Below are 71,133 nucleotides of genomic sequence, written 5' to 3'. Positions count from 1 at the left end.
GAAACTTGGCATGAGATGTATAATATGAAGATAGATTAAAGGCCTTGCAATGGTTACACTTTTTTGCATGATGCTGCTTCTTTTAACATTTGAAATATTACCAGCAGTATGGAACACGAGGGTAGTTTTTTCATGCTTCTGAAAGCATGTGTTACTACTATATATGTATATGATAGACAAAGCTAGAATATACCGAAAACTCTTTTCATTAATTTATTATTCAAATATATACAAACTAAAATTCATTACCCGGTTTCCCTAGGGTCATTCTGTCACGAGGAATCTTGGTACAGATGGGAAAGTGGACACTGTACAGACCCTACACAACCTTGATGAAGGTAAGAGTTCTTAAACTAAGTAATCTTGAACAGCTCTCATTCTAAGAGCATCCACAATGGTGGACTTTTCCATTAAAGCTTTTTCTAATCATTTTCAAAGTAGGATCAACGAGCAAAAAAATCAGCTTATTGAAAGCTTGTAACTGCACAAGCAGAGATAGGGTTTTCCTTTTCAGAAACTTTTTCGATGTCTTTGTGATCACAAGCCCTCTAGAAAGCCCCATTGTAGCTTTTTGAGTGAGCTTTCTCAAGAAAAGTGGGACCCACATTCAAAAACCTTGCTTGTAACTGCAGAAGCAAAAAGGTTTTTCTTGCAAGGACTTTTCAAGGTGCTTATGTGGCCAATAAGTTTCCAATTAGGTTACTAGTTCGATATACAAGTTACGTTCATTTCACAGATGAGTTAGCTGGTTTCGAACAAGCATGGAAAGGTACCGCCGACATGCACATCCCTGGATGGAATGAAGAATTCAACACGTTTGGAAGGGCAGGTAAGAACCTGTTAATCATTCATAGCTTCCCTGTTGCTCTATCTTTTGAACACGCTTTCTAGCATTATACATATACATTCGTGCACATTACACATCCCGACACATAATATAAAATTGATCATCACGAATTAACTTGTTGAGGATTTAAATTAGCTGCTAATGCTCTCGCATCACATGGGAGTTACAACAATCATAAGGAACGTAAGATGTATCTCTCATGAGTATTCAACTTTATCATTACGTCTCTCATATTTTTGGCCCGCAATTTCACTGTCCTTGTACCTGTTTTTGGAATCCACTACAATAATAAGTGTCTGATCCCTTTTTTGCAAATCCGTGGCTTATAGTTGTCCTCCAAATTTTAGTTTTATTCACTTGAACTTTTCACAACCCCGGGGGCTTTTTCGGAAACCTTTCTCTCTTGAGACCAACAAGTGTGAGGTATGTGTACATCGTACCTCTTCCGGACCCTACCACCTAATGGAATATACTGGGTTTGTTTAGTTTACTTATGGTGCGTTTGGTTACGGGGCAAGACTAAACAAAAACTTGTTATCCCATGTTTTTTGTGACATTAGATTGGGACAGAACATGACTTGACTTGACTGGGTGGGATAAAAATGCATTTTTTTTGCCCCACTGAAATAGGTGGAACAAAAATCAGGGCCATTAGACAAAATGTGCTAGTTACTAAACTAATTATGTCAATTAAACCCTAAAACGTTTTTCAATTCTCTCACCCGCTTGCCTGTCCAGTCTCATTCACGTACCAAACGCACCCTTTAGGCTTAGCCCTATCCTAATAGAAGGACCTTATTTCGGCTAATTTTGCACCAGTGGCTTGGCTTTTGGACTGTAAATTCTAGTCTGGAATGTGCTCTGCTATGAACAGAATTTTTATGGATGCCATATGGTTACCAACAATGGGTTGTTTCTTTTTTATTGGTTTCACAGGGTCCGGTAGCATGCGACCATTTGGGTTGGCACTTGAGTCTGCCGACCGTTCCCATAGCAACCAGAGGGTGAACAATGATAACGCTACAACGACCAGTTCTTCAGGAGGACGACCTAAAAAGGTGGTTACAATCAACATAGATTGAATGCATAATATCGTGTCCAGGGCAAATGTTGTATAGTCCATTACATACGTCGTACGATTGTGTCATTTCCATATGGTCATAAACATTCATAAGAATTACATATTCCGGGTCCGGGTCAACAATAAGAGTTACGGGTTGGTTGTTTGTGGTCTTGTCGTCTTACAAAGAAAAAATACGTTCGGTATTAGTTTTTTTTTTTTCTTTTTCTGATGGCTTGACGTTATGTAGAAGAACTTGGTTGTTTTTTCACATTGAATTCAAATAGATACTATTTTTTCTAAAATAGAATATAATAACTACTTCTATAATGATATTTTAGTTAGTCATAATTTTAATAGACTTCTAAAAGAACTTCATAAATGCAGTATGATGGATTCAACCTTATTTATAGGAACGATGAAATGAAAATTGCCTTTATTTGTGTAAACCATGTAAATCAATTTTATCCATTCATTTTCTTGATTAATGGTCAAGATTAATTTATTTTAAGAAATTAAAAAAATATTAAAATTTTTATTTTATAATAACGAGAAGAGCAAAATGGTAAATCCAACCACATATTCATCATGCACCATATTAATCATTTTATTCATCATGCACCCTATTATGGTAAATTCCTCATCCTATTTATCATGCACTCTGTTTCATTTGTGCAATGAGATTATTCACGCACCATATTCATCATGCACTCATTCCATGTTGTATCCATTTTATCATGCACCAATTTCATAATCATTTTCACTTACTCCATGCGTCATGTATGCAATCGGTTTCATCATGCATTCATTTCATAATCATTTTCACTTACTTCATGCACCAATTTCACCATGTATGAAACCGGTTTCATCATGTACTCATTTTATAATCATTTTCACTTATTTCATGTACCAATTTCACCATGTATGAAACCCGGTTTCATCATGCACTCATTTCATAATCATTTTTCACTTACTCCATGTACCAATTTCATCATGTATGAAACCGGTTTCATGATTTTTTTTTCTATTACTGATTTCATGGATTTATTAATCTAATAACTTACGATTTTCATGAATCTTGACAATAATACACCGAGACACAATATAACAAAATCCAATTTTTAATATTATAATTTAATTAAATATTTAAATGTTATCATTTATAAAATTTCTTTTATTGTGTTACCTTAATTAAGATTTATTAATAACTTCCATATTTAATAGAAAACAACGCAAATGACCAATATACCCTTAATGATTAAATTTAATTAGAAAAAAATAAAAATTTTCTATTGGTCGAAATTATTTACACGGTTTCTAAGAATTGTACAGCTTTCATTTGAACGTGCCTATATAAGGATGGGGAAGCTACGCCCGCAAAACATGAGCCGCCATTGCAGCGCTTTACCCATATATATATATATATATATATATAAGGATGGGGAAGCTACGTCCGCAAAACATGAGCCGCCATTGCAGCGCTTTACCCAAGTGGGAACCTGTCACTTTAGGATTGTGTCCCCGCGTAACACAATCCCCCTGTTAATCTCTATCGGATTATTTTAGGTTAGAACTTTCTTTCCTTTCTTTAAAAATAGCCTGATCGATGAATCCCATGAAAAGTTCCAGCATAACACTCTCACATCACACTCAGAGGCAGGCCTGAACTAAATCCGTGACCACCGCATACCAGCATATGCCTTCGATCCTGACCTTCAACTCCCACAGCAATTGTCTTATCAGTAGCATGCAGACCAGGCTCTCTCTCTCTTATCAATAGCGGAGATCTCAGGGTAAGGAAGCTCACCTTCTCGCCGTACCAACTGTTGTCATAAAATCTTTTTTCTCTCGCCAAATGAATCAAGGGCTGGATTGGTGCACTAGGAATACAGATCTGACATCGGGGGAACCACACACGCACTTATGAACTGGAGCAGTATGGAGCCGATGAGCAAGGCAGTAGATAAGATAGAAGAAKGGGTCAGGCTCCCGGTGGAGCAGAGGATACGGTTAGGATAACGAACTTGAAACGCGGAGCCCGAGCGCCCGGCGAGCGAGTGGTTAGTGGCCAATAGCGCCCTAGTTGATGGCATTCCTCTCTGYGGCTGGCACTCGAGGAACCACGGGGCACTCCATACAGAGCAAACAAGTCTTAGGGATGAGACGCCCGCGCAAGGACCTCAATTCTCRTTAGGAGGTCGAACCAAGGACCTATGGAAGTCGGGGCTAGCCCGCCCCCATGGGCAACGCAACAGTGTCCTGAGGGAGGAGTTTAGAGGCCTTATAGTAGCACATACTTCTTTTTCTTTCTAGGTCATGCGAAGGGGGCCAGTCCAAGATCGTATTGTTCCTCTACAAAGACAACAGACGCTCTCAACGGCTAGGCGCCACTCTCTTTCTGAGTTATTCCAGCTTCTTCATGATTTCGTGTTGCGGTGAACAAACAAAACAAAAAGAGGGCCATCTCAGCGGAAGGAGAAGGACCTGCAACGGCGGAGACTACTGACCCTATTCTTGTTCCTAGCCTTTTACGAGTCCGGAAAGCCTCCTCAGAGGGATCCTCAAAATAGAATAGAGAAGGGCGGGCAGGGCTTCCGCAAGAGCCTCCCCCCTCTTCCCGGTCAAGATAGATGGGAAGGAGCCCTATCAAGGCCATAACCAGTCTCTTTATTTATGTACGTACACCTTTGTTTCAGGGTGGGGYCGCCCTTCCTCCTGCTAATCCGGCCATTTCCGAACCTGTCTTTCTCATCCCATTCAATGAAGGACTTTTAAATTCTTGTGATTCCCAGGCTCCCTCTTTCTTCCGGTAAGAAAGCGGTTTTTCCCTCAGGTTCCTCCCTGACCTTAGATGGAGAAAGAAATGCTTAAGGAAAAGGCGCCCTCGAATATATAGGGAGAGATGTGAGTTATTATATAACTTTTTACATTTGTATAATCAATGCAACTTAATTTCAATTGTCCATTTAATTTGATAAATATGTGATTTTATAAAAGTTTTTACTGTTTCTTGATATAAAGTATTGATCATAATTAATGAACCCTAATCATCATACATAAATATTCAAATCATGATAAATGAACTCTTATCATCTTCATAAATATCTCAATTGATTGGATTGAATTGCATTAGTTGTACAAATGTGATGAGTTGCATTTCAAACGGCTTACACACACACACACACACATATATATATATATATATATATATCAAGTTTTGAAGATTTTAACTTTGTAAAAGAGTTAAATGCAAAAAAGCAATGTATTTTGATGAAAGAACAATTTGGATGAGAAAAAAGGGGTTTAGGTGCAAAGACAAAAGATGATTTGAAAATGGAGTTAAAAGATGAAAAGCGTAACAATGGATTTGAATTCTTGATATTTTTACTCTCTCTTACTTATGAATCGCGTTTGATACGGAATTGATTTGGTACATTTCTAGTGTTGGTCTTCAATCACAAGCATTACCTTTTTCATCATGATTTTCATTCTCATTGGAACTTAAAAAGTATCTTCAACAAATACTTCAAAATGATGAAAATGTTGATTTTGGATCGTTTTTGGTATCCAACAAGTTCCCTAAAACTATTCACAAAATAAAAAAAAGTAGGAAAATACGCAAAAATGATTATCATGTGAGAAAAATAGTATTTATTATATTTCCAAGAGAAATAATATTTTAATGTTATAATCAATATTGGATTCTTCAAAATGAAAAATCTGATACAGATAACTGTAAACTTTTTTAAAAATTTTCACTTTTAATTCTCTATTTAAAAAAAAATTCAAGAAGTTGTTAAAGATGCTCACACACTTGTATCCAATTGCATGTGTTCATATCCTTTATAACTTCTGGGGCTTCTTCCTAATAACTTAACAAAATGAAAACTAAGGGGCCGTTTACCAAATGCTTACTCGGGTAAGCGCTTACCAAGTTACATTACCTTACTGGATGAATATAACAATGACCAAGAATCTTACCCGGTAAGAGCTAGGCAAAGACCGAGAGTCTTACTCGGTAAGTGAGTGCAATGACTCTTACCATGGTCAGCTCTTACCGGGTAAATTGTTACATAAAAAGCCGTTTTTGTTGACTAAAATCTTACCAGGTAATAAATAATAGTATTGAATTTTCCCGATAAGTGCTTACCAGGTAAATGTTTGGTAAACGGCCCCTAAGTAAATGTAGAGATAAAAAAGCAACTCTAAAAATTTAATTTAATTTAATGATTTACATATTAATGTTATAAACGAACGAAACGAACACTCACAAACATAAATGAACGAACGTTCACAAACGTAAATGAACGAACGAGACCGTTGTTCATGTTCGTTTATTTAACTAAGCAAAAAAAAATGTTAATATTCATTCGTTTATTAAATAAACAAACTTCTCACCAAACAGTTCACGAACGGTTCGCTAATGTTCGGGTCATTTACAACCCTAGCTTTATACTCTCAATTGCCTCTATTTTTAATAAACTCATACAAGTAAAATAAACAAAATACTAGCATAATTTGGTATTTAATTTAACCCTAAATAGTAAAAAATAACCAAAAAACGAACATTTTAACCTAAAAATTGAACAGCCTAAAATCGTTTTTGTTTGGATGTCTCATTAAACTGTTACTGTACTTGTGTTTGAAAAAAAAATCAATTATTATCTTTTTTAAATATCACATCTTTGTATTTTCATAAGCATTGACGAAGATATGAAATTTACGTAAAATGAACGAAATTTACAAATTGTAATTTAGATCTTTATTCGTATGTATTAACGGGGCGGGGACCCAAATTCCCGTCCCTGTCCCTAATCCCCATCTTTGTCCTTATTTCCGTCTCTATCTCGGTCGGAAAATTTGATCATATCTCCATTTTTATCCCCAACGGAGAAATGAGATTTTTTTTTCCCATTTCTGTAAGTTTTTTTAAAATCAAATGTAGGAGACGTTACACATGTTTAAGTCTCACATTTTTTCCAATAAACCTAAAATCAAAGGAATTTAATTTAATATAAAAGTTATACATCATCATATAGTAATTAATAAATCGAAAACCAAAAGAAATTAAATTTAATCTAAAAAAATTAATGTCACATATACCAAGACATATCGAGTAATATCAAAAACCACATTTAGTAATATCCAAAATATATTGAAATTAAAATTACCATTTATCGATTTAATAGAAATAAATAATATATAATATAATTAATTAATATATACAGGTACAAGGACGGGGATCCCTTCTCTTTCTCCATCCTCGGTTTGAGCCAAACGGGAATCCCCATCCTTGTCTCCGAGACCCAGTTTAACGAGGAATCCTCATCCCCAACCAGGATGGGTGGGTCGGGTTCCCGACGGGTCGGGGTCAATTCTCATATCTAATTTTTTACAACCATAAGTTAGTTTATAAACTGGTTTACTTCCCAAGATTATTAAAAAAAAATACTTGTTTAGTTTGTCATAAGTTAACTTATTGAAACGTTACTTGAAATAACATTTTATTAAGCTTACAGAGTTATTTTTCCACTTCATGTTTTACCTAAATAACCAAAATACTCATACATTTCTTAAAAAACCAAATATCTTCCATTCATTTTAATGGCTTTTCATAATTATTTGGGTAAATTACAAATTTCATTCAACTGGTTTTAATGAAAATTAAGGATTATGTCTATTTGCACTACCTCTATTAAGTCAGGGATATTCTGGTTTATTTCATCAATTTGTTAACGACAAAAACAACAATTATCGTAAAAGAACTATTTTCCTTTCTTCTCTCGATAGACTCTAATGGTTAACTAAAGGGTATTTTTGTCAATTTACCCATTAATTAAAAATATTTTAAACTACCACTTAGACAGGGACGGGTTCATAATTTTTTTCAAACGCTGACACCATTTGACTATAATAAATAAATATAGGGATATTTTTTTTTACAAAATCATCATTGATATGTTGGTTAATTCATTGTTTTTCATATGTGAGGTCCCGTGTTCATGTATTTTATTGTAAATCTTTTTCGGAAATATAATAGATCTGAAATTAAATGTTACAAACTAAGAATATATGATTCGAACACGGGTCTAAGGTGGAATAAAGTCTTGCAAACTAACTCTAGCAAGAAAAAAATGTGTTCTCATTGTAGTTTCAAAATAATATTGTGGCATTTTTTACGACCCTAATTTTTTTACACTACGATGGATGAATAATACAGTGGCACGGACCATCGTATGCTCTATATTGGGTCTGTCTATGCACTTGTATGATGTCAAGAGTCCTCCCCTTCCCTCCCTAATCTCTCTCTCACACACACATTCTCTCTCTCTGTATGTATATATATATATATATATATATATATATATGTGTGTGTGTGTGTGTGTGTTAATTCACACACACACAAACACATACATACATACACATATACAACACACAAACAACATCGATCACGTTCCTCACAACCACTGTCGCATCGTCTTCCTCGAACACGACCGCCAATCTATTGCCTCATGCCTCAGCCAAGATCTTCCCCACCAATCTCCGACCTCCATATTTGTAACACCTCAAGATCACATTTGCATATAAACATATATTTTCCATATATCAAGAAATATAATTTACACATTTGGTATCATTCTCTTACATAAGCTATATTACAAACTAGTTAACAACTTTTTTCCACAAAATCTCTATACAACACATGAATACATAACAAGTATCCAGATACAAAAGAATAATATGCTAGCCTAATAACCCATCCAAGCATATAATTATCACTTCACAAGTTCCCCTTCCACTTGTCCTCTGGTTGTGCTTGACCTGTAATGCACATTTTTAAACACAAAATTAGGGTTAGACATTGAGATCTAGTGAGAAATCTCATGATGCTATTACAGGATGAATAATCACCAAATCATATTTATGAAATCGTATTTGTAATAATAACAAATATACATCATTTTGATATAACCAACTCATTTATCGCATTCAATTACCCAATAACTTGATAAACACGTTATCAGTCAAACTTGTCGCATCATATAGAAAATTATATAAATTTATCACATCACATGGGTGAGACAAACTCATCTCCTCGCAACACACTGGTGCGAGAACTTCATCTCATCGCATCACACTGGTGCGATAAACCCAATTTGTCATATCATACAGGTGCAATAAGTTGATTTTATCGCATCACAAGAATGCAATAAATTCACTCATCGCATCATATAGGTGCAATAAGTACATTCATCGCATCATAAGAATGCGATAACAATGAATGTTGATCAAGAACTCAAATTTTATAACTCATGATTTTTCCACTCTTATCCTGATATACATCTCTCTTTGATATATCACATTTATCCCAGTATACACATTTTCTTGATATGTCACTCTTATAACTAAAATACACATCTCTTTGATACGCCACCCTTATTCCAACATTGATATAAACATAACAAAAACCCATAATTCTGCCACATATATCATCAAAACAGTTTTATAACAACAACTCACAAAAAGAACCATATGGTTCTACCTCCAGTTTCCAAATAAGGAAAGTTGGTAAAATTAAACTTACCTTATAAATCACAAAGAGATAAAGATACAAAGATGAACAACAACAGATTATCCAAACAATAACACAAAATCAACTTCTCTAACTTCCCTCTTAGGTTTTTGTTTTGTCGAATTCAAAGAACACACTCAGAAGCTTTTTCTTCCTTACCAACTTACTTTTCTTATTTTACTAAACCTATGAGATAAAATTATCATCTCATATTTCCACCCATAAACAATTAAGAGGGGTGAGAGTTTTAAAAGTTTTATGCACATAAACAACTTTAACCCCTCAACTTATCAACACCTTTCAAAAACAACCCCAAACTTTATAACTGAATAACTGGAGAGGGGGTTTCTTTTAGAAAAAAAAAGGATTTGAAGTCTATGTGCTCATATACGTCTATTGTACGATGTTGACCTTGTGTTTGTTTTCTTCATCTTCGACGGTGTTATTAATGCCAGCATAATTATAACCTTACTGAAACAGATCCAAAACCTCAATTGAAGGAAGAAGTTGATACAGGAGCAATCCACGTTCAAATATTCACAACTTTTATGCATCTACAAAGATAAGAATTGGTTTAACCTTTACCCTTTGGACCTTCTCCCACCCCCTACCCTAGCCAAATCGCTTCTAGAACGGTGTTGCGCCTCTTCTCCGACAACCTTTCCCTACTTCTCTCCATCGCTACACCTCTTCTTTGACAACTTTTCTCCAGCTGACGTCCTTCTTCCTTTGATTTTCATCAACACATGTACCAATTTTTCCCGTCGATTCCTCCTTCCGGCGCTTCCCTTCAAAGTTCAAACCCTAGCCACAGAGAAAAAGTTCTCCTTCCCCGTCGTTGCTGCTGCACCTCCTCCGTCACTGCTCCTCCTTCGTCATTGTTGCTTGACTCCTCCTTCGTCACTGCTTCCCTATGACCGTCGACTTTGCTCTGTTCCTCCCCCATTGCACCGTCGATGATAAGAACAAACTTCGATCGAAGAGACATAAGTAAATATAACAAGTATCAGAAGTCGATTCCAAGCTACTGTTGTGTTTGTGTGTATTATTTTGGGTATTTTTACATTTTGGTTTGAAGAACAATAGTTTTTCTGGTTTGATGAACAAACAACCTTCTGTTTTGATTTTGATTTTGATTCGATTCTTGTAGCAATAGTTTTTTTTTTATGTTTAAATGGTTTGATTATTATGTTTTGATAATTTAATGTTCAAATGTTTTATTATTATGTTTTAATGTTCAAATAGTTTGATAGATTGGTAGCTTTTTGGTTTGATGAACAATAGATTTTTGGTTTGAGTTTGATTGAACTGCTGTAAAGTTCACACATGTTTGAGGGGTAGATCGGTCATTATTGTCATTTAAACGATTGATTCAGGTAAAAAAAATAAACAATAACAAATTTTTATCTAGACAAACAAATTTATCATACAGAACTTAATGGAAAATTTGGTAAACAGACCCTAAGCCTCGTAAAGAAAGCCCGATGCTTTTTGGGATGCAATTTGGGCCGGAAATGAATTTAACTAAAACCCAGGGGTTAAGTTGCAAATAAACAAAAAATATAAATGGTAATTAAACTTCTGCATTTCATGATTTCATCTCCACTTTGCATTAGGGTTTTGAAAAGTTCACAGAGCGTCTCCGTCGGCACATTCCGTCTGAATTTCAGAGTGTCTCCGCCTCCACTCACCGTCGTCAGCCATGGGTCGTATGCACAGTGGAGGGTACTTTCTATCTCTATCTTCATATGTCTGTTGTGACTTGTGTGTGTGTGTGTGAATGCATGTTTTTTCTGATTTCACTTTGTGATTTTGGTGCACAGGAAGGGTATTTCCGCATCAGCTAAGCCATACAAGAGAAGTCCACCGAGCTGGCTGAAGATTTCATCTCAGGATGTAAGAGACACCAGCATTTTTCTTATATTCATCCTTGTTTTTAATCATTCATATGCGGAACAGAAACTTTTTGAATAGGTTTGTTTCTGAAAGGGAAAAAATGTAATACTTATCTGTGTCTTCTGTATGTTGATTTATGTGCGTTATTGACTTCTAAACCATCTAACATGGTTTTTTTAGCAAACATGTAGTGGTTTTTGCTATAATGCAATAAAAAACGTCACTAAATTTTGCAAAAATGAATGATCTTGGACAAAATTTGTAAAGTCTAATGGTTAGTTTGTGATGAGAAAGCTGAGATGTTATGAATGTTGATAACTCATTTAGGTTATGAGTTATACTGCAGGATATATATAGTGCAGTTGGGACTTGTTCATTTAGGTTGTAAACATGATGACATTTATGAATATATGCATTTTTTTATTGTTAGGTTAGAATTTGTGCTTGATTTTCAAGGGTTTGATGGGTTGGTTATAGATTTTTAGAATTGATTGTAATGTTTTGGGTTTAAGGAAATTGATAATCACATTTTCTATTAAAGAAGGATTGACATGCATAAGGTCTAGAGCTAAAAATACTGAAATCAAATTTAAATTTGGATATGGAAGTATCAAGTTTTAAAATGAGAGATGCACTGACCGCGTATATCATGCCATCAGCTTTGGACTTTGGTGTGTGATCATAACTATAATTTATGTTGTTCATTTAACAATGAACTTGTTTAAATTAAATTACTCAGAGAACATGGTGAAAACAATGTTTGAGTTCTAACCACATGGGTAGGGCTGTAAACGAACCGAACGAACACGAACGGATGCTTGTTCATGTTCGTTCGTTTAACTTAACCGAATAAACGAACGAACACGAACGGTAAACGAACGAAAATCTTTGTGTTCGTGTTCGTTCGTTTAGAAATAAGGTATGTTCATGTTCGTTTATGTTCGTTCATTAACATGCAAAACGAACGTAAACGAACGAATATAAACGAACGGGCTAAATGAACATAAACGAACAGGTTAAAAGAACTTAAATAAATATTATTTGAATTCAAAGTAAATAAATAAAAGATTATATATTAAATTTAATATATAAACGAACATAAACGAACGAATATTAACGAACGAATATAAACGAACGGTAAATGAACGAACGTTCACGAACATAAATGAACGAACGAGACTCTTGTTCATGTTCGTTCGTTTAACTAAACGAACAAAAAAAAATTGTTCATGTTCGTTCATTTATTAAATAAACGAACTTCCCGCCGAACGGTTCACGAACGGTTCGCTGAACGTTCGGTTCATTTACAGCCCTACACATGGGTGGTGCCTGATTGGTTTGAGCTTGGCTTCAAAGGTCAAAAGTATTAGGAGGTCTCAGGTTCAAATCCAAGGAGGAAAAAAAATCCCCTTGTGGCCACGGAGGTTCAAATGCGGTGACTCCGGGCTATCTGCAAAGCAGGTGGTCGCCCTGGGATTAGTCGGCTCGCATAGCGGGKTGGATATCCAGGTTAATAAAAAAAAAAAAACAATGCTTGAGTTCTAATCGTCAGCATAACTATGATGTTATTGTTTGTTTCTCTCTGTTGTCATTAGACCTTGCAAGCTGACTGATTTGCTTTTCTGGTTATGTAAATTGTAGTTTTGCTGGTGTTTACAAGATTGCATGCTCAATTGACTTCATCCTACTAGTTCACCAATCTCTGAAAGTTAAAGTTTAAAATGGATTCCCAATTGCTTTCTTACTTCCAAATGGCAATTTTCATGTTTTCTCTCCCTTTTTAACATTTCAATTGATAGGTGAAATGAATTAGATTGCTAGTTTAATTCTTATTTGTTGAATCATTTTTCTGAATCCCAGGTTGAGGAGAATATATGCAAGATCGCCAAAAAGGGCTTGACCCCATCTCAGATTGGAGTTATTTTGCGTGATTCTCATGGGATTGCTCAGGTGAATAGTGTAACCGGAAGCAAGATTCTGCGTATATTGAAGGGACATGGTATGCATTTCTATTTTGTTGGCATTTTCCCGTTGATGTTACTTGTGCAGTTGTGCTAAGAAGACAGTAAGCTAACTTGTTATGGTTATTGCCTTATTGGTTTGATAGGGCTTGCTCCTGACATCCCTGAGGATTTATATCACCTCATCAAGAAAGCAGTTGCCATCCGGAAGCACTTGGAGAGGAACAGGAAGGACAAAGATTCCAAATTCAGGTTGATTCTTGTTGAGAGCAGGATCCACCGTCTTGCTCGCTACTACAAGAAGACCAAGAAGTTGGCACCTGTTTGGAAATAGTACGTTGTCTTTTTAAATGTTTCTCTTCTTATATTCTCAAATTTCATAATCTTATATTCCTATTTTAAGTTAATTGAGTCCATCACATATGTTGGCCATAATTTTGTGCACACGGAATGCAAGAGGCTGCTTGTTTTCGATTCAACCTTTTTTAATTCAATCAAACAACCACGTAGATGTAGAACTGTATTCTTTACGCATAGCTAGGGAACTTGGCCGTCTTGGAAATGAAGAAACTATATTAGAATTATATTAGCTAGTCCGGGTCACAATGACAAGTACGCTAAGTATCTGTACTGTGATCAGGGGAATGGATTTCTGATATTTGTGCCCAAATTCTTGCTTCCTCTTGGTATCCTTCTGTCGTGGTGGTACACAATGAGCCTGAGTTAGCACTCATAAGGGCTTCCCCCTGTGCATAAAGTGACATTAAATAGTGATTTTGGCAGTTGGGTCGGTCCATATTTATTATGTATAGAGGCTTTTAGAGATCTCCACCACCATGGCATTATTTTCTACCTTTTTGTTACATAGATGATTGTGAATCCCTAATCTCTAACTTCAAATGTTTATTTCCTTGAGGACAGATTTGATGTTTTGTTGCTCTTTGCTATTTGATTGCAACATAAGTTCATGAATGTCGTTTGTATTCGACTTCCATAGGAATTTCATATTAGTTGAATTCCAATCCGGACTAGTCCAGTGTCGAGATGCACTTTGTTTCTTCTCTCTTTATTTTAAGAAGAGGGAAAACAGAGGTATTTATTATTTATCTGTTGTGTATATATACAGATAAAAGAATCGTATGAAATTGCACATAATGCACTAGTGCCAAATGTTCCTCACAATTCTATGGGTTCTAAAATGATTAGCCCCCAGCGGATCTAGCCCTTAAGGACTGGGGGGAAAGGCCCCCAGTCAAAGACCAAAAACGTTTGTTGACTAGCTTAAATTTTCTATTTTTACCCTCGTCTTACATGGTTTCCCCCCAGGCCCATATGGCCATATGCTTGCCTCCCCCACCCCATTAATTTCCTGGATCCGCCACTGTTAGCCCCCTATGTATTATAGGTGTATACTATATGTGACTGTACATACTTAAAAGTGTCTTATTACATCACCATTTTCTAGGTCAAGACATGTCTTGTTTCATCGTCTGAAATGGCTATATTGCGATTGGAACTTGATAAAACAAATCGATAGGAGCTTCGGTTACCTTAATTTTACTGTCTGCTCGTAAACCAAAGTTTTTGTTGAGTTGACAAATATGCTTAACTAGTTATTCTTCTTATAACTCTTCCTATGAAAGCAAGCTTGTTCCATTGATCATGAATTTTACATATGTAGTACTCATACAACATTCTCACCTATTTTTGCAGCGAGTCGACCACCGCCAGCACTCTCGTCTCCTAGAGAAGACTTATTTTTGTACAAGCCAAAAGAAAAGCTTCTTATTTCAAGTGGGTGTCTTTTACATTGTTATCTAGCATTAATTTTTTACTTAATCCGACAACATGTGGATTATTAAGTTACGTTTTTTCTTTATTGAAGTTTAGTTGCCTATAACGAACTATTAAACGCCCAAACCATTCGGGGTAGCTCAACTCGTAAGATATTGGGTTCTTCTTCCATTGGTTATATGTTTGAGTTTCTTTCGAGCTTATGGAGGTTTGTGTGGCTTTCAATACCTCATGATATCGGTCAAGGTGTGTACAAGCTCTTGATTTGGATGCCTACAGTTATTAAAAACTGTGAGGGTACGTTTGGTTTGCAAAATGGAATCTAGTCAAATTCAATAAAGTTTGACTTAGGTGATTGGTTGGTAGAAGTTAAATTGGAATGGAATCTCTTTGAATATGGTTTTGGAATTGCAAATACAATAATAATAGATGATTAAAATATCTTTTTATAATAATTTTATACCTTTTTTAAGTGGTTGTTTGATAGTTGTTGAATGGTTTGATGTTGAATGATCAAGAGGCTTTTATGAAATAGTGCAAAATAAAATATAATTGTTTGGTAATTATTTATAATGAAATTATGATGCAGAATGGTTAAAGGAGACTTATGATACAAAATTATTCAGAGGGTTTTAGAACCATTAAGAGACAAAAGAAAGTTTTTTTATCAAACAAAATTTATCTTTTAATGATTTAGAACTATCTTTTAATGAAATTATTAAGAAGTAAACAAATAAATCTTAAGATTATAAAATAGTATATAACGTGATTGGTGGTAGTAGTATTAGTGGCGGCGGCAGTGGAGGGCAAGAATGAGATTTAAATCACATATACATTGGAATGATGAAATTTGTGAACATTACAATTCGTCATTCCAATTCATTTACATCCCATAGAAATCTTGGAATCAAATGTAGTTTTAGGTGGCTTTTGATTCGTAAAATGGAATTGTATGAAATTAGAATTTATCAAATAAATTTGGCTTTAAATGAAATAGAATAAATTTATGGAATTTGACCACGTTTTTTGTTGATAAGAATTGGAATGGAATCTTTCGATAGAATTGAAATCTCCATTTTTGTTTGGGGGTGGATAGAGGTGGTAGTTGCGACGACGACAATAGTAGCATAGTGGTGGTGGGTGAGTGGAGTTAGCTGTGCTGACGACAATGATGGCATGTAGGGGTGTGCAAAACCCGAATGGTACGAAATCCGAACAGGAACACAAACTGAAAGTAACATTTTTGTGCAAAAACTTAATGCCCTGAAATCCGAAACCCGAAATTTAGCGGGACATTAGGTGCATATTGGGTTTGATTTTTGGCCACTCGATTCATCCGAAAACCCGAAATATATATACATATATATTTTAAATATTATAGAAATAAATTTATTTATCTAATTATTTTTTGAAAAATCATAAATCCTAGTCGGTCGTACTCTAGTCTAATTTATAAACATGCTATCTATTTTATCAATCCACTCAGTCGATTGAATTTATCCTAAAAATCAATTGAATATATATATATATATATATACACACACACACATACACACACCCCTTTTGCATTATAACTATACCCATACCTGACCAATCTCAACCTAAAAATCCGATCAATCCGAACTCGAAGCAATCTGAAACCTAAATTCCGGGTCTTGGTTTCCATATCCAAAATCCGATTGGATTTTTGGTTTCTCCACAGAACCCGCCCGATGCACATCCTAGTGGCATGGTGGTCTGTAGGGTGGGTGACAGCGTGGTAGTTGTGACAACGACAACAGTGACATGGTGGTCGAGTAGCGGGTTGGGATGGCAGTTGTGACGATGACAATAGTGGCATGTTGGTCAGTGCTGGGTTGAGGTTTGTTGGGATGAGGCTTGTGAAGATTGACAATAATGGTGTGGTGGTGGGGCAAGTGTGGAAGGTGTTAGTCAAATTGGATGCAAGGTAATAAAATTCATCTCTTTCATTTATGCCAAGTCATGATGAATTCATTAATTTGTAGAACTCAAAAAAATTTAAATGATTCCATTCATTTCAAGAAGTAAACCAACAAATGAATTGATCATTCTAATTCCCTTGAAATCCTATGAATTTCATGAACCAAATAGCACCTTAGATGGTGTTTGTTTTTTAAGAGGTGTTAAAGTTTGAAGTCTTATTTCACTTCTGATTAATAAGAGGTGATGTTGAAGTTTGAATCTGAATCAATAAAACTGTTTGTTTTTATAAACTGATAATGTCGGAATTTGTTTTAAATTGTCTATTTTATCCATTAGAAAATTATAGTATTGAATTTATAGATAAATTTATACAACTTTACATATTTATTCATCATACGATATTTACATCTAAATTATATAATTAGCGTTCATTTAAACGAAAATATGCCATTAACGGTATTTAACATATTTAAATCCTATTAAAATACATCGATTGAGAGAGATGAGGATAGATTTGGTAAGGATCGATTGAGAGAAATGATCTATTAAGGTTAATTGGTTGAGAAACGTGTTGCTGAGAGTTTGGAGAACAATAAGATGCAAATAAGATGTTGGTATACCTCTTACCAGATAAGAGGACAATAAGACATAAGTGCCTCCAAAAAATTGGAAGTAAAAAAACAATCTGAATGACTTTATCTCTTAACGAACCAGATATAAGAGCTTTTTTTATAAAACAAATAAGGCTTTAGTGTCGTATGATTCAACATGGTAGTATTATTTATTTATTGGCATCGTTGGTTTTTATTTCATTAAAATGAATCATCGGAGATTTTGATACAGAGAAAATTCTCAGAACCTATTATAGTTGTGAACTAATTGGTTTTTTGTCAGATGAGCCTAAAAATTGCTTTGCTCGAACTTGGCAGGTTACAACAAGACTTGAAAAAAGATCATATTTATATCAAAGATCATGTGCCTAAAATACGAATTTATATCTTGTTTGAGTGCAAGATTTGCATGAGGCGGATTCTAGCGTGATTATAACATTATGAGACGGTGGACTTTGTATTTACGTTATTAAATGTTATAAGATTATTAACCACAAGGGTGGTGTCTGATTGGTTTGAGTTTGACTCTAAATGTCAAAAGTATCTGGAGGTCCCCAAGTTCAAATACAAAGAGAAATAAAGATCCCCTTATGGCTAAGAATGTTCAAATCCGGTGACTCTGGGCTATCTGCAAAGCAAGTGGTCGTCCTAGGATTAGTCGGCTTGCATAGCGGGTTGAATATCCAGGTAAATAAAAAAAAAAGTTATCAGTTAAATAACATATACAATGGAAGATTTTTAAACTTCGTTATACTGATTAAGAAAAAGATCTTCATTATACTGAATATTAATGAATACAAGATTTGTTGCCTTTTTGATAATTTTCTCATTTGAAAAATGTAAATCAAAACCTAATTGTTTTTCAAATTTGAAAAATACTAATACCGTAAAGAACACCTGTGTTATACCATACCAAGAACTGATGTTCTAAAATGTCCACAACCGAAAGTAGATTTTTCTTCAAATATTTAAAAACCAAATCAAACAATCCAAGTGAATCCCATTTGGTGGTAAGAGTTTTAACGGGTAGGATGTACGCATACCTTTCTTTTACAATGGGCAGAAGAGTTATTTCTGTAAAGAACTCGAGCTTGCAAAACAAAAAATAGAAGACAAAGACACATGCGACTGAGAGACAGTGCAAGGCAACAGTGACAAACATGCAGAAGATAGGTTAAAACAAAAAATTCCTTACTGACAGCTACTGATATAAGCAAGAAAGAAAAGACTAGTGGGCTGTCGAAATTCATACAACTGTGTATGTGTAACATCACGCTTGAGCAAACCTCAAATTACCAATTTTTATAAAATCTCCAATAAGATCTAATTTATTAATTATTAGGACCAAAAATTGATCCTAAATTATTCTAAAAGTTTTGACAAAACAATCGGGGCCAAGGATGGAAAATCTGAAAATGATGCTGAAACAACTAAGTCTGGAAGAAGACCAGAGACAATGAATTGGTCTAGAGGCAGACAATGGACCAGAGGCTGCTGAAATGGCTAAGTCTGGAAGAAGATCAGAGGTGAGGCTATGAAGGACCAGAGGCAATGGTCGGACCAGAGGCAATGGTCGGACCAGATGCAATGGTCGGACCAGAGGCAATGAAAATGGACCAACCATTTAAATCACACAGATCTGAGCATAACATTAATTAACCTCAAAATATGGTTAGAAAACCTCGAAATATCCGTTCTATTTTAGTGATAAAACCACCCAAAACACAATTCCAAACCGGATATAACGGAGTTTTTACTTACAATCCGAATTATGTAGCAAAAGAATACGTGGCAAGACTATATATAAGCTACACATACTACAACTATGAGATACAGTAATAGGATACTATTTACCCAAAAGCAAGCTCGATATCTTCAAGTTCCCCGATAAATCTTCAAGTCAGACAACGAGTTCTTTCTTTTTATCCGTCTCCTTTCCTGAGAGAGGTTGCCACTTAAATGGTAAGCCAACACTTAGTGAGTTAAATAGTTAAGTATTACATATCAATATCGCACATATTTATAAACATACATAATAAACTCTTATCAATAAAATAGTTCAAAACATCATCCAGATGCAAACCGAGACTTACAAGAAAACCGAGTGAACAATTACTTACCGGATGCTAAGATCATAGGATTCCATATTCAAATCACCATAGTATATCATATCATTGATGCTTAATACAACAAGGAGACAGGATCAACAACCAAATATATTCAGCAACGTTAGAATTATCAATAAATATCAAGAACCAAGAGATCGAATCGGTATACATAACGAGGACAGTGCATCCCCCCGTCCTTCACCTTTCGGGCTCATGCCAAAGTCCGAGTCAGAATCATACATTACAGGAAACCTCGCACTGCCCGCCTTCCTTTACCGGGTATGTGCCAAGGTTCCCTACTCATTGCTCTTCCTCCTTTCTGAGCAATGAGTATTCACAACCACAGAAAGTCTCACCCGTCCAACCCGGGATCTTGACTTCGCCATAAACTTCAGGCATGCTTCACGAAGTAGTACCCGTACTATGGCGTACAACTCAAGGAACAAAACAAACAAGTCCGGATCCAGAAAGCAAACCGATGTACCGAGATAGTAATAAGGAATCAACTCAAGAGACGGAATCAAAGACAAATTAAGATCGTGTGACTCCATTCAAGACCAAAACATTCATTTGAAATATATATGTTCAAATAAATATGTAACTATTAACTATGTAACTCACCAGGCAACCGTATAATACCGAAAAGCTCCGAATTGAGCTCACAAAGCAAGTCCAATCTACCACATTTAGATTGCTTCCAAAGTATCAAAATATGTCTTAATTACCCCCTGGAGTAAATGCACAAAATCTCATAAGCAACTAATATAAGAAACTCATGATATACACATATCCTATTTGAACACTTTACCTAAATTTCTATGTATAGCTGCTGCATGCAGAACTATTTTGCCCATTTTAAACTCGAATTCATGCCTTGATCATAAAATAAGAAACAAACTAGACTCAAATATCTAACTAATGAAATTATCCTCACCTCCTTTGGATTTTTCTACTATTTTATACAGATTTTCAAAGTCTGCACACTTTTGATGCATTCAAAAGTCGAAATTCTCATTTTCATATATTTTTCTCAAACCATTTCGATTCCAAACCATTCCAACTTCTGAATCTCAACTTAATATAACATATTTGACATAAACAACCAAAATACAACCTTTATTTTATCATTTATATTATCTCCCAAATCATTGACTTAATCAAGTCAAAGTTCATATAATGAACTTGCATAAATCTTGATAATCTCTTGAATCTAATGACCATTTCAAGCCAAAAACACTAAAATGCACTCATTTTATACACATAAGATCAAACCCATATGAAACCCTAACTCTAACTCAACATGCAATCCATATAACAAGAATGCCAAGCAAGAACAAGTGCAAAAATAGATTATACCTTACTTGATGATCAAATTCTTCAAAGATCTTGTAGTTCTTATTTGATTTGAGTTGAATCAAGCCTATGTGTGTGAAAATCGCACTTCTAGTGTGTGTGTGTGAGTTCTGGACTTAGATGACATGAAAAATGGGCCAAAACTCCAATTTATAATGCTAAAACTCGAGTTAGGCCGGGTTGGCCCGACTAGGTACCCATTTTTACTACCAACACTTAAAATATTCATAACTTTTCGCTCGGACCTCCGTTTTCTATGAGGTTTTTGCCTACATGATCATAAAGAGAATCTATAATATCCAACAAAAAAATTCCATAAAATATCTCCCAAGAAAATCCGTTTTACGTATCTATTTGACGTAAAATTTTCCCAAATCCTCTAATATACTCCTAAGAAGTATAATTCTAAAATTTCAGACCCAAACTCCCACTAAATCATAAGTTCTATTTAACCCAATAATTAAATATACTAAGCAAATAATTGGGCATATTAGAAATTGGATGTTACAGTATGAAGGTAGACAAACAAAGTAGGAAACGTTAATAGAACTCACAACTTGTTACCCTTCCCTTGTCTCCATCTCCCCTACTACAGGTTTCTATCTATAATTTGCTACCTAAATCTTATATCATCATCAAAAACTCCTATTTGAAGATTTAAAACCAGATGTGATCATTAAGAGCTCCTATCAAAAGATTTGAAACCAAGCAAAGTATAGACACTTTCCAGTTTGGTTGGTCTTGACATGGAGTAAGTTATGATTTTGATCCTTGAACTGTATTTAATACAAAAAAATCTTAAAGCAAAGTATAGACAATTTCAGTCTGTTTTTTAATAGCGCACTGAAATAAAATAAGCTAAATCCACAATACCGAGCAAACCAAGTAGACCAAATCATTACTTTTTTTGTCCCAAAATAAATATCCATAAATAACATATTTACGTCTAATATCAGAGCTTTGAGGACATCTCTAATGGGAGGTTTTTACAAGTAAAAATGTAGATTTTTATAAAACTACTATTGAAGATGTTTTTTATAAGAACCTTACATCCTTTTAAGTTATTACACAAGAACATTGGTTCTTACCTTGAATTTGGTGTGAAATGATTTTTTTTTAGTTTTTTTAATTTATTTTATTGACTTTATAATTATTAATATATATATATATATATATATATATATATAGGGGCCTATTCAAGGGAGAACTAAGTTGTTTGTAGTAACTGTGAGAACCAATATTAACCACAAATCAATAGATAAATTAGGAAATTTATAAATTTGGTAATTTTAAATTAAAATCAATAGATAAATTAGGAAATTTATAAATTTGGTAATTTTAAATTAAAATCTTAATGCAAGGATATTTTTGGTATTTTAAAACTCTCCTCTCTCCTCTCTTTTCTCTCCGGCCACCGTTCTCCGGCCTCCGTCCTCCGGTGNATACCTAAAAATATTGACTATGTTAAACAAAAGATACATTGTGATACMTAATCATAYATAAGATGYATAGTGATACCACTGTGTTACATCTTCGATCGACCACACAAACGACATCAATGTGATACCCAAGCACATATATGATGCATTATGATACAATTGTAGTATCACCGGAGGACGTTGGCCGGAGAGAGAAGAGAGGAGGGAGGAAAGTTTTAAAATACCAAAAATATCCTTGCATTAATATTTTAATTCAAAATTGCCACAATTATAAATTTCTTAATTTATCTATTGATTTGTGGTTAATATTGGTTCTTACAGTTACCACAAACTAATTAGTTCTCATTTGATTAGGCCCCTATATATATATATATATAGAGAGAGAGAGAGAGAGATGAATGATCAAATGCAAACCACCTATATATATATATATATATTATTGATGTTGGAAAAATACAAGAGACTTACAAATTAGAGCATCTCGAACAGTTTTTTTATAATTTCTTTAAAATAGAGAACTGAAAGTTAAAATCTCTAACAAGTTTTTTATTTTAGAGATTTTAACATAAATTATACTTTATTATAATATTCTCTAATTTATCATCCCAATATAATTTATAAAAAACTTTATATAAAATAATAATAATTCAATCTCATTGATGCGAATGAAAAAAAATAATAATTTCTCTCTCCAACATCAAGGTTTAAAGAATTCTTTAAAAGTTAAAGAGTTTTTTTCCCTTCATGTTTTCTCTATTTTAGAAACATTATATATAATTTGTTGGAGCAATATAGAGAATAAAACATCTATTTTTTATATTTTGGAGAATCTGTTAGAGATGCTCTCAGTTTGATGAGTTTGAAGCAAAGTTCTGAATGACGTAAGACATGATGTGATGACGAGGTTAAGCCTCAAGCCTTACGAGTTATAGCGAGACTACAACGTTTCTCAAGACTTACCTTAAGGCAGCATATGTATACATATACGTATGTATACTTGTGTGTGTTAGTGTTTTGAATGATTTCATAAATCATTGTAAATTCATATAAAGTCATAAAACTAAAAAATGAAAGAAAAACCAGTATCAAATATATTTTAGCTTATAAGAAGATTTTTTATATATCAAGAGTGTAAAATCAGGATTAAATCTTATGGATTTACTAATTTAGGGTTTCAGTTTTTATGTTTACTTTTAATATTTATTTAAGTATGAAGTGTCGTACATAATTATCATTTATCTCTCAAATTATATGTTTTAAGAAAGTAAAAAAAAACACTTGTCTTACAAAATAACGCGTCGTAACACGTCACAACAGGCCATAACACGTTACAACGGAAGTATGGAACCATAGAGGTTAACGTGGCGGTAAAATGAAACCTTGATGCCTTAACAAGGACATAACGAATTATTTTAGAACCGTGGTTTAAAGTGACATGGACAAGAGAGAAAAAATAGGTTTTTATAAAAATTAAAAATCCTATTAGCTATACTATATTATAAAGCATTTGACAAAAAACTTTTAAAAACCATTTTTTATGCATGAAGTATTGTTTATTGATGCATATTACTTAAAATTCAAGATTGCAAGTAATTTTACGTAAATACAACTTATTAAAGCTCCATTTTTAATAATCAAATATATGATAAACATCAATTTTAAATATAAAAAATTTAAAATATAATTAAGATAATCATTGAGTTCTAACAGAATGTTTAATTATTATCTTTATAAAAATTATATTGTTAAACTAAAAATAAATTACTTTGTTATATTATAAAAAAAAATTGAATTAAGGAAGTTACAAAAAATACGAGAACTATTAAATAACTAATTTGATATTAATATCGATTTATTTTTTTCAAAATTTTATGCTATCTTCAAATTTATATTTCATTTAAAAATAAAAATATTATTGCTTTCTCAAAATCACATAAAATCATATTATATTAATAAAAACAAAAAATAAAAATTAAACATTAAAATTGAAATTTATCTCGCTACATATCACGAATACCCTTTTAGTAATTATGAAAAAAAATGTAAATATTTATATCAGGATAAAATAAATTATTAAAAAAAATAAAGTTCAAGAAGTCGGTAGGTCTCATCCTTCTTCTCCTGACTTCTCTGGAAGCTTCTGTTGCTAATGTTCTTCTCTCATCATCTCTCTCACGCACACTCGGAGTCCTGCTTTCAATGTAAGTTCTGTAGCTGAAATTTACGTGTGTGTCACCTGCTTTCCTTTTTCAATCTGATTATCTTTGAAGTTATATTGAACTGAAAATTTTCACAATCAAATTGGAAGTTGGAATGTAGGGTTTCATCTTGTTTTTTGTTTCGTACTTCATTTTCAGAGGTTAGAATCCGACTGATCGTATTTGTTTCGTTCAATTTTAAAAATTCTGAAAATGAACTCTAATTGTGGATCATGGTGTGAATTCGAGTCCGATTGATCGAATTGTTTTGTTCATCTTTGCCAATGATCACTGTAATTATGGATCATGGTTTGAATTTGAGCCTGATCGATCGAATTGCTTTGGTAATTTTTGCTAATTTTGAATGAAGTGTACTCATGGACTCATGGAGTATGAGCATATAAACATACATAATTATAATCGTGTTGTTTTATAACGAAGATGTTTTGATGTTTATGTTTGTAGAATTCCTGAATTGCTTAGTGTTCTTTTAGTGGAATATGTCTAAATTATTTGGGGGCAAAGATCCATTCGATGATCCATTCTTCACTTGGCAATTTGATGGTGATGTCGGGTCCAAAAGGGAGATAACGATTGAGGAATTAGATGATGATGGCAAGAATTCAGTTCCTAACACAGGAGTGGTCAGCAAAACCCCAGTTCACAGTTCTGATGGTACAAATACAGTTCGATAACTAATTTCTATTTATCATTCTTAGGGATGTTCAAAAGAACCATAGACCACAAAAACCTGTCAGACTGAACCAAACTGGAACGCTTTTAGGGGTCCAGTCCTGTCGGGAAAATTGCCAAACCGGGCAGTCCAGTACGGGTTACAGTGTGAACGGGTTTTTTCGCGGTCTATGCAACCGGATGTCCGGACCGCTTGTGTATATAAATATACACTTTTTAATCTATTAGAACTTTAGAAGGGTAATCGACTAATCGTCCAATACAATGAGATATATCTTGATTTTATTGTTACGTTTTATTCCGTCTGTGGATGTTTTAATACGATTTTTATGTGGCTTTGAGAAAAAGATAATGATTTTATTTTTGAATAAAATATAAATTTGAAAATATTATAAAATTTTGAAAATAAATATATCAATATTAGTATCAAATTAACTATTTAAAAGTTATTGTTTTTGTGTAATTTTTGTAATTCAAATTTTTTATTGTAATTTAATTTAGATTTAATAATTTTTATATAAAAATCTGTTAGAACTCAATGATTATCTTAATTATATTTTAGATTTTTTATATTTAAAATGAGATGTTTATACAATATTTGATTATGTTTATCTGTAGTTAGTTACACGAATTTAAATATGAAGCTTTAAATAAATATGGTGAAAAAGCATTTTTATGGTTTGGTTTGATGCATTTTGCCCTTTCTGAACCGGTTAGACCAAAGTGTCTTCCCATTGGTTACCTTTTCCTAACTGCAAAATGATTGCTTCTGTTTAAGGTTCATAGTAGTTTGGCTGAAGATAATGGTCCTTCGTAATTATATCCTTTATATAGAGTGAAAATACTGCAAATACGTTACGAACTTGTGAAAACCAATCCAAACCATTTAATGATTTTGATTTAAACTATGATTCATACTGTTTTATGTGTTCTATCCTTGTGTGCGTGTGTGTGCATGTGCGTGCACGTGCACTTCATGTATGAAACATGGTTTTGCCTTTTCCTTTTCGAACGATATGAACATTGCATGTTTCACATGTGGTGTTTCGTATATGAAACAACACATGAAAAATGGTCCACATGTTTGTAACATATTTGCGGTTTTGATTTGATTTTCCCTTATATGTTATGTTTCTTGAATCCATTTTGATCTGCCGTTGAATCGTCTATAGAGTCCAAAAGTTTCAGCTTCCGGAGAGTGGCATATGGTGGTGTTGATGGAGTCTACTACAGTTCTTCTATTGGCCAAAGGACGGGTAACGATGGGGTGAGATTGCTTATTTTACTTTTTAGTTTATTTTTTTTTCTCTGCAAGTCTTTTTTTGGAATAGATTTTATGTGATCATAAATGCAATATTTACCTGTGTGTGTGCAGGTAGTTCTTCTAGAAATCAAAGAAGAAGACAAGACTGTGGGTCAAGCATTGCATACAATCTCTAGAGGAATCCATGAGAAGGTATGCTTATATTTCCTTGATTTGTTCAATCATTAAGACATCCAAAGATATTGCTTGAATTTCTAAAATATATGCAAAATCTAAGTTCTGTAACTTTTGGTGTCATTTCCTTTTGGACAAAGTGCATCAAAATGTAACATAGTTTGTGTTAGTTTCTATATAATGCAACAAAGTTTTAAAATTTCCTATTTAATGCTACGAAATTTAATTTTTTTTTACCCATTTTTGATTGGTAGGTAACGTGCTGATCTTGTAACCTTTAATGACGTGGATGACAAGTTTATAGTCCACTACGTTGTAACCCTTTTTTAAACGAGTATCCATGTCATAAAAATGTTACATGATCAGAAGGTTTGGTATAAATAATTTTTCTTGAAACTTTGTCACATCATCGATCCAGAAGAAAAGTTCTTTTGACACTAAATAGGAACTAAAGCCAATTTTATTTCATTTTGATGCATTTTGCCCTTTCTTTTTCTGTTCCTATATACATATAGCTCTTTTGGGCAAGTAAGACGCCATTCTCTTGGTGATTTCGGTTTTACGTACAACACTGCTGTAGACAAGTGTAAGGTAACAAGCTCACTTATCTAAGAAAAAATAATCGTTCAATTCGTTGTTATGCTTGTGAAGGGTCATACATTGACAAAAAAACGTGACCCGAATGGCAAAGAGGATTCCTTGCAAATTCTACATAATCTTAATGAGGGTATGTTTCCTTTCGTGAAGTTCCACTTTTCTTTTTGCTGAGTTGATCAGCATTTTATATCGTCTGAATGAATTACTTAGATGAACTAGACGGATTTGAAGAAAATTGGAAAGTCAATGCCGACAAGCATATACCAGGTTGGAACGATGGGTTCAATTCACTTGAGAATGCAGGTAATCTTTCCAACTATGATGAAATAATCATATACATCTTGCTTCATAGACGTCCATTGGTTGATCATCTAGGTTTGAGAAATTGACCATCCAAAAACTTCTTGTCCCATGTCTAGTGCAACATTAGACTGGGACAGGACAAGACATGATCTGAGTGGGAAAAACTTCTCGCGGATCTAGTCCTATCAGTGTATCGAACTGTTAAAGCTCTTATATACCCTTTCTTTCTTCATAGTGTACTCGATCGGGACTAAAAGCAAGGTTTATATTTTGATTGGACAAGCCTTTGTTTCTTTTACTTCAAATTTTGGTTTTGTGCTTCAAATTTAGCACCAGGATTTCCTACAAACTCTACAAGTCTTGTGGGGTTTTCAATTTGAAGTTAAAAGATTTGCCCATTTATTTCAGTAAAGTTGTCTTTATATTTAATGGACGAAGGTTCGTGTGAGAATAGGAAGTTAAGGTGAGAAGCGTAAGAAAGAATCTTGACCCTTGATCACTTTTAATCTCACTCCAACCCATGAATTGTGCTTCTCATGGGAATTGATCCGGTGCATCTCGGTGCTCAAAATCAGTGTTGATCTTCAATCAAAATTGATCCGAGAGTGTAGATTCCTTCTTACCCTTCTGACCATAACTTTCATTCTCATTGGAATCCAACCTTTTTAATGAATAGTCTCAACTAGCTAGGTTTTGGCCACTCCCTGTTCCATAACCACAATAATTGTTGTGTAAGAAACAACTTGTGTTCATTGCTTATGGTATGTGTAATTTTAAGAACATATCAAGAGTTAACTTTAGGAATGCTACTATAAAGTAGTCTATCAAACTTTAAGGATCAAACAACCTTATTTCTTACTTCAAATTTATATAATTAAACATTCTACAGAAATTTGACGAGTAATTGAATTATCAAGATGAATTCCATGGCTACCTCAAGTTGTCAAATTGACCTGGTTTAGTAGAAGGGTGATTTTCATGTTTATGTGCATTTCAAGCGTTGTTTATTTTTTTTTTATCTTTTCTTGTTAAGACGTCTTATTTGGATCAAGACCAATTGTTGTTTGATCTTTTCTGCTTAACGGACGGTCTAAATGACTGAAATTATCATTTTTCACCCCCTTGTATGGATTAAGGGTCTGTTTGTTTGGTTTCAATAAGTCCTATATGGATAAACTATCCGTGTGGATCAATCTGTCTGTATAGATTGAGAAACTTTTTGTAGGAGAGAGGTTTTTTATAGATGAAATGAGCGTTCTTTTTAATTAGGAGGGGCAGGTGCGTAAAAAACGTGGCTTTTTGCGTAAGCTCTGCCCTATAATCTTACTACATAAGTCATTTTCTACATCATTAAGTCACTACCAAACAGTCATATGACTGACTGAATAAGTTGTGAGTCCCGTTAAGCTACTAGCAAACAAACCCGAAGTGGTAAATGAAAAATGACCATAAATATTAGGTGACCAAATGTTTAAAAGAAGTTGTCCTAAACCGTAACTATTTGTTATGTTTATAGGGCTCAATGTTTACGGTCGGTTAGGATGGAACGATCATGGAGCTTGGGACGGGTGGATGCTACCTTGGACGAATCCTTGGGAATCCGATGGAGCAATGGTAACGGCAGGTGAACCCTCATCTGGTTCGTCAACGTCAGCTGGAAAAATAAAAAAGGTTAGAGCAGTTGATATAATGTAATCAACCGTATAACAGTTATTTGCTTATGTGGCGTTGTATTACATTCCGAAGTAGTCGTGCTAGTGTCTTTTTGACGTTTTCGTGTTAGTAGCACCAATGCGATGCCTTGTGAGTTCATGCTCTTTTTTGGTTGTTGAATGTTTTTTCTTAAATGGAGAACATATCCAAAGAACACCGTTACAGTAGACGGTTACCATTTGAAGCTCTTTGGTGAAATTTTTGTATATATCTGATGATTTAATGCTCAATTCAAGGTTCCAAATGATGTGAGACGTGACGTGGGGGCGAAATCAAGTCTCAAGTCTTATAAGTTAAGACGAGGCCACAACGTTTTTCAAGGCGTGCGCTAAAGCGGCACACCCCCACACACACCCTCCCTTGTATGTGTTGGTGTTCTGAATAATAATTTCAAACAAATTAAATTCATATATCGTAACGTGTCATAACGTGTTGTAACACACCATAACATGTTACAATGCAAGTCAAGCCTTAGAGTTAAGCCATGACGCAGCAACAAACCCAAGTCTTGACACCATAACGCGTCATAACGAGACCATAATGAATTATTTATAACCATGGCTCAATCTAAAATGAGTTTTAAACTCCAATAATTGGCCCCAACAGTGATTGAATAACAACATGAGAATTCATATTTAACTATTAGGATTGCTAAAGGCAATCCAACCAATAGTAACTGATAGAACCTCATGTGTATTTGCATATACTTTGTCTACTAGGTGAAGCCCAAACAGCCCAAACAGCCCAACTAGCATGCCACTTATGACTAGAGATAGAACAAATGGATTCGGCACCCGTGGAGGACCGGGGACTGATCGGGACCATCGGTTAAGAACCAGTTACATTTTTCATCAGAAAACAAAGTTTGCCCTGACACGGGAGCAGTTTGGGACTGGTTATAAGCTTGGCCCGGGACTGACCCTATTTTCTCAAAAAATATTACGTTTTTATAGTTGTTGGAACGGTCATATAACCTTTTTTTTTTACTATTTCTTTGTCCCATTGATCCTTTATACACAATGTATATATCATATGATGTATGGGGAAGATACCAATTCACAAGGACAAAAAAACGTTTACACTTCTCACTATAATATGTGATTTCGGCTCGTATTTGATTTCCGTTTTTAACAAATTATAATAAAACGTATCTTTTAAGTGTATTTTATTGACCAAATTACATATTTAAAAGTGTATTATAATAACACTTTTTGTATTTTTTTTTAAATTCAAAGCAAATTATACGTAAAAAATCGATTTTTCTATGAAAAAAAGTGGAACCGATTTGGGTTTGGCCCGGGACCGATTCTCGGAACTTGTTACAATGCATCTTAACCAAGTCTTGGGTTTTTTGTCGGAAGCAGTACCAACTACCAAGACTGGTTACACACCAGGACCAGTTACAGAAATAATGTTTGGGACCGGGATTGATTTTAGACCCAACCCAAACCAACATGGGACCCATTTTTAGCCATCTGCTTATAGCCTAGTGATGGCCAAACCGGCCAGGCTCAGGACCGGTTTTAGGACCGAACTCTGGGACCGGTTATGGATTTTGGGTGTTTCGTGGGACCGGGACCGACCGGGATTGGGACCAGTTATGGACCGGCCCGGCCCGATTTTTTAAAAATGTAGCCGTTATTTTTCAAAAAAACTAGCCTTTTTGGCTCCTTTTTTGCTTTCTAAATACCAAGTTCTCGATTCATAAAAACGCAAAAAACGTTTACAATTATCGCTTTCTCGCTATATTTTATAAGACAATGTAATTTTAATTACAATAAAATGCATTTTTAAAGTGTATTTGAATGACCCAATTACAAATTTTATAATGTATTAAAAATATATATCATTAAAAAATAAAAATAAAAAAAATATTTTTTAATGACCGAGACCGGCGGCCCATAACCGATTACAATAAAGCTTGACCGGACTCAACTTTTTCGACCAAAACCGGTTATGACCGGTTATGAAAAATCTTGGACCGATTGGGACCAAACCAACCGGCCCGAAACCAGTTTTTAGCCATCACTATTATAGCCGAACACCCCCAAATTATGAAATGTCTTACATGACCCAAACTATACACATACATGATGCATGTATTCGAGAAAGCCCAATCAAATTGGGCCGGCGACAAATTAAAAAAAAACTATAAATAGCAACCTAGCCCAGTCATCCGAATCCCGTTTGCATTAGGGTTTTGAAGCCGTCGTCTGAGCAGCAGCACGCAGCGGCTAGTTCTCCATCTTCGTCGCCATGGGTCGTATGCACAGCGGAGGGTACTTTCTATTTCTATCTGCATATAGATGTGTGTATGAATGTATGTTTTACTGATTTCGCTTCGTGATTTGATTTTGGTGAACAGTAAGGGTATTTCGGCATCAGCCAAGCCATACAAGAGGAGTCCACCGAGCTGGTTGAAGATTTCATCTCAAGATGTAAGAAACATTTGCATTTACCAAAAACTTACCGTAGTCTTAATCATGCATATAAATATTGATGAATCTAAATGGGAAAATTTAATGTCTATCCATGTTTTTTGTGTTGATTAGAGTTATGTTATTGACTTTTGAACTGGCTAACATAGATTTCGTTGCAAATAACTATTGGTTTTTGCTGTAATAGAGAAGAAAAAGAATCAGCACTAAATTTTGAAAAAAAATGATCAATTTTGGACAAGCAATGTGAAGTAATGGTTGATTTGTAATGAGCAAGTCGAGCTGTTCTGAACGTTAATAACTCATATAGGTTATGTTATACTGTAGGATGTATCACTTTTAATTGTTCCCATTCATTTATGTTATGAAGTGATGAACTTGTAAGTATATGCATTTTTAAACTGTTCGATTATATATTCGCTTCCGCTTTCAAGTGTTGATAAGTTTGTTCAGAAATTAATGAGATTGATGATAGTTTTTTGGTTCTTAAGACATTGATATGAACACAATAACTATTAAATAGGATCAACAAATATAAAGCTGAAATCAGTGTCAAATTTAAATTTGAATGTATAAGTATCAAGTTTGAACTTTAAAAAGGGTGATGGTCTACAGGTATGATAGAGAGTATAATATGCCTTAAACTTTGTATTGCAACTTTGTTGTGTATTTATCACTGTAAATTCTGTTGTATGGTTGAGAATACAGATGTTTAAATGAAATTACATAGAGAACATTGTTGATTATAAATATCAAAGCTTAAGATTTTAACAAGTTGATTTTATCGTTTATTTCTATCTGTTGTCGTTAGAATTTGCAAGCAGACAGACATTTGCTTTCCAGCTTATGTAGTCTCGATTGTGTTTACCAGGTTGCATGTTCAATTAACTTTGATTGCTTAAGTAGAGATTAGATCGCTTATTTGCTGAATTTTAATTTCTTAAGTAGAGATTAGATCGCTTTCTTGCTTCTAAATAGGATTTTCATATTTTAACGTGTTCTACATTCCAATTGAATTGGTGAAATGGATTAGAATGCTTGTTTAATTGTTGTTAGTTAATTGATTCTAATTCATTTGCTTTATCCTTCAGGTTGAGGAAAATATTTGTAAAATTGCAAAGAAAGGGTTAACACCATCCCAGATTGGTGTTATCCTTAGGGATTCTCATGGTATTGCTCAGGTGAACAGTGTAACTGGAAGTAAGATTCTGCGAATATTGAAGGGACATGGTATGCATTTCATTTTTTTGATTCTTTTTTCATTGATATTACTTTTGCTTAGAAGGCAGTAGGTTAATTATCATGATTATTGGTTTGACAGGGCTTGCTCCTGATATCCCTGAGGATTTGTACCACCTTATCAAGAAAGCAGTTGCCATCCGTAAGCATTTGGAAAGGAACAGGAAAGACAAGGATTCCAAATTCAGGTTGATTCTTGTTGAGAGCAGGATCCACCGTCTCGCTCGCTACTACAAGAAGACCAAGAAGCTGGCACCTGTCTGGAAATAGTATGTTTCTTGGCTTTTTAAATGTCCCTTTCTTATTGTTAGTCAATTTACATGCATATTTGTCCCATCTAATTTTTGATTGAATCTGTCACTTGTTTTATGCCCAAGGAATGTGAGTCTGCCTTTTTCTACTCTATCAATAACAACCACTTTGCTGTATAACTGTAAAGACTATTTATAGCTAGAAGTTGTCCATCTTAAAAAATGAAGAAACTGGCTTTGAATTATACTTAGGATTACAATAAAAATAAAGCTAAAGACACTACTACAATAATGAATACTAGTTATGTAGGAGAACTTCTGATATTTCTGCCCAAATACTCGGTTCTCCTTGGTATCTTTCCATAACAAACCTGAGTTAGCTGCACTCAAAGTTTTAAATGTGACGCTCCTTGTGTATAAATGTCATTGAATAGTGACTATTATAATTGCTAGAAATTTGAACCCGATCTTGTAGCAACTGCTTATTGCACTTTACGTGTCTATTACATCAATGTACCCTCTTAATTGCCTTGTTTTCTTCCACCTTCTGTCATCACCATTTTCTGTAGGCATGTTGAAATAAGAGTTTTAGGCCTTGTTTTATAAGCAGAAGCTAGCTTATTTTGAACTTATTGGGAAAGCCCAGACCGAACTAACTTTTAAGGTTTTTTTTCCAATTAGTTCTGTAACGTGTCCTTTTAGGTCGTTTTACATTGTTTTTTTAGCTAATAAGCTAGTTTTTCAGTTAACACAGCTAGCTTTCTGCTGGTTTGTGAAACATTGCTTAATTTCTTAATTTTACCCATTAGCTTGTATAATAGATGAAATATTTTACATGTGTACTCATACAACATGTCGCTATTCTTGCAGCGAGTCGACCACCGCCAGCACTCTCGTCTCCTAGAAAAGATCTATTTTTGTACAAGCTGGAGGAATGAAGTGGGTGTTTTTTATATTTGTTATCTTGCATTAAGATTTTAGTCTTTCTGGCTTAATATAACCATGGTGCTTTTAAATGATAATTTGGACGAGAGTTTTTTGTATCAATGTAATGCATTTAGTTGCCTTTTATTTATTTGTTTCTTTTCTTTGGAGCTAGGAGATCTTGTGGTGGTTTTATTTGGCACCAGTTATGCTTAAGTTGGGTGATGGGTCTTTTTTGGGGTACTAATTTCCCTTTTAAGATATTCTCAATGCATGATTTGACTTGATTTTGACATAAAAGCAAGTCAACGCAATTGGACTTAAAAGACAATTGAAAAGCAACTGACAAATAGAAATCGGATGGTTCAATTAAAATATTTCAAAGTCTAGAACACGTTAACAAATTTGAATGAGAATGGTAAATGGGTTCCGTTGTGTTGTTTTTTGAAGGGGATTCTTGAAGCAATATGGTGTCTAATCGAATTGTAAAATTTTCATATCGTGTGTATTGAGTTATTATTACTTGAACTTGACCCAACACGATAAACTTGATATTCTTTTATTTTTTAGATTTAATATGGGTGTTGAATTTCTATTAATATATACATTAGACAATTACATTATCACGTATGCTCTTCATATATATATATATGATCTATTCACATCTCTATGTAATCGATTTGTATATATGTTCAGTAACTGTGAACATATATATGTAAATTGAGAAAATTAACTGAATGTGATATATGTAAGAAGTACAGGTAAGCTGTATCAAATGGTTGATGATGAAAAAGAAATTACGAGTAGGGAAATAATATGTTTAAGTTAAAAGAATATTTTAATATACCAAAGTATCAACCTGACCAACCCGTATGATTTGGGTTGGGTTAGAATATTTCAAATCGCAAGCATTGGCTTGAGTTGTTCAAATGTTTTCAACTCGATCAACCCAATCCATGTGCACCCCTATCATATATCATTATGATGTGTCTCTTGTTGTTTATGTATAATGTCAACTTTGGACAATATTACCATTTTATGAAACACTTGTTAAAAATTACATACAGTTTGTGTTTTCATCAACTAATAATCACATTATCTGTGTATAATCAAAATGACAATTTTCAACTGTTTACAAACGAATTTTTTCCAAGGCTATTTTCGTCATTTAATATAAGTTTAACGGTGAATTGGATGGAAAGTGTGAGAGGGACCGGAATGTAAGTGAATATTACATGTTGCTCCAATCAATATTTTCGTAAATCTGAAAGGTCCAATAATGTCAATATTTAATACTTCAGGGTTCGGAATTGGTGCGATTAAGAAATAGCACCGCCATCGCCAGTTCGCCTCCAATTCTGTGCATCGGATATCCACACCACGTGGCGGAGTCCGGACAAAAGCGACACCGCCGACCACCGATGTTTGCAAGCCTCGCCAGCGGTACGTTCGGAACCCTGCGCCACTTCCGTTCTTCTTCTTCAGTTCCATTTCTGTCATACTATACTTCCTACTCTTCACTCTTCAAGTTTCATGCCCTAACATCGATCATGGATTCCATCAACTACACCAAAAACAGTCATGGAAGCTCCTCCTTCTCTACCTCTGCTCGTTCTTCTAGAAGGTACCTCTCTCCGTAGTCAGCTTTCCGAAAATCAATTAAAGAATTCGTTTTCTGGAAACAATGAGACGACAGTCATGAATACGATCGTTACTATGAGCATATACCGATAAGTACTGAAAATGGTGTCTATTTGAAATCTAGATTTCCAAGGTGTATATTTTACTTTTTGTCTACTCTGTTCTCTTTTTTGCTTTGCCTACACAGTTCTTAGAGTCCATTAGTTATGTATGCCAAGTGTTTGTAGAAATACCCGACTTGTCTGGTTCTCCCCCTTTGTCTTGTTTATGATAAAAACCACATCTTCTTAATAGATATAAACTTAGCAAATCATACATCAAAAGTAAATAACCAAATGAACTTGAAAAATTAAGAGAGTGAATTCAAATCCTTACTCATAATCAATATACATAAAGCCAAAAGCAAAAACAAATTAAAAGAGGATAATGATAAATGTATGTTCAACCTGTTTAGTTTCTCAGTCATGTACTCTTACATATTCAGATGTCAAACTTGTTAGCCTCAGCAATGGATTTATATTATCCACTGAAAGCCATGCATTCTTCACCTCTAATTCAAGAAGATTACGGTTTGCATCAATGGCTACAAAATGCTGTAAGCCCAACTAAAACAAGCAAATTTAAGATTTAATTAACAGCACCCAAGTAGGAACATATTTTACAATATACAACAGTACCAAAGGCTCTATTATGGTCAGATATCTTGTGTTACCTGCAAATCTATCCTTTCATTATCATTGTTAATAAGACCTCATCCGAGATGACTGAGATCAAAAGATGAAACATAATGGAAATTATGAAAGGTGACCCCAGAGTAACTTTTAAACAGTTAACTATGATTGTTAATACGAACCTGAATTAAATTGTTTCTCATCTGAATTGATAATGTTACCAAATTACCAGAATAGAACTGAGACCTAGTAAATGGGATCGTAGAGACTCATATATGGTACAAAGTAGAGCACAACATAGAGGCAGGTCAAAGAGATGAAACCAGCAAAAAGCCCGGAAAATATATTTCTGGTTACAGGGTCTCTCATGGAGTTTAAGATCAAATGTGTTGTTTTTCCTTTTTGGTGATTCTCCAAAATCGAGTGAGCCCATTGATGGAGGAAGTCCACAAAGGTCTCTACCTGGTTGTTCCACGATACCCATTCTGTCACCCGAGTCAGGATTTTGTTCTCCTATTTCAAGTTCTTAAAAGTTGTGCCCCGAAGGCTTTATGGTCAAATGTCTTGATAGGTTCAGATTTTGTAAATTGTGATAAATATTCATTTTTGCTGTTCAAAAATTAAAATTTGTAGCAAGTGATATATAGATTGAAAGGCTAAAGTAGGAAAGAAAAATAGAGGAATTGCTTCACACTATTTCTTACAAAACCATGAAGTTGGTTATGTTCTATATGCAAGCTTGCATATAGAACCACATATTCACTAATCGCATTTTTAAATGATTTTTTACATACATGCACCAACTATCCTGATTGGTTGATTAATGGATTTTCTGTTGAACAAAGCTAGTTAGTTGAAGCTTAGGTTTAGGATTATCTCTCAGCTATAGTTGGGTGAGCAAAGATGAAAAGAAAAATACCATAAAGTTTGCGTGGTTAGAGCCGAAAAAAGTGAATTATACAAGTTAATAAAATTGATTAAATGAAGTAAAGACTCCGTTTGATTTAGTATATATGCACATATAGCTGATTACGTTAAGGTATTTGGTGTTGATACTAGGCTAATTTTCAGAAGCTCATAGTGAAAGTTCTCTGGTAGATTAATTCAAAGTTGTTTATCCTAAATGGTTGTTTGCTGTAATTGTTCATAATAATTTGATTGTTTGGTGGCAGTGGTGGTGGAGGAAGAGGTTCAGCAACGAAAGAAAGCCATGGAAGGTCAAGAGGGCGAGGTGGAGGTGGAGGTGGTGGTGGACAAGATAGAATCGATGCTCTTGGAAGGCTCTTGTAAGCATAATGCATTTTGTTTCAGCTTCATTTTTGTACTTCTTAGCCTTCTGTTCAAATTTGTTCCTTCACTTTGGTAATGGAAGGCAAGTTCATGGTTCATCATTGTAGTGTGGTTAGAAATCTTTCTGTGGCTCAACTCAGTTTCTTTGTTGAATATGTGAAATTTGATAGTTGTTTTGCAAATGATGAAACAATGTAAGACTTTAGTCAAGATAGCAGTCTCAATCCATCTAGATGAGATTACAACTCCACTTCTGTTATGCTGAAAGCTTAAAAAATGCAAACAGCAATTAAATACACTCTTAAGGCAAGGAGAAGCAGTACCTAGAATTTTGATGTAATATTTAGTTAATATTAATTATCAGCTGAACTTATGCAATTAAATAGACAATAGTTATTGATGCAAGGGGTGGACAAATAGACTGCTTGCCGCAGGTTACAAGATCAAAATTTCTCTTTAACTCTGCCCCGATGACTTCACTTAAAAAGGTCTTTTTTTCTGGGCAATGATGATTAAAGGGAATGCTTTCTTTTGTTCGTTTTGCAAAAGATGCAGCTTTTTTTATATCAAAATAATAGGTGTGTTTCCAGTTTCTGCTTAAGGTACTTTATCCTAAATCTTAGGATATGAACATCGACTCTAGAAATAAGACTTCCTTTCTTTCTTTCTTTTGTCTTTTTTTTTTTGGGGGGTTTAATTTTTTTTTTGGGGGGGGGGGGAAGAGTTAGCAGATGATATGAACTTCTGTTGGTAAAAATTTCAGGACCCGAATTTTGAGGCATATGGCTTCTCAGCTGAACTTAAATATGAGGAGCGATGGGTATGTCAAGGTTCAAGATCTACTGAGACTCAACCTGAAAACTTTCGCCAATGTTCCAATAAGTTCTCACACGGTTGATGATATTAAGGAGGTTTGTTGTGCCTCTGTGCTCACTTTTTCTTTCTTTCAGCATGTAGCATCAACAGATGTTATACCAAGTATTTTCAACTAGTTGTTGTGTTAAAGATGAGAAAATAACATGGTAGGGGGAAAAACATCTAGTGAAACAGAACTGTTTGTACAGATGGTGATGCCTTCTTTTAAAAGTTCTTTTGTGTTTTCTTCCTTTCCCCTGTATCTATTCTTCTCATTCCTTCTTTTTATTAGTATTTTAACTTGTTGGGGTAGTAAGGAGACTGGATCCCTTTTATTGGAAATTCTAACAAGGAGTTCTCTACTTGCTTAGTTTCATAGGTTCCTTTTATTAGCAACTGTTGACATCCATTTATCCTAAATATTTCGAAGCCATAAAGATTGGTGTCACAGAAAATGTGTTTGATAATGTTTCGTGACTAATTCTCAGTCTTCATTTATTTATTTTAGTTACTGGTAGGTTCTCCTAATTCGATAAAATTTTATTTTTAGTTCTAACTTTTTCTTGCTCTGGTTTAATATACCTTAGGCAGTCATAAGGGATAATAAGCAGCGGTTTAGCTTGCTTGAAGAGAATGGGGAGCTTTTGATCCGTGCAAACCAAGGTCATACAGTGACGGTAATGCATTCTTCTAATGTTACAACTAAAAAGATTTAGGATTGCCTTATGAATAATTAAGTGGGATTTGCCTGTTACATTTGCTATATATATATATATATATATATATATATATATATAGCGTGGGATTTACTGGGTTCATTTGGTTTGGTTTATTTGCTAATTTTTATATATTTTTTTGAATCTCCCTTCTAACTATCCTAACTCTCAAACCACCGAGGAATACCAGTACACATCTATTCTGGCTGTCAGTTATGATCCGTAGCTGTCTGCATAATCAGCTATACATTCTATGTATCTGCCTAACTATATATACTGGATGCTTTTAACAACTTCATTTTACATCTTTCTCTATTTCTAGAGTGGGAAGTTGCATTAATAGATAACGGTGAGCTCCCTTAACTAACGTTCTATAGTTTTTGACCAAGATCCAGTAGTCATTGTGTCGAAGCAAACGCCAGTGATGACGTTAATTGGAATATGTGTTATCATCTTGTATCTTGATTTTCTGAATTTGTGCTTTTAAAGCATGATTTGCAGATAAAGGAGCCTAAGCAAGTGCAACTCGGTTTAGTTTGGCTTCTAGATAACTACAATTGAGCTATTATTATTATTACTAGGGCAAAGTGCATGAAAATGCAACGTACTTTAGTTTGATTCCTATTTGTGTCACGTACTTTCAAAACCTTCCATTTTGGTATCTTAATTGTGATATCTCAAACATCTAGACCAAAGTACGTTACACAATAGGAATCAAACCAAAGTACTTTGCATTTTCATGCATTCTCGTATGTAAATTAGGTACCTAAATGTTCGAGACATCACATAGGAAGTATCAAATAAATCTTTTGGAAGTATGTTACAAAATAAGAATTAGACCAAAGTAGGTTGCATTTCCATGCAATTTGCTCTTATTATTATTAGTAAGCTTTATATACTGTGTAACTTAAGATAAGTTATTGAATCTTGTCAGTTCCGTCCCTCGTGTTTTTCTGATTACGTATCTGTTTTCTATTACAAACCTTCATACCCAAAAATTCTGTTTTATCAAACTCAATCGAGTTTATGTAGTTCCCTTCAGTTCACAAGTATTATTCTGTTTGGTTGGCAGTTGGTTGAGACGGAAAGTTTACTTAAACCGATCCTTTCAGCTGAAGAATTTCCTGGTAATTACGTTTTACTCGAGACACATTTACAATTAATCTCAAGTCCTGTCTCATTTGTTTCTTTATTGATCTCTTTTGTGTTTTTGATATCTAGTTTGTGTACATGGGACCTACAAAAAGAATTTAAAATCGATCTTGGAAAGTGGTCTCAAACGCATGCAAAGGCTACATGTCCATTTCTCTTGCGGTTTACCAACTGATGGTGAAGTAATTAGCGGTAAGTGTCTCTATTCTTGCACTTTTGTAATTTTGTTTAAACTCATAAGCTATCATCAGTTTGAACTTTGAAGTTACTGGGGAAGTTGAATATGCTGATGATCTTCCTTTTTTTTAATCACAAGTTACCGAGAAAAGTTCAGCTGCAAACCTGTTTCCCGTCATGAATGGGGGGACAAAGGAGAGCGCCCACACATGTTCCATGTGTTCCCATTCATCATGAATAATGAACGTAAATCTTTTACACCATTCAAGATGTTTGGGACACATGGCTCGCTCTCCTTTGCCCCCGGTTGATAACAGAACTTAAGTTTGCAACTGAACCTGCCCCCAAGTTACATGCAATGTCGCTACATATCATGATGGATAACTTGATAACTTTTGCCCATAAATTTTGAGAATTCACTATGCAGGTATGAGGAGGGATGTCAATATCTTGATCTTTCTTGATGTTAGAAAAGCTCTTGAAGGTACTCTTTGACATCTTGAAATCAGGCCAAAGTTTTATACTCTCTGGGTCACTAGAATTGCAATAAGTTCCGTTATGGATCAACTTTGTATGTCCCATTCCTTTTAAGGCCATGTTTGGCAGTCATTAACTAGCTTATTTTGTAGCCTACTGAAAAAGCCCGTTTGATTAGTCATAAGCTAACTTTGAAAAAGCCCGTTTGATTAGTCATAAGCTAACTTTGTTAAAAGGTACTTGAAGTAGTGTTTCAATAAGTTTCAAGGATTTTTTCCATTTTTTTCCAGTTCTCATTATGCCCCTTGTATTTTCCAATTATTTTTCAACGTGTCCTTGTAGTTTATTTTACATTATCAGTTAGTTTTTACCAAACATGACTAGTTTATCAACTACCAAATACCAAATACCAACTAACAAATAGCTTATTAGCTAGAAACTAGCTATTCAGTTAACAGCCAGCTTATCAGCTAGTTGGCCAAACATAGCGTAAGTTTTAGTGGTGTTAAGATAAAATTACCCATTTGCTCTCGTCATCATTACGAAGTAATTGACTTATCGATTTTGGTTAACAAGGATTCTTCTATTTGGTCATTAAAAGGTGTACCACTTCGGACATATAAATAAGAACGACAACATTATTAGATCAAAACTACAGTCTGTTGTGATTTGCATAAATCAGATTCGGATCTTTCATGAACTTGGTTTTTGCAGGGGGGATGAAGCTTTACATATCGGACAACAAAGTGATCCTGACTGAAGGTTTTGATGGTGTTGTCCCTGTTGAATATATCGAGAGGATAGAATCATGGCCCGATAGGAAGCTTATACCGATCGAGACTTACCTCACCTGAACCCTTTGTGACCTTTTCGCTATCTTCGGCTATTATCCTTGATATTCTTCTTTACAAGGGTTTAAATCGACGTTTTCTCGAGCTCAGAAGGTTAGCCTTTATTTAGCCATGAATTACAAATATGTATTCTATGAACCTGATTTTGTAGCTTAACTTTGGCAATTTGAACATGTCAATTATATTAATTTTTAAAAGAATGATTCTTACTTTGTTTTCTTCATTTATACAAGCTTTTATTAGCTGCCATATATGAGTATTTGGTATTGTTTCCTGAAAAGTGATCTGGGTCAATGAACTATTGAAGATATGATTGGGATCCATGTTAACCTTCACTAATGACGGAAAACCGGTTCTAGTATTTTCAGGGCCACCGAGATTTTCGTGGTTGTTATCTTTACAGTCCCATGGGATTATTTGAGGTGTGGGCAGGTTGGCCCAAACTTAAAAACAAACTAACTGATGTTAGTTTGAACAATGATAATGTATTGAAAGATGTGCAGTTGGCAATGATCGAGAATATTACTCAGTGAGAGTGGTGACTCTAACTTGGTTAGGACTTACAGCTGTAAAAGACGTTTGACACCGAAGATCTTTTATATTATCAAAATAGTATTTACCTTTTTTAATAAAACAATCTAAAAGGCGGATGCATTTAAGTATATTTTCACCCTATTTCGTTTTTGATAAGCAATAAAAACATTACTCATTTGATCTATTAAGAATAAAAATAAGCCACATCAACTGATTTTATAGGAGTATTTGGGTACACACGACTATGATAGCAAACTAGGTTTAGGACCGGTTAGCTTGCATAGTTATGTAGAAAAGAGGGAATTTAACAGGTTTCGGGGTGAAGAGGACTGTTAGTTTAGGCTAGAGACGTGTTGTTTGGCCTTGCTTCCTGTGTGTTGTTTTCCTTATCTTTTCGTACACTTTCATTTACTCTTTTCATGCTTCGTTCACCGTATGTTAGTCTATGTTCCTTATACTTGTTTGCTTACACTTTTGCATAAGCCAGGGTCTACACACTGAGATCAAACTTGTGTACATCTTATCCAGATATGGATCTAGAAAATTTTCAAGTGGTGACGTCATATGACTATAAGAAATGAATATATGAATAATTTTCACAAAATCATCATTCATTCATATGCGAGGTCTTGTGTTCGAGTCTCTTTCTGCAAAAAAATTCAAAAACATAATTAATCTGAAATTAAAAGCTAAAAACTAAGGAAAATGACATAAACCGAGTCTGAGATGGGAGAAAAGCCATGCATGCATCTACCAAGGAAAACTTGTGTCATAATTGTAGTTTCAACATATATATCGTTGCACAAAACAAAATGATACAGTGACATATTTTACAAACCTATAATTTTTTTACAGTACAACGAAAAAATGAAGTGGGGCCCGTGCCATCTTATCCAATAGAGTGGGTCCACCCTGATCTCACCCTCTCAAGCCTACTTTCAAGTGGGATTTACTCTGTCGGTTTAGTTTTCAACAATAAGCATATAAAATTGTTGTAAATTTAAATGTACATGCCCATGGTGTCATTTATTCAAAAAACAAAAGAGCCATTTTCCAGCAGTTAATCAAATAACAAGTCAAAATTCTGAGTCTTTCTTTTTTTCTCCTGGATTCATCACAAAACAAAAGATTAAAGGACCTAAAAAGATGTTTCTTATTGTTGTTCCTTTGACAACTTACGATTATTTCAAAACAGACTACATCATGGGCATGTCCAATGCTCGTAAAACGTCTTTAAACTCAAACTCGCTTGTTTGTTTGTTGAATCGTTCAACCAATTTGTACCTTGTGTCGTTCAAGTAAAACGACTGCGCAGTTTCCAAAAGCCATTTTGCCTCCAAATCGGTTAGTTTGCTCGTAAACACGATATCTCCTCGAATTAGAACCAAATCCTTGGTTTCCGCAAATTCTTTGTAATGAGAAACGGTGAAGTAAGGAGCAGCTTGAGTTCCTCGTGCTTTGTAATCTTCAAGACCAGTGAAAAGAATGTGTGGCATCTGCACTGTATCCCAAAATCGTAAATATTAGAAAGAATTGAAAAGCACGAGTTTAACGAGGACGTTGATAAGGAACATAAAGATGGGATGATGAACAAGAATCATATAACACAAAAGTACGAGTCCAATGAAAACTATAAAAAAACAAACAGTAAGGGTAAAATGGTCATTTACATTATTCAAACAACTTATTGTGTTGCATCTGCACTGTATCCCCAAAATCGTAAATATTAGAAAGAATTGAAAAGCACGAGTTTAACGAGTACGCTGGTAAGGAACATAAAGATGGGATGATGAACAAGAATCATATAACACAAAAGTATGAGTCTAATGAAAACTATAAGAAAACAAACAGTAAGGGTAAAATGGTCATGTACATTATTCAAGCAATTTATTCAGCACAACAAGCAAACAACAATTTAGCTTAATCCATTAAGGACTAATGAAAATTATAAAAACAAATAGTAAGGGTAAAAAGGTGATTTATGAGTCTGGTAAAACATTGCAATTTTCATGGGATGGACAGGAGTATGATCTTTGTTTAGCAGTATAAACACAAGAAACACTTGGTCTCTTGAAGGTGGCAATAAAGTACAAACAGTAAACCACAAGGGTGGTGCCTGATTGGCTCCAAAGGTCAAAAGTACTTAGAGGTCCCAGGTTCAAATCCAATGAGGAATAAAAATCCCCTTGTGGCCACGGAGGTTCAAATGCGGTGACTCCGGGCTATCTTCAAAGCAGGTGGTCGCCCTAGGATTAGTCGGCTCGTATAACGGGTTGAATATCCAAGTTAATAAAAAAAAAGTACAAACAGTAAAGCATTTCTGGGAGCATGCTAAATATAATTTCACAATATTGGTGTTTGCAGGATTGTTGGTAGAGCGAATCAAACCTTGAACAAACATTGTTGAATAACCACTTCCTTTCCACACTGGGATCACGAAATAGCGGCTACAGAAGAAGAAGTCATTATGAGAGAAAAACACCAAGAAACAAATGAAAACAAGAACAGGGTTGTGGAATCCACACAAGAATTGTGCTTATGGGAGCATTTTCCCAACACAAACCCATGTAGGCCACTTCGTGAGCACCAAGTAGTGTCTATATGTGTTGCATTTTTTTGGTTCTCTTTGGGTGGTATTGGGAGGAGGGGGGTTGGGGGTGGGTTCACAAAGCCTACTTGTTCCCTAAAAGTGTCCCGAGATTGAAGCAATTGGAGATGAATTTAAGTTACCAGTCAGCAGCTCGGTGCTCCAGCAGATGATACAACTTTGTCTTCATTGATGCACCAATATGACCTCTTCCCAAATGAAACTGATGCAACAAGATCATCCCCGCCAAGTCCAAAATTGCATAATGGAAAGTGAAAAAAATTAGAATCACTTGGTCAAATACCATTTTTATGGTTATAGGCTTTCCATCAGATAAATTACGGCAATACTAACAGGAAAAAATAGAAAGTAAAAGAAGATAGCATCAGAAGTGTGGGCTTAGTAACCAAAGATTGAAACTTTGGCTTAGATCTTGCTCAATTTGGGTAGTGTTGTTCATATCTTTTCGTAAGATCTATAATACTTGGGTTACGTTGTTCAAATGAAGAGTTTAATATAAATGGAAGACACTTCTAATGAACTCTTTTTCCTGAAATGGCAATAGCTCTAGTAATCTGAATGAAAATTATGTTAATAACTAGAAATTTATGGACGTGAAAACAAACGAGGAATATTTTTTGTGCTACATGAAAAGTTGAAGTTACTAGTTATAGTCAAAAACTCAAAACACCGTGAACACAAATTTAAAGGACTATGTTCCTAATCTTTACAAGGGACATGCATTGTTAAATTCAATAGTAAATCAAGTTAACAATGAACACAAGTCTTCTGTACTCCAACTTGATGAATATAGTGTTGACCATCGAATTACAAAGTTTTCTAAAGAATTTGCCCAACTATCAGCCACAACTAGCTTATGCATTAAATCATCAAAAGGCACCAAGCCAGGTAGTAATATTGAAACTGAAGTTTAAAAAGAAAATATTATTTAAAAAAAAATAGAAATTGGCTTTACTTGCATAGAAAATTATCACAGTACCTTAGAGTTAATCCGTGCTGCTTGTTCTACAATGTTTTTACAAAAAGCTTCTCCTTACTGAAGCTTAATAAGAGAAAGTAAGGCCTATGAAGAAGATAAGCCTCATTTCCATCAACAAATATGCCTCAAGAATCTATTATTGCTTAACCATGCACTCAATCTCACTGAAGCAGACAAACATGTGAACAAGTAGCTGTATTGTACTACACTAAAGCAAACCAAACAAGCCCAGTATATCCCACCTGGGGTGGGATGTACGCGGACCTGACCTCTACCCCATGGAGCAGAGCGGCTGTTTCCATGAAATTGTACTACACTCTGGACCCGATATAACACAGTTAACATTATAGGCTCAACAATAGCCCAGCTAACATTATAGGCTCCGCTCAACAATAACCCAGCTATGGGGAGCCATATGTAAGTTGAGTCAAGTTACCCCAGAAAAAATATTGCATTTAGTCGTTGCTGTAGGCAAATTACACCATAGGTCCACATCAGGCTGGTCGTTAACACCATTTCTATTGAGAAAAAGGGTTTTAATCCTACCAGTTGTCATTTTCTGCCTAAACAAATATTAGAAATTCTAGAACAACTACTTTTACTTAATACATTAGAAATTTATGAATTGATTATAATATTTATTTACATTTTTAATATTAGTTTCATCTTTTACAATGATAATTCCTTTTCCCATAACAATTTAGAAACATTTGATTGTATCTCTTGCATTTTAAATTATATAATGCTATTTTTTTTGGGCATCGGAACTTCTAACTGTTAATTTTTTAATATCTATTGAACACATTCTTTTTCCGTTCAAACATATACACAATTCTCACATGGATCTATAGTTAAGCATATGAATCACAAACATTCAGAACTAAAACAAAAAAAAATTAATGATAAATTTGATCAAGTTAACTTTATGACATGGTCCATTATATGTTCCTTTTTCTCCTTTTAATGTTGTAGCAACGTGTAATTTTTTGTCGTAAAGTCTCTCTACCTTTTGCAAATGATTTCAACATCTTTGAGCCAAGATCTAATTTTAAACATTTTTAAGACAAAACAGAACTTATTAGTGGTAAAATTGACACATTTTAGAAAATAATGAGTCTGTATTGACACAACTTACTATTTTTATTATTACAATGATGGTGACCCACTGTAGAAGTGCTACATCCTCATAAAATGGCAAAAATATATGTTAGTTATGCCCCTAATAAGGCTCGATCCCTATCCCTCACAGTTCCTTTCAGAGGTCGGATTGGGTACCATTGGGAAAGAATGATCCTGTCCTAAGAAGCTTTTAAGTAAGATTGTTGTTACATCAATATATAACTCTTCAGCCAATCTGCTATACTTCTAATATAATGCAACATTGGCATATCAAAAACAAAAGCAACAATTATATATGAGAAGGTTGAAAATGGAAATAATTTGTGCAAGATAATTTAAATAAAAAAACAAGTAGGTCACAGGAACTTACATCATCCCAAATTGCAGCTAGATCCTCTGGGGTTTGATGCTTTGCCCTCTCGATGTCAATTATGGATTCCAATGGCTTGTGTTTCAATGGTGAGAAGCCAGAGGCAAAGCTTGAAAACCTGTGGGAACCAAGTGAACCCCATTTAAGAAAGTCAACTGGAATGGTATGCTGATGGATTATTGCAGGCGCTCTTTGCACAGTACTGGTGAAGAATGGCCGCTTTATAAGAAATGATGAATGGCTCGTGCCAGAACAATGTTCAACCGAAGATAGTGCCCATCTTGACACCCTGGTTGCTAAGCGTTGCATTGTACTTCTCTGTTATGCAATGTAAAGCAACACATATCTTTCAGCTACATCCATATAAGAACATGATCAAAGAGAAATGTTGTTCAACACCCATTCCAGGTTTACATTAGAAAAGTTCTACATGTTGCAAAATATAACAATAATGTTTATTCTCATAGCACTTACTATAAAGTTCAATTTGGTTATAAGCCTTCAAAATAGTTGGTGTTAGAATTTCCTACCAGAGGTCAAGACAGAGACTCTGTGGGAAATAATTTATCCCACTCAAAAGTCTAGCTGCTTTGAATTTGAAACGAGGCAACAAACTATAGCTCTTTCTACAAAAAGAACTACAAGTAGAAGTGCCCTAGAACCAAAACCTGCAGCAAAATCCATGTTTCTTTTGTGAATAGAAGGTTCTATGTTTGAAATTAACAATTAAATTGCAGCTCTTATTTTGCTACAGAGAGAGAAATACATTTCGAAGTTGAATTTCAATTCACTTCAACCTCCAAAAACGGCATCTGTCTTAGACATGTCTGATCAAACCTCTTGCAGACATTTCGTCAAACAGTTGGAATGCATGTATGAAACCTCAGTAGTTCAGAAGAAAAGGCATTAGAGACTATCCTATCCATTTGAAACGGATAGCCCACTCAAAACCCTACAAATTTCTCTTCAATATCATGCTTTTGACAGTTCTACCGAAGCAACTTGTGAGAAACTGTAAACTTTCCTAGAGAAGTGCATATAATTATTAAATTGGTAACGTGTAACTACCTGTATTCTATTTCTTGCAAGACAGTCGATCGCCGGGACTAAGAATACAAGAGACAACAGTCGCCGGAAAATGCCGGAGCTTCTCCGCTTCGATCGAGATAGAGTCAAGTGTTCGTGACGTACGATGTCGTTTCAGCCTTCTTTTTTCAATTCAATCCGGGCCGGATCTTGAGCCCCAAAAAGTGCACATATAAACTCTTAAAAGCAAAGCCCTAACAAAAAGCCCATCTCCACTAAACATGTCAACCCACTGCCAACCCATTTAGGTAACATGCCGGGTTAGATTGAAAAATCTCAACCCATTTAATTAAATGGGTTGGGTTGGGTAGAGATTTTCAATCTGTTTAATAAATGGGTTAAACCCGAACCCAATCTGACCTATTACCACCCCTAGCCACAATCCTCTCCCTTTTTGGGCTAGTCGACCGGCTTCGCTCCTATCCTATTTCGAGATATCAGCTATGATTGTCATCAATGCAACCCTCGAGGATGTACACAAGAAGGTTTTGTCATTTGACTCGTTTTCCACCATCAACACGGTGCACCTTAGAGTTAGAGAGGTACGAAAAAGGCTCGTGAATCTTGTACAAGCAAATATATCGAGTTTTGAAGATATCGAACTTGCATGCGTGTTTGCCAATGTTTATTATAACGTAACATTTCATCTTATAACCAAGTAAATATCATTAAATGGTCGATTGGAATGTGTTTGAGGCCAGTGAGGATTTGTGTTTTGATTTTTCAAAGTCGGAGATTGTGTCAAGTAGACGTCATCTGGTCAAGTTGCATGGTACGTAATGAGGTTATTTAGTTAAATGATTTCATATGAAAGCCACTTTTACAAACTTTTAGGGCCTTTTTGGTTTGCGAAATCTGATGGAATTGAAATGACAAACCTTTTTGATCAAATTCCTTGATCCTGTTTGGTTCACATATCGAACGACTGTATTCTTCCAAAGTTCTGCGATTGAACAAGTCAAAGAATTGAATTTTATTCATTTGATAATGCCAGCGATTTCATGATTTGAATTTAAAAAGACAAGAACCTTTGAATCTAATTTAGTTTAACAAGCCTAGTCCACCACCAGTTAGGGGTGTAAATCATACGAGACAACTCGTGAGCTATTCGAGATCGACTTGTCAAAACTCGGTCAATACTCGACTCGAATAGGCTCCGCTCAAACTCGAACTCGACTCGACATATTAACGAGTCGAGTCGAGCTACCCAATACTCGACTTGAAAAGCTCATGAGATACTTGATTTTTGATATATAATTAGTTTTAAAAATATAATCAGTTTTATAATATAACATGTATAATATAATGTAATAAAAATGTCATATATTTGTAGATATTTGAACAATGTTTGTGCATTTTTAATTATAAAACTATATCAATAATTTTTTATTAAAAAATAATTAGAAAAGACAAAAAAACCATAGAAGTGTCAATGAAGTTGTCCCACGTTGGAAAAGAGATAGTAAAAGAATGATTGAGGTGTATCCCTTTAGATTTTTTAAAATTTAAAAGACCTTTTAAGTTTTGTAATTTATAAGAGAACACCTTAAAATTTCATAAATTTCGACGGGTGAGTTCGAGCTTGATTCGAGTAGGAGTTCGAGCTCGGTTCGAGCTTCAAACGAGTTCGAGTTTAAAAAATTGCAATCTAGTTCGAGTCGAATTTAGTTTTTAACTACTCGTCAGTTCTCGAGTCGAATTTAGTTTTTAACTACTCGTCAGTTCTCGAGTCGAGTTCGAGCTTGGGAAATAGCTATCAAATTCAAGTCGAATATACTGATACTCGAGTTCGACTCGCATCATTTACACCCCTACCACCAGTTCACCACCCCTACGACCACTCCCATTGCCGCCACCACGTAGCATCATCACCGTCACCTTCGCACCATCATTGTCGTTGTCACCACCTCCATTTTCTCCGTCACCACCAATTAACAAGTCATGATCATAACTGAAAAATTATTTTCGTAAAAGGGGATGATAGCTACTTTTTTATGTCTAACAGGATTATTAATCACTCGTTGGATTTATTCGGACCATTTCCCACTAAGTGATTAATTGTCTGAGGGGTGGATGATATCATAGTTCAATTAAAAATTGGACCAGAAACATCAAATCGAAAGTCTAAGGGGTAGAATTGTACATTTTGTGCAAGTATAGGGACTGTTTTGTGATGCACTCATAAATTATGTACCTTTGGGCTTTGGGAGCAGAATTGAAAACTCGAAGCATTTAAATACTCACTTTCTATCTTTTCAATTCAATCCCAAAGTTCTAATCGATGATTTGATCAGCCAAACCAACTCAAAAAAAATACCCAAATCAATCTGAAATCGTAAGAACCATCATCGTCTTCAACTCCGGAATCTGTGTAGATCTGCGCGACGTGTTTTATTGGCCTTCCATTAGGACCCCGGCGAAGCTGTGGCGGCCGGAAAGATAGATCCTTACGAGCACGGTAATCGAAGGCAGTCTTAAACCCTATATATAGTTTCGAATTTTGACATCTGGGAAATTCTTTTTTCCCCATTATTTGATTGAATTGAGATCAAATTGTAAATCTTGGAGCTTCGAGATATTGAAATCTTACTGTAGTAGTAGTAGTGGACAGATGGCTTGTACTTATTTGGTCAGATTGATAATTCATTGGGCTAGTACTTTTGGGAGATTGCTTTTGATCCAGCAATAAGTTTTTGCATCACATTGCCTGTATTACATGCTAGAACATTGTTAGTGTTAAAGTTCTGACAGAATCCTTATTGTAAATTACATTAGCTTGCTTTTGGACAGATTGGCTGTCATGTGGGCAATGAAGATGTGGCTAAAAAGATTTACCTTTTTAAGTTTGAAACTGTTCTTGATTGCATTTCATTGCTCTCTTACTTATATATCATTTAGTTTCAATCTGCCAAAAGCATTGTTTGGAATTTTGTCTCAAGGAACTTGACTTCAGCAAGAGATGATCATATGAATTTAAGTGTAGCAACTAGCAAATTAGCAATATTGTGGATGAACTGCAACCATGTTCTTGAGTATTGAAAAGCTTATTTCTGGGAAGATATGTCAGCAACCATAGTTGGAATTAGCAAGAATCTTGGAAGATGTAGTCTTCTTTCTGTTTATTGTGTGACTTAGGGACCTAGCTTGTGAACCTTCCGTCTGTCTCATTTTATCCTTTTTTTTCCCACCAGCCACGCTCTGTCCCCTGGAAATCAGAAAGAAAGCAAGGAACATGAGCACAGAGCCTCAGAAAGTACATTTTGCTTATTGGTAACAGGTTAGTGCCAAGATTTTGCACATAGTGAAATTGTATCTTATTTTATAAAGAAGTGACTTCATTTTGGTTTATAAGAACTTCCTATATAAGATTTTCTTTTTAATTTTCTTCAAATCTTCTTAGTTGTTGTCTTCATGCATCAGCTGGAATATAACTCAACGAACCTGTAATAGTGCTATGAGTATTGAAATGGAGCTGGGATTGTTATTACTTTGATGCGTCATCTATGATTGTATGGTTGATTCAACTACTAAATTGTTTTTTATGATTTAAAGATTCATTCGCTATTTTATATTTTGAACTACCCTAGTCGTCAAGGGTCCCTATTTTGTCATTGTTTGCGAGGATTTTAGATATTTGACTAGTAGTCAAACAAATTCATTAAACTATGAGTCCAATTAAGCATCACAGTTGTTTCTAGCATTCTGGATAACATGCATGATCTATCTTCTCTTTATTTCTGCAGACAAGTCATAACGGACAGAATAGACTACAAGGGCACATCCACATTTCCACCCCAAAGTTCTTCAGGGATGAGAGTGTGTGTTGGATGGCGCCAGTTCCTTTTGTTTGTGACGCTCGTTTTCTTTGTAACACATTTTCTCTCAGGTTATTATCATGTGTTTTTACTTTTTTTTTCCTGCTAAATTATGCTCTTAAATCTTTTAATCACAATGAACGGTATTGCTTCGTTATCTCAGTTTTGGAGTTGCATCAAAACTCAAATGCTAAAGATTCACACCAAAAGAAAACCAGGAAATTTGATCATCTGGTTTTTGGACCTGCTGCTGGTGAAGGTTTACCAAATCGTTTGCAATGCAAAGGTATTATTAGAATTTAGAACCTTGAAAAGTCTAAAAAACCTATGATGATATCTTCAAACTTGCTATAAGTTCTGTTCGTGGAAGTGTGTAAGATCTTGGCAACTACTCCCTCAACCCACTCAAATCACAACAATTTCCATTTTGGGGTGTCCAAGTGTCTCTATTTTTGTCAAATTCTCAGAGCTATCTATTTTTCTGCTGTCACTATATACGTATTGTCAATGGTAGTTCACAAGTATTCTGTTATATTGTCATCAAGGGCATTTTGTGGATTTTACACAAATGGCTTATAATCAGAACTCTTAGGGTACGTTTGGTATCTAGAAAAGATAGAACAAGATAGATCAGCTATTCAGCGTCTGGTAAGACAAAACTGATAAAATGACCAATTTACCCCTACTTAGCTGTTTATACATCTTGATCCATTATGTAATTTATTAAATTATAATAGAATAAATATTTTATACAACAAAATATATCATTAGAAAATTTTCGTCAAGACGATTAAAATTACACTAAAAAAGTTTATGTAGTTTCCAAATTTTATTTTATACCTTTTCTATATTATTAATATTTAATAAATTACATAAATTAAATCAAAATGGAAACCGTATAAAAATAATATTTTGAGGATAGTAAAGTGAAAGCTTAAAGAGCATCTATACTATATTACAAAACATTTGACAAGAACTCTTAAAAACCATTGTTTATGCATAAAGTACTGATTATTGATGCATATTACTTAAAATTACAAGTAGATTGTGCCGCGTTAGTACAACTCATGAAAGCTCCATGTTTGAATTCGTATAACTAACTGTAAATAAACAGAATCAAATACAGAATAAACACTTCATTTTAAATATAAAAAATATATAATATAATTAAGATAATCATTGAGTTTAACATAATACCTTAATTATTATCTTTTATAAAAAAATATTATTATTAAACCAAAAATAAATTACTTTGTTATTAAACTTAAATTAAATTATGATAAAAAAATTGAATGAAAGAAATTACAAAAAAGAACTTTTAAATAGTTAATTTGATACTAATATCGATTTATTTTTTTCAATTTTTTTTGATATCTTCAAATTTGATATTTTATTCAAAAATAAAAACATGGTCGCTTTCTCAAAACCACATAAAATCGTATTATAACATTGATAGAGACAATCTCGTAATTGCATTGCACGAGTACCATTCTAGTAAAATACAATAAATACAATTTAGAAAATGAATAAAATTTAAAGAGGAAGGTGTTTTTGATATTTTAGAAGAGAATTAAGTTCTATTTTGAGGTTATATTGGTGAAACACAAGTCTGTTCTGCCTTGTTCCATGGGGTGGGGGTGGAACAAGCATGTTCCACTCTATTCCTGTCTGTTCCACATAAAAGTCTTGCAAAACGTGGAATAGTGATTCCTGTTCTGTTTTGTCTTGTCGAGTGTACCAAACGCAGGGTTATTGTACCATGTACCTACCTGATCAGAAGCTTCTCCCACTTTGGCACAAGGTAGGGGTCTTCATGGAAACAACCGTTCTACCTTTTGGAGTAGAGGTGAGGAGTGTCTACATCCCACTCTTCCTGGACCTTGCTTTCGAGTGGGATATATTGGGTTGGTTTGGTTAGGTTTTGTCTGATCAGAAGTTGCAATTTTGTGGTACAAAGGGACAATGAACGACGGTTTTTGATTAAATTGGTTTATCTAAGCTTTACAAGATAAATCGCACTCATACTTATGTACACGTTTAATAGTACAACACATATATTCCAACTTTGAATCCCTTTTGTTTTGTGCGTTTGAGTTTTTGATTTACAATCACCCGAGTGATACGTAGCAACATTCTTTCAGGTATCAAGGCTCTTAACAAGACTCACATATCATCAGTCTTCAATATTTCCGATACCAGAGGTGGTGATGGCGTTGCCTTTGTGACTGTTTTTACTGTTTATAACTCTAGTGTTGATGGTAGAGCTAGTGACTCGAGTATCGTTGGGAAAGTTTTATATAACAAGGTGGAGCGGTCAATGGCCGTCTTGAATACATTCATAAATTTTATACAGGTACTTCTAAAATAGAATCCATGTTGTGGGAAACCTATATTAAAGCTAGGTGGAACGGTCAATGGCCATCTTTAATACTTATGTTTTTAATGTACTCCCTCTGTCACAAAATAAGTGTCCATATATCTTCTTTAGTTTGTCGCAAAGTAAGTGTCTAATTTCCAATTTTATCCTTAATTATGAGATGGGAAATTATTTATCCCTTTAATGGTAAAATTGTCATTTGGTTAATTAAAAAGTGTAATGATTACACAGTCCTAAAACTGTGTGCCTTTTTCATCGTGGATATTTATTTTGGGATAAAGGGAGTGTATATCTAGAGTATGAATTGTGAGATACTTATGTTCTTTTATCTGTATACATATTATAAACATACCCCATATCCTTGTCCATGAATCACAAGCCCATATCCTCATATCTTTTAAGATTGTTGAATCCTTGCATATCTTATCATGCACTCATCCTAACGCTTACACCCTTACAACATGAGCAAGATGCATTTTTTCTTTTAAAAAGTCGATCGTGATTACTAACTTGCAAGTTGCAACTCTGATAAATGTTTCTACATCACGATTATACCCTTAAATGTGATCTAAACTTCTATAGATAAGCATCGGCATGATCTTTTGTGTTCTTAAAATCAACCCAGTATATCCCTTCGAAAGTAAGGTAGTACCTGGGATGGGATGTGTGCAGATCTGACCTCTACCCCAAAAGGGTAGAACAACGGTTTCTGTAAAGACCCTCGGCTTGTGCAGAAGTGTGAGCGAAAAGGAAAAAAGAACCAAGACTAGTAAATAATAAGCAACGAAAAGGAAGATCTTTCATGTTCTTTGTCGCACCAAACGTGTGACAAGTTTTTGTTTTGTCCTATTGTGTACTGTCCCGCATACCAAACGCAAGAGGAACTTTAACTTGGTCTGCGAGATTTCAGTTACACTATAATGATGAGCATAAACTTCCCTATTTTATGTTTCACATTGCACGTCGGCTAAACATCAAGTTTAGCCAAACTAAACCAAACGAACCCAATATATCCCACTCAAAGTAGGATGTGTGTGTGTGGGGGGGGGATTGTATGCAGACCTGTTCTACCTTTAAGGGTAAAGCCGCTGTCTCCATGAAGCTAAACAACCATTTAGCTGAATTAATGCTCTACTTATTATTTTGCAGATGACGATGCCTCAAAGCAACACGATCATCCTCACTGATCCTGCATCCAGTCTTCCACTGAAGCAAAACAGGGTGATGGTGTATCCCATTCAAGGTGAATATTCACGCAACAAGTTGATGCTTCAAAGAATCAGGTCTTACATTGTAAGAGCAGAGTGCGTTGATCCCTACTGGTCCCTCTTCTAAATTCAACCTGACTAATTTCTTAAAATGACCAAAATGCCCCCACCCCCATGGCAGTATTTTTATTCCGTTTTTCATATATATATATATATATATAATATGTATATATATATATACGTAATGATTACTACGTTGGTTTGTTGCTTAGAGGAGTTCCCAAAACGTTGTTTTGTGTTTACTTCAGCAACTGTTTTCTAATTCTTGCAGGCTTTTTTAGAGGAAAAGCTTGAAGAGCAGTCACGGAAGCCGGGGCAGATTAGCCATTTTATCTTCACCGACTCCGATATAGCAGTAGTTGGTGACGTGGGGCAAATATTTAGCAAATATGAAAACTTTCATCTGGCTCTCACTTTTCGTAATAACAAACAGCAGCCTTTGAATTCAGGGTTCATAGCAGTTAGGGGAACCCCTGATGGAATTCTAAGGTACGTCATCTTGTAATCCGTAACTTGCTCCCTTTGCCCCATGAAAAGTTGCATTGTTTGACCAACGACATTTATCATATGTCTAACGTAACCTTAAAAAATGATTAACATTTTGGAATCTTGTAGACGTAAGTTGATATATCAGTTGATGGTAACGATGTCAAATAGGTCGTTGTAGGATCTTTTAAGAAGTGAAAACGTTTGATTATTTGTCAGGTATCTTAAAGAACCTTTAATAAAGGCCCGCGCCTCACGCCTGGCCCCAGGACCCCTTTGCGCCTAAGTGTGTCTTGAGTCTCTAACGACTTCGGTTGGATTGAACAAATGTCTAAAAGAACCTTTGATAGTGAAAAAGAATAAGGGAATCTTGTGGACTCGGATAGATAGCGTAATTCTTTTGTAACAATGACAAAAGACAATAGGTAACTGTAACTTAAAACTTTCTAAAAATAGAGATGTACTTTTTATGCGACATGCCCATAATGGGAAATGTTCAATTTTCATAGGACATTCTCGTTTAACCGTTTTATTGCACACTCGTCTTAGCTTTTCTTTTGGTACTTGTAGTCGTCAATACTACGCTTCATGTGTCCTAGCTTCTTTTACTTTTTGTTTTGCAAGCTGGGGGTCTTCACGGAAATAGTCTCTGAGTGGGATTTACTTAGTTTGTTTGGTTTCGCAGAGCAAAGATTTTCTTGGAGGAAGTCTTGAACGTTTATACTTCAAAATACATGAAAGCTTCACGGATGCTCGGCGATCAACTTGCTCTTGCTTGGGTGATAAAATCGCATGCTTCATTCGATGCAAAGGAGTTTAGTAGACACGAAGCGTTTCTTGAGGAAATTGGCGGTGCATCGGTCCTCTTCTTGCCTTGTGCAGTTTACAATTGGACACCGCCCGAAGGTGCCGGTCAATTTCATGGCATGCCCTTGGATGTCAAGGTAACAACACTTGCATAACCCTCTTGTTTCTCTACACTATGTCATAAAACATTTAGGTAAAAGTTTTAAAATCAACCTATTAAGCATTATGTATCACCTACTAGAGGTGAGTTATTATGCAACCCTTTACATTTGTACAACCAATACAACTCAATCTCAACCGTCCATTTAATTTGATGAATATGTGATTTCATAAAAGTTTTGATTGTTTTCTAATATAAAGTATTGATCATAATTAATGAACCTTAGTCATCTTCTATAAATATTCAAATCATAATAAATGAACTATCATCATTTTCATAAATATAACATTGAATTCGATTTGTTTTTTAGGTGGTTCATTTCAAGGGATCGAGGAAACGCCTTATGCTCGAGTCTTGGAACTTCTTGAACTCTTCTTCATCCTCCCACGATCTATCAGATATGTTGTGCCTTATCTTGAGCAGTGGACGGACAAAGTACGATTTTTGAATTCGTGCTTAGAAAACCCGACATTATTCTTTTTTGTGAAAATTTTGATTGCGAACAAAATTAGGGATTTTACGTCCGAAAAACAAGATGGAGAAATCTTTTTGTGCTATTTATGGTTCTTTATATAAATTTGTAGTAGTGTTGATTTGAAAGTTCTTTTTCTTGACAACATGTGTTATATTGTGTCTAAATGGATGTAACTTTTAAATGCTTATCTGGTAAGTGTTTAATGTTAGGAGTCAATACTATAATTTATTTTATTGGATAAAATTGTAGTACATTAAAACGTATCTTATACAACAATTTACTTGGTAAATGCTTACTCGGTAAGAGTCGTCATCCTCACTTATCGGGTAAGACTCTCCATCTTTATCATCACTCTTACTGGGTAAGATTTTTGACTCTTGCCATGTTCATTCGATGAGGAAAATTACCCGGTAAGTACTTATTGGGTAAGTATTTAGTAAATGGCCCTTTAATTAACTTTAGATGTTATAAATCTTTGTTGTAAGTCGTGTCAATGTGTTATATTACTCTAATCAAATGTATTAAAATGGGATCGGATCTCATTATCATAATCGGGTCAATGATTCGATGCCATAAATATTAAATAAAATTTTCTGAAGCCATATTTGGCTTAAATGAAAACGATCATAATTTAATATCCTTTTTCGATATATTAATTAATAACTAGAATGATATTCGCACAATACAGCGAAATACATCTTGATTTTATTGTTTTATTTTATTCTTTGTTTATTGATATAATACAGTTTTATATGTTTTTTGAGAAAGTAATAATGTTTTTATTTTTAAATAAAATATAAATTTGAAGATATTGTAATTAAGATTTAAAAAAAAATGTCGTTATTGATATTAAATTAACTATTTAAAAGTTCTCGTTTTTTTTGTGTAATTTATTTGATTAAATTTTTTTATTATGATTTAGGTATAATAATGAATCAATTTATTTTTTGTTTAATAATTTAATTTTCTATAAAGATAAATTCTGTTAGAACTCAATAATTATTTTAATTATATTTTAAATTTTTTATATTTAAAATGAGAAGTTTATTTAAAAAGAAAATGGAGAAAACCATTCAATTTTGTGTTTTTATTATGTTTTTCTGCAGTTAGTTACATGAATTTAAACATGAGGATCTAATAAGTCGTACTTATGCACAATTTACTTGTAATCTTGAATTTTAAGTAATATGCATCAATAAGCAACATCATACGTAAAAAATGATTTATAAAAGTTTTTGTCAAATGTTTTATAATATAGTATATATTAATATATGAATGTATTTTTATAAGTAATACCTAAATAAAATAATCATTAATGACTTGATAACAAGTCGAGCCCAAATAACCGGTTACGGTTAACTATAACTGGGCCATACATAACCGATGGCCTGGTCATGTAATTAGTCGAATCCAACTAGTTAATTATTCGATAAAGAATCGGGCCTCCATCGAGCCTTCTATAAGTTATTACTACCAGAAGCCTAGAAGGGTACTCGTGCAATTCTTCGATATACATCTTGATTTCAGTATTTTGTTTTATTTCTTTTTTATATCGACGTAATACGGTTTTATGTGGTTTTGAGAAAATGATAATGTTTTTATTTTTGAATAAAATATAAATTTAAAAATATTATAAAATTTTGAAAAAAAAATATTATCGTTATTAGTATCAAATTAACTTTTTTAAAAGTTATTGTATTTTGGTGTAATTTCCTTAATTCAATTTTTTAATTATAATTTAATTTAGGTTTAATAACAAAAAAATTTAATTTAGGTTTAATAATATAATTTTTTTATAAAGATAATAACTAAAATATTCTGTTAAAACTTAATGATTATCCCAATTATATTTTAAATTTTTTATATTTAAAATAAGATGTTTATCCAATATTTGATTATATTTATCTGCAATTAGTTACACGAATTCAAATATGAAGCTTTAATAAGTTGTACTTACGCAAAATTTACTTGTAATCTTGATTTTTAAGTAATATGCATCAATAAACAGTACTTCATGCATAAAAATTAGTTTTTAAGAGTTTTTGTCAAATACTTTATAATATAGTATAAATTACTATAATCGGTTTGGTCACGCAACCAATCAAACCCGACCTGTTAATGATTCGACAACCGATCGGGCTTCTATAACCGATTATCTTAACCGGGTCTTAACTTTTTGAATTGGCGAGTGGCCAACGGATTAGCCCTTTTTTGTACGCATACGTGACATCTACCGTAAAGATTACGACAGCTACAAAAACAACCAAAAACAACACGAACCCGAATGCATACGAATCCAAACCAGACAATAACCTCGAATCGGATCAAGAAACAATGAAACCCGAAACTATCGTGTTCTATTTATTTGAATTTCGTAAAATGATACAAGTCGACAAGATCAAAAAGCAATGGAATTATGGTCAAATTCTTCATGAATTCTACAACAATAAACCCTAAAAATGTTTGCTACTTTTCTTGGTACAAATCACAAATCAAAAACAACCAAATCGTGGGATTTCTGGAAACTCAAGAACACCATCACAGATAAAAACAATCATATGCAGACCAAAATCAACAAGAATTTGACAAAAAAATTTACCCCTTTTTGAGAAAAGAATCCTTCAAGAACATCATCATCTAATCACTGATCGCTTTTCTTTACCGATCCGTAGTAACTCACGTACCATCTCACGAATTTCTTCAATCCCGTTTGAAGATCGGTTGTCGGTTTATACCCGAATTCCCTCCGAGCAAAACTGATATTCGCGTGCGTGAACTGAACATCACCGTTTCTTGGCAATTTCATCACCAATCTTTTCGCTTTAACCTTCAATAACCTCTCCAAAATGCTGACAAGATCCGAAACTGGAACGGGTGAGGTGTTCCCCAAATTGAAAACCCGTAATTGAGCAGGGCCGCGTTTCTTTCCGCCACTTCCGGTGCTCTTTTCGGCCGTATCTAAAGCTCCTAAACAACCCTTTACGATATCATCAATGTAGGTGAAATCACGAGCCACAGTTCCATGATTTGCAGCTTCAAAGATCGGAATCGATTTCCCCTTTAAGATATCTCTTGTGAAGAAGAAATAAGCCATGTCTGGTCTTCCCCAAGGTCCATAAACAGTAAAGAATCTTAAACCAGTTAAAGATAAGCCATAGATGTGATTATACGTATGCGCGATTTCTTCGCCGGCCTTCTTCGTGGCAGCGTAGAGACTAGCGGGTTGATCGGTTCGATCTTTTTCGGAAAATGGGACTTTTGTGTTCAATCCATAAACAGAACTTGAAGATGCCCAAACGATTGCAGGTTGTGGGTTTGCATTTTTGCAGGTTTCAAGAAGATTAACGAATCCAGCGATGTTACTATTCACATATGAATATGGGTTTTCCATGGCGTAACGAACACCAGCTTGAGCTGCTAAATGCATAACGTGAGTAAAAGGGATTACCTCGAAGAGTTTGTGGAGTAATGCGACGTCGTTTATGTCTCCTTCCACGATGAAAATCCCACTTCTTTCGAGTAAAGATTGACGAGCCCTTTTCAGCGACGGATCGTAGTAGTCGTTGAAGTTATCGAGACCTAAAACGCCGTCTCCACGGCGTTTCAAGGCGACGCTGACGTGGGTTCCGACGAACCCGGCTGCTCCGGTGACTAAAACGGAAAACCCGTTTCGGGAACGGATCCTGGCGGAGGATCTGACCCGTTTTTCCCAGGCGAGTCCGCCCCATGAACTGGTTTTCAAAGATCTGCGAGAGAGATCTGATGGGATTGATGATGATGATGTTGTAGATGGTGATTTGTAGAAGAAAACCAAGATTAATCCCAAGAACACAAAGCTCCAGAATGTGAGTTTTGCTAGAGATGAATAATGCCATCTGAATCTATGATTATAAGGGGATTTTTCCATCTTAAATTTCCCAGGTGTTGATGGGATATTATCCATATGAGAAGATGACATTTGCTTCATAATCTTCAATGAAATCAAGAACACCCAACTCCTAATTTTTCCCTAATTCCCAACTGAGTATCTTTGATTTCCTTGAATGTAGCTAGGGTTTGATGGGTTTTCTTCTTCTTTTGTTGCTACGGAATCTAATCAATCTACGATGAACAAGATAAACGAATCAACAAATTCTGTTCATCTGCTTCTGCAATTCCTCCAACTTTATCTCACCATTTTCGATTACGACGGAATCTGAAGATTTCTTGGAGGAATTGATCGTTGGTTTTTGTGGGTTTTCTTGTTCTTCAGAGATTGAAATCGATCGAGAAAAAAAAAAGTTTGATTGGAGAGAGAGAGAGAGTGGTGGTGGTGGACTAAATGAAGAGGGACAGAATAAATTTGAAGGATTTAAAAACAAATTGTATGATAATAATGGAGATTTAAGGTGGACTCATCAAACTCAAAACATTAGAAAAAGTCAAAAGGGGTTACTCTAATTAAGGAAGAAATTTTTTCAAAATCTTCATAAATTTGATCAAGATTTTGGGGATGAAATTAGGGTTTACTCCATCTCTCTTGGAAGATTAAAGATATTTTTAGGGTTTGACTGGTTAAGAAATTTATTCGATTTCAAATGTTTCTTGTTTAATTTGATAAACTTTATGTGGGTTGTTAAATTTAGGGTTCGGAGTGTTTATACCGCTGAAAATTTGGAAGAGATTTTTTGGGAGTCGAGTCAGATTATTCAAGAAAGTAATGTTGGATTCTAAAATTACTGAAAAATTTCGACCAATGGTAAAAAAAATTCAACGATATTTTTATGTAACTAATACTTTTTTGCAATGTTCAGTTGTCATTTGGGTATTCAGTGGTGTGATCGTCTAGACGTTCGTAGCGTATAGGTTCAGATTTCCCGATCACTTGTTGCACCTTGTGAATTAACAGTTTGTACATTGATTATTTAATCAGTTAAGTATTTACTGGAACTATTTCTGAGTAATCGCATTCAGATTAATTGTGAAAAGATTTATTCTACCTTGAAAGTGTATATGTGATGGATTCAAACTCTAAGAATTACTCAAAACTAAATGTAACACAAAGTCTCGAACCATGATATTGTATCTCTTTCTGTAGTCACTGTAATTTCTCTGCAACTATCTATACTATATTATAAAACATTTGACAAAAACTTTTAAAAATCATTTTTTATGCACAAAGTACTGTTTATTGATGCATATTACTTAAAATTCAAGATTACAAGTAAATTGTGCATAAGTACAACTTATTGAAGCTCCATGTTTAAATTCGTGTAACTAACTACAGATAAACATAATCAAATACAGGATAAACATCTCATTTTTAAATATAAAATATCTAAAATAAAATTAAGATAATCATTAAGTTCTAACAGAATACTTAATTATTATTATTATAAAATATTATATTATTAAATTTTAGTTTTTTTACTTCGTTTAAATTGTTATGATATTTAGAATTTATATTTTATTAAAAAATAAAAACATTATCGTTTTCTCAAAACTACATAAAACCGTATTATATCGATATAGATAAAAAATAAAATTGAGATATATCTCGATGCATTGCTCGAGTACCCTTCTAGTTTGTTATTAATTGTTGAAGAAACTTGAATTTGTGTCAAAAACCTATTCTCAGTCTAGGTTGTTGGACATATTGTTATCGACAAAGAGGATTCAAGCAACCATAACTTTACTAGAAAACGAAATTGTTGTATAACATTTATTAACATAATTCAGTCATTTATTAGGTAATACCTAAATGTCACGCCCTACTTTCTAGAGATATAATAGCTACCGAATGATAATAGATATTGAACAGGTACATACACAAATCACAAATCAATAGCATTAGAAATGCTAAAATAGATGACATTACCATATTAAAACCATCTGTATTTTGAAACATTTAACAAGTGAATTACTGAAATCAACATAATTTGAATGTCTAGTAAAAACCAGTATATTATGCCAAACACGAATTATCAACATAACATACTTGAAAGTACTGAATACATACATATGTATGCACCCATGTTTCAAAATCACATGAAACTCACCTCTGGTCTGTATAGGTGTATTTGGTTCTATCTGAATGCTCCTTACACATATTATTTAAGTACTTGAATTGATTATGGAATGCTAGTTGCATATTATCTATTCATAATATAGTATTGAGTTAGTCAGGTAGAATTAAACACAAGTCAAACGAGACTTCTTAAGTGACGTAAGAAGTTCCTTTCATATTCGCTTACATCTTGGTGAGTCTAGACAGCTTGCATGGTTAAACTCACTCTGATTGGTCAATTTGAGGTCACAGGCCAACCCTTAACTCACGTAGCTTAACCTATGCAACATCACTGGCCAACTTCATGCTCGAGCCCTACTTCATCTTTGCGAGTTTGCCTACAGAACTTCAGAAGTCGCATTAGGGCTCACGTTTAACACACAAGTGTTGCACTTCGGATACAATTGGCTAAAAATTCATTCTCACTCATTTCAAGTCCACTTTACAGATATTTTTTGCAGTTCGTCACTACTAACCAACATATACTTTAATTATGATTTAACAAACTTGTCACATACCATACACCAAAACATTCATTTTCTTGATGAATTGATGGTCCTAAGACCTCATTCGATTTCAAAAGCTTGAACTCCAACCGTTTTACCAATTGAGCACATAACTGTGTTCCTCTCAATGTGGAGGTGTAGTCCCTTGGACAGTCCCTTATATGATCAGATCTTTCCAGTGCTGCCATTTTCGACTTATATAAATACATATTTAGATTTAAACATGTTCTCCAAGCTCCAATTGAGTCCATGACTTTCCATGAATGGCTATTCGACCCTTGGAGTTCATCTTTTGTGGATTTATCCATATCTACCTCCTTATTTCATCTTTCATCTTACATATAGACTAGAACAACGTCGGGTGTTACTAAAACCCAATAACAGTCACTATCTCCAAATACAGAAGACGTCATTGAATGGCTAGACCCTTCTCATGTCTCTCGCTAGCACTCAAATCATTACAGTATCGCTTGTACCAAATCCCAACGAGAACCTGATGCACATGCCAACAAATAAAAATGTTAGACTTAACGCCTAGTGAGTTCAATCAATTTTCATCGTAATTATAAAACAACATAACTGAAAGACTGCTTATTTAAATTATAATTTCTCAAATGAAATGTATCTACCGTAAAAACAACTTCCTTCCAAAACTCATTGTTTATAGTGATGAAAGCTCTAAATCAAAATACTCATTCAGTCTAAATTCAAAACCCAACACTCACTTTGAAAACGTAAATGAGATTTAATGTCCAATTATTTTGAACATGGATGAGAACTTTATTATTCAAAAATGCCCAAACAGGCGAATAAGGTTAAATATCCAAAACCATCAATAATGGAAAACACTCGATACTCGAAACAACGTCGAAAACAAGGATAATAATATATCCGAAAATAACATTATTTGGTGACGGGGAGACCTGTATCCATTGAATGTGGCGAACACATAAGTAAACCCCAAATCAACGTTAATGAGTCTCAAATAGGAATCATATGGCCATCAAGTTCAACCACCAATGTTCTGTAACTTGAGTCCTTTGTTAATTGCTTAGAGAGGCTCTTTTGCTAGAAATGTCAGCCACTAACGGACTGCACAATCATCAAGTTCAACCACTCACGGTCTATAACTCAAGTCCCCCTTGACGGATCATACGTTTATGAAGTTCAACCACCCATGATCTGTAGTTTGAGTTACCCATTACATTCGCAGTTTCTAGCAAGAATATAGGGACAACAGTCTCATTACAAACCATCAACTAGGGGTGCTCAAAAATTCGACCAACCCGATCAACCCAACCCAACGTGAAATAACCCAACCCGAAGCAACCCGATATCTAATCGAGTGGTAAAATTGTCAAATCGTAGGTATTGGGTTGATATTGGGAACTATTATTTGAACCCAACCCAACCCGATAAACCCGATATCCTTTTATTTCTTGGATATAATATGATTGTTGAATTTCTATTAGTATATACATTAGACAATTACACTATCATGTATGTTTTTCATATACACATATTTTCAATCTATTCAYATCTCTATATAACTCATTCATATATATGTTCAGTAACTGTGAACATATATATGTAAATTGAGAAAATTAACTGAATGTGATATATGTAAGAAATATGGATAAGTTGTATCAAATGGTTGATGATGAAAAAGAAATTATGAGTAGAGAAATAACATATTCAAGGTTAGAAGAACATTTTAATATACCAAAGTATCAACTCGGCCAACCCGACTAACCCGACCAACCCGTACGGGTTGGGTTGGGTTGCACTTTGGTTTGGGTTGGATTGGGTTAAGATTTTTCCAAACCACAAGCATTGGGTTGGGTTGTTTAAATGTCTTCAACCCGATCAACCAAACCCATGAGCACCCCTACCATCAACCGATTCTCATGCCTATGGATCCATTGCATTATAGTATAAATTAACGATAGTGATTGAATGATTAATGCACCTAAAAAGTATAATATATCAAATAAATATGCCATAATTGTATATAACTCTAAGAGTTCGACATTGACCAAATAAAACCGGACAATTGTCCTCAAAGAGTCATTTGAGTGAAAACCGAGTCAAATGCTCAGCGACACGATTGATTATTCAATAAAAGTCATTGTAAACAATAAGTGTGTTTAACCAATGGTTATGTAAACACATGCTCCAAAAATATAATTTACTGAAAAATCCATTATTTCATCTTCCAAGTGAAATCATACCATTTATTTCTAAAATATTTTTTTTGATTAACCTAAATATCTAACCCGCTATGCGAGCCGACTAATCCCAGGACGACCACCTGCTTTGCAGATAGCTCGGAGTCACCGCATTTGAATCTCCATGGCCATAAGGGGATTTTTATTCCTACTTGGATTTGAACCTAGGACCTCCTGGTATATTTGACCTTTGGAGCCAAGCTCAAACCAATCAGGCACCACCCTTGTAGTTAAAATGTATTTTTCAAATTATTTTATAACACAATAAAGTGTATTTTTCAAATGATTTTCTAACACAATAAAGTGTATTTTTCAAATGATTTATAAAACAAAACGCTCTAAGAGTGCATTAACATCAAACATCCCATTTATAAAATAAATCATCAAAATAACACACTCTCAAGATTTATTTAACAAAGAATCCAGAAACTCCAAATACGGGTATCTCTACTAGAACTCGCCCATACCATAAGCTCTTATAACCCAATGCATTCCACTCAAGGTATGACCTCCAAAGACTCATTACAATACGTCAATCTTAAAGGCATGCCCACAAAATAGGGTCTTACATGGATGTCGAAATTTTGGATCCAATCCAATCCAATTATAATTGAATATCCGATTATAGTTGGTCGGTTTTAATAGGATCGTCGATTTAAATTGAATCAGATGACTTTCTGCACACCCTTATAACATATAATAAGTTTTTTTTTTTAATAACTTGGATATTCAACCCGCTATGCGAGCCGACTAATCCCATGGCAAACCACCTGCTTTGCCATTAGCCCGGAGTCACCGCATTTGAACCTCCGTGGCCACAAAGGGATTTTGATTCCTTCTTAGATTTGAACCTGTGACATTTGTAAATTCGGAAAATCAAAGGTTCTTTTATGCCAATATTAAAGACATAGGTTGGGGGATTACTTTTAAAGAAGGTTAGGTATTGGTTTTCATATATGTCATGTGAACTTCACACTAAATGTGACATCCAATTCTCACATGACATGTCTATTTTCCCTTCAATAAATCTAAAGCTTAAGAAAAAGACATGACAACAAATATTCAAAAAAGGTTATTTAAAAACATAATTTTAAATCAAATATGGTCATATTTAAAAAAGACATGTTTTAGCAAATAATGAGTTGATTGATTCTGGGATAATCAAACATTTCACTGATTATAACCAAATTCGACACTGTTAAAGAATCCATTCTTAAGTCTTGACTCTTGAAAAATGAGACTGGTTAAACTTATTAGTGGTTGAAATACTGGTTTTGATCCAACTTTTTATCTGGTCATTGAACTTCTTCGGTTTTGACTTTAGTTTATGGATGGAAATATGACTTGTATTAAGTAATTCATATAAACGTAAGAATATGATCATGTGATAAATAAATCTTGTTGTTTTTGTGTAAATAAAAAGAAAGAATCCATAAATATTCGGTTATTATTTTATAAGTTTTATTTTTATAACGTCCCTTTTAATATTTAGTTTTGATGAACCACAACTTCACTTATCACAAAATGTTTCACTCTGATCATAAGGGTGATGTCTGATTAGTTTGAGCTTAGACTCCAAATATCAAAAGTGTCTAGAGATTTCAGGTTCGAATCCAAGGAGGAATAAAAATCTCTTTGAGGTCATGGAGGTTTAATTATAGTGATTTTGACAGGTGGTCGTCCTAGGATTAATCGGATCACATAACGAATTAGATATTCAGGTTAATAAAAAAAATTGTTTTACTCTTAACTTATGATAAAGATTTATAAAGTTTGAAGAAACATGGGTTCAATCTTTTTTTAAGGTTATTAAATGAATTTTTATTATTTTATTTTAAAAATAAATATTAAAGTCGTCAAATTGATGCAAGCATGTGGGAGATGGGAGTCACAAGTTGTGGGATCCATGTTCTCTATTTATAAATCTTGGCACCATGTCCCATGCGTTCATTAAGTGTGTGTGTATATATATATATATATTTAGTATTATATAGGGTTGAGTTTACGTGAGATCAAGTGTTTTTTGTAAGATCCGTAAGATTAATTTATGTTCATTGATCAACTTTATAAGCTAATGATCTAATGGTCTAAAGTTGCACGGTGACAATTTTGTGATTATTGAGAAGTCTCGTGGCGTTTATGAATGTTTAAATTGTCAGATTGTAGATCTAATCCAAATATTGAGAATTGTTCTTACAGGTCTCACGAAAAACCTTTGGTCTCACATGATCTCGTTAATCTGACATCCATATTGATATGTTTTTTTTCATTTTTTGTGGTTTTTGGGGTTTTTTTTATGTATTTAGCGTTTTCCCCTGGACCTGATCTTATAGATGTATGTATGTATATATATATATAAAGTTGGGTTCCGATGAGAATGAGAGCTAAGGTGAGAAGCATAAGAAGAGATCCCCACCTTTTGATACACATTAGGATGATATGCATCGGGTTAATCCCCGTATCAAAAGTGAATTATGAGTGAGTTTGAGATTAAAGGTGATCAAGTGTCCAGATCTCTTTTTACGTTTCTTATCTTAACTCTCCTTATGCAATCCTTCGCCTATATATATATACACACACACACACACATGTTGAGAGACGAAGGATCATGTGAAAATAAAAGTTAAAAAGTGACAAGTGTAAGAAAGGATTTGAATCCTTGATCACTTTTAATCCCAAAACAACCCATGAATTATGATTTAAAAGAGAATTGATCAAGTGTATTTTATTAGTGTTGATCTCATAATTCTTTTCAATTAGAATTGATTTAATGGTGCAGATCTCTTCTTACCATTCTCAACTTACTCTCATTCTTATAGAAACTCAACCTTGTGCATATTTTTTTTTGGTAGTTAATTGAAAAATAGAGGCAAAAAGCCTTCCAAAAGATTGCGACATCCTAACAAATGTGTCAAATGAAATAAATATAAGGGGCGTTTATGTAAACACTTATTCAGTAAGCATTTACCGGTAAAATTCAACATTATCACTTACTTATCGGGTAAGATTTTATTCACTAAAACGCATCGTATGCAACAATTTATCCCGGTAAGCGCTAACCATGGTAAGAGTCATCGTCCTCACTTATCGGGTAAGACTCTCGACTCTTGTCTTCGCTCTTACCGGGTAAGATTTTTAGTCCTTGCTATTTTCATCCGGTATAGTAAGTGAATTAGTAAGCGCTTACCCGAATAAGCATTTGATAAACAGTACCTAACTCTGCATTTGCATCATAAAACCATATTTTGCATATTTTTCACATTTTGAAACTTGTTAAAATTAAATTAGATATCTACATTAAATGATCGTTAACGTATATTTGTAAAATAGATATAAAATATGAATAATTGAACATTTATTAACATCAATTACGAAAAAGAAAAGCATCTGTCGTGTTTCCCGTAATAGATACTTGAAGAAGGGACTGGTCCCTAACCGGTCTAAAAATCCGATCCTTAGATTGGTTTTGAGAACCATTCTCGGATTGGACTTCGTTAAGAACCGGTCTAGCAAACCGCACTTTGTCCCTATGCAACTTGTCTCGTGTACCAAATGTGTTGCAGTTGGGCCAGATTCGGCTGCAACACATCTGGTACACAAGATAGTCCGGGAAGAAAACAATATTTTTGTATAAAACTGGTAAATTACTAAACTATTTATGTCAAATAAAAACCCTATAACTTTGCACTATTATTTCACATGCCTACCTCACTCTTAACTGTCCAATCCTGTCTGCATACCACTCAACTAATATGGAATAAGGGTTTGTTTGTTTACCTCTTAATAGTTCCATTAAAAGGCAGTATCTGAATCCTTAAGAGATTAATCTTATTTAACAAAAAAAGTTTGTCTCTTAATGGTTCTATAACCCTCAGAATGATTTTGTATCCTAAGCCTCCCTTAACCATTCAGCGCCCTAATTTTATTGTAAACAATTAGCAAACAATTATATTTCATTTTGTACTATATCATGAAAACATCTTAATCATTCTGCATCAAACCATTGGAACCTGCGAAACAACCCTTAAGTTCAACTTGAATTGCATAAGATTATACTTC

The 71,133-nt window shown here is 34.3% G+C and overlaps 9 protein-coding genes across 16 annotated transcripts in view; 6 read left to right on the top strand and 3 right to left on the bottom strand.

Moving 5' to 3' along the window:
- LOC112527008 overlaps positions 1-2,116 on the top strand; it is a 5,137-nt gene extending 3,021 nt beyond the window's left edge. For all 5 annotated transcript variants that reach the window (XM_025137479.1, XM_025137474.1, XM_025137475.1 and 2 more), the window contains 3 exons: positions 263-338; positions 737-829; positions 1,784-2,116. In XM_025137479.1, the coding sequence (XP_024993247.1) occupies positions 263-338; positions 737-829; positions 1,784-1,929 (315 nt within the window). In that variant the 3' untranslated portion in view covers positions 1,930-2,116. The remainder of the gene's footprint in view (positions 1-262; positions 339-736; positions 830-1,783) is intronic.
- An 8,968-nt stretch (positions 2,117-11,084) lies between these two features.
- LOC112526662 (40S ribosomal protein S13) lies at positions 11,085-15,301 on the top strand. The gene is made up of 5 exons (XM_025137040.1): positions 11,085-11,205; positions 11,304-11,376; positions 13,237-13,375; positions 13,484-13,670; positions 15,051-15,301. Exons 1-5 carry the CDS (start codon positions 11,183-11,185, stop codon positions 15,082-15,084), a joined length of 456 nt encoding a protein of 151 aa, XP_024992808.1. The 5' UTR covers positions 11,085-11,182; the 3' UTR covers positions 15,085-15,301.
- Positions 15,302-24,693: 9,392 nt separating this feature from the next.
- Positions 24,694-29,712, top strand: LOC112526895. Of its 2 annotated transcripts, none has more exons than XM_025137330.1 (7): positions 24,694-24,787; positions 25,250-25,459; positions 26,650-26,744; positions 26,853-26,933; positions 27,567-27,642; positions 27,723-27,815; positions 29,332-29,712. In XM_025137330.1, exons 2-7 carry the CDS (start codon positions 25,285-25,287, stop codon positions 29,508-29,510), a joined length of 699 nt encoding a protein of 232 aa, XP_024993098.1. In that variant the 5' UTR covers positions 24,694-24,787; positions 25,250-25,284; the 3' UTR covers positions 29,511-29,712. The 2 variants fall into 2 exon arrangements, with proteins under 2 accessions (XP_024993098.1, XP_024993099.1); XM_025137331.1 differs by lacking the exon at positions 24,694-24,787 and adding an exon at positions 24,819-24,945.
- A 1,985-nt stretch (positions 29,713-31,697) lies between these two features.
- On the top strand, positions 31,698-34,531 carry LOC112526913 (40S ribosomal protein S13). The gene is made up of 5 exons (XM_025137355.1): positions 31,698-31,807; positions 31,894-31,966; positions 33,058-33,196; positions 33,288-33,474; positions 34,327-34,531. Exons 1-5 carry the CDS (start codon positions 31,785-31,787, stop codon positions 34,358-34,360), a joined length of 456 nt encoding a protein of 151 aa, XP_024993123.1. The 5' UTR covers positions 31,698-31,784; the 3' UTR covers positions 34,361-34,531.
- A 1,161-nt stretch (positions 34,532-35,692) lies between these two features.
- Positions 35,693-42,430, top strand: LOC112526349 (tRNA 2'-phosphotransferase 1). 2 transcript variants are annotated; one of them, XR_003070591.1, is made up of 8 exons: positions 35,693-36,004; positions 37,865-37,978; positions 38,746-38,893; positions 39,425-39,514; positions 40,626-40,680; positions 40,775-40,897; positions 41,296-41,366; positions 42,074-42,099. XR_003070591.1 is itself a non-coding variant. In XM_025136626.1 (8 exons), exons 1-8 carry the CDS (start codon positions 35,802-35,804, stop codon positions 42,211-42,213), a joined length of 930 nt encoding a protein of 309 aa, XP_024992394.1. In that variant the 5' UTR covers positions 35,693-35,801; the 3' UTR covers positions 42,214-42,430. The 2 variants fall into 2 exon arrangements, 1 of the variants encoding a protein (XP_024992394.1); XM_025136626.1 differs by having other exon boundaries at positions 41,310-41,366; positions 42,074-42,430.
- Positions 42,431-43,740: 1,310 nt separating this feature from the next.
- LOC112526350 lies at positions 43,741-49,051 on the bottom strand. The gene is made up of 5 exons (XM_025136627.1): positions 48,889-49,051; positions 47,821-48,138; positions 45,475-45,554; positions 45,133-45,191; positions 43,741-44,245 (listed from the first exon to the last, which is right to left on the bottom strand). The coding sequence occupies exons 2-5, from the start codon at positions 48,127-48,129 to the stop codon at positions 43,941-43,943; spliced, it is 753 nt and encodes a 250-aa protein (XP_024992395.1). The 5' UTR covers positions 48,130-48,138; positions 48,889-49,051; the 3' UTR covers positions 43,741-43,940.
- A 2,107-nt stretch (positions 49,052-51,158) lies between these two features.
- Positions 51,159-58,425, top strand: LOC112526339. Of its 2 annotated transcripts, XM_025136608.1 has the most exons (9): positions 51,159-51,364; positions 52,098-52,183; positions 52,650-52,792; positions 52,885-53,007; positions 54,863-55,074; positions 56,248-56,391; positions 56,638-56,855; positions 57,538-57,796; positions 58,130-58,425. In XM_025136608.1, the coding sequence occupies exons 3-9, from the start codon at positions 52,717-52,719 to the stop codon at positions 58,265-58,267; spliced, it is 1,170 nt and encodes a 389-aa protein (XP_024992376.1). In that variant the 5' UTR covers positions 51,159-51,364; positions 52,098-52,183; positions 52,650-52,716; the 3' UTR covers positions 58,268-58,425. The 2 variants fall into 2 exon arrangements, with proteins under 2 accessions (XP_024992376.1, XP_024992375.1); XM_025136607.1 differs by lacking the exons at positions 51,159-51,364; positions 52,098-52,183 and having other exon boundaries at positions 52,207-52,792.
- A 2,206-nt stretch (positions 58,426-60,631) lies between these two features.
- Positions 60,632-62,264, bottom strand: LOC112526682 (UDP-glucuronate 4-epimerase 3-like). The gene has a single exon (XM_025137062.1). The coding sequence runs from the start codon at positions 62,259-62,261 to the stop codon at positions 60,936-60,938; it is 1,326 nt and encodes a 441-aa protein (XP_024992830.1). The 5' UTR covers positions 62,262-62,264; the 3' UTR covers positions 60,632-60,935.
- An 8,815-nt stretch (positions 62,265-71,079) lies between these two features.
- Positions 71,080-71,133, bottom strand: part of LOC112526571 (3-phosphoshikimate 1-carboxyvinyltransferase 2) — a 5,387-nt gene continuing 5,333 nt past the window's right edge. Inside the window, exon 8 of the mRNA XM_025136914.1 lies at positions 71,080-71,133. This exon is cut by the window's right edge and continues 395 nt beyond it. The gene's annotated coding sequence lies outside the window, so the exon portion shown is untranslated.

The sequence above is a fragment of the Cynara cardunculus genome (assembly GCF_001531365.2).
Source record: "Cynara cardunculus var. scolymus isolate 2C chromosome LG 14, CcrdV1, whole genome shotgun sequence".
Classification (NCBI taxonomy): Eukaryota; Viridiplantae; Streptophyta; class Magnoliopsida; order Asterales; family Asteraceae; genus Cynara; species Cynara cardunculus.
This window is presented reverse-complemented; position numbering and strand designations above follow the sequence as displayed.

Bases quoted from the DNA above. Each gene is read 5' to 3' on its own strand.
- LOC112526662 (XM_025137040.1), top strand. From the start codon at position 11,183: ATGGGTCGTATGCACAGTGGAGG. The intron at 11,206-11,303 runs GTACTTTCTATC...TTTGGTGCACAG, and splicing joins GGTCGTATGCACAGTGGAGG to GAAGGGTATTTCCGCATCAG. The intron at 13,671-15,050 runs GTACGTTGTCTT...CTATTTTTGCAG, and splicing joins TTGGCACCTGTTTGGAAATA to CGAGTCGACCACCGCCAGCA.
- LOC112526913 (XM_025137355.1), top strand. From the start codon at position 31,785: ATGGGTCGTATGCACAGCGGAGG. The intron at 31,967-33,057 runs GTAAGAAACATT...TTTATCCTTCAG, and splicing joins TGAAGATTTCATCTCAAGAT to GTTGAGGAAAATATTTGTAA. The intron at 33,475-34,326 runs GTATGTTTCTTG...CTATTCTTGCAG, and splicing joins CTGGCACCTGTCTGGAAATA to CGAGTCGACCACCGCCAGCA.
- LOC112526895 (XM_025137330.1), top strand. From the start codon at position 25,285: ATGTCTAAATTATTTGGGGGCAAAGATCCATTCGATGATCCATTCTTC. The intron at 26,745-26,852 runs GTGAGATTGCTT...GTGTGTGTGCAG, and splicing joins AAAGGACGGGTAACGATGGG to GTAGTTCTTCTAGAAATCAA. The intron at 27,643-27,722 runs GTATGTTTCCTT...TGAATTACTTAG, and splicing joins TCTACATAATCTTAATGAGG to ATGAACTAGACGGATTTGAA.
- LOC112526339 (XM_025136607.1), top strand. From the start codon at position 52,618: ATGCATGATCTATCTTCTCTTTATTTCTGCAGACAAGTCATAACGGAC. The intron at 52,793-52,884 runs GTTATTATCATG...TCGTTATCTCAG, and splicing joins TGTAACACATTTTCTCTCAG to TTTTGGAGTTGCATCAAAAC. The intron at 55,075-56,247 runs GTACTTCTAAAA...ATTATTTTGCAG, and splicing joins CATTCATAAATTTTATACAG to ATGACGATGCCTCAAAGCAA.
- LOC112526682 (XM_025137062.1), bottom strand. From the start codon at position 62,261: ATGAAGCAAATGTCATCTTCTCATATGGATAATATCCCATCAACACCT.
- LOC112526350 (XM_025136627.1), bottom strand. From the start codon at position 48,129: ATGCAACGCTTAGCAACCAGGGTGTCAAGATGGGCACTATCTTCGGTT. The intron at 45,555-47,820 runs GTAAGTTCCTGT...TTGTTGCATCAG, and splicing joins TAGCTGCAATTTGGGATGAT to TTTCATTTGGGAAGAGGTCA. The intron at 44,246-45,132 runs GTTTGATTCGCT...TTTGGGATACAG, and splicing joins TTCAACAATGTTTGTTCAAG to TGCAGATGCCACACATTCTT.
- LOC112526349 (XM_025136626.1), top strand. From the start codon at position 35,802: ATGTTTGCAAGCCTCGCCAGCGGTACGTTCGGAACCCTGCGCCACTTC. The intron at 40,898-41,309 runs GTAAGTGTCTCT...TTCACTATGCAG, and splicing joins TGATGGTGAAGTAATTAGCG to GTATGAGGAGGGATGTCAAT. The intron at 41,367-42,073 runs GTACTCTTTGAC...TGGTTTTTGCAG, and splicing joins TGTTAGAAAAGCTCTTGAAG to GGGGGATGAAGCTTTACATA.